At 37.7% G+C, this 68,238-nt stretch overlaps 5 protein-coding genes across 10 annotated transcripts; 2 read left to right on the forward strand and 3 right to left on the reverse strand.

The window, feature by feature from the left end:
• Window positions 1–5,373: 5,373 nt before the first annotated feature.
• Window positions 5,374–7,545, forward strand: LOC142531003 (uncharacterized). 2 transcript variants are annotated; one of them, XM_075636987.1, is made up of 5 exons: window positions 5,374–5,557; window positions 5,648–5,814; window positions 5,952–6,032; window positions 6,958–7,081; window positions 7,159–7,544. In XM_075636987.1, exons 1-5 carry the CDS (start codon window positions 5,411–5,413, stop codon window positions 7,204–7,206), a joined length of 567 nt encoding a protein of 188 aa, XP_075493102.1. In that variant the 5' UTR covers window positions 5,374–5,410; the 3' UTR covers window positions 7,207–7,544. The 2 variants fall into 2 exon arrangements, with proteins under 2 accessions (XP_075493102.1, XP_075493093.1); XM_075636978.1 differs by having other exon boundaries at window positions 5,374–5,814; window positions 7,159–7,545.
• Window positions 7,546–14,717: 7,172 nt separating this feature from the next.
• On the forward strand, window positions 14,718–22,570 carry LOC142531030 (uncharacterized). Its single transcript, XM_075637018.1, has 6 exons — window positions 14,718–15,160; window positions 20,410–20,528; window positions 21,124–21,234; window positions 21,328–21,420; window positions 22,044–22,095; window positions 22,192–22,570. Exons 1-6 carry the CDS (start codon window positions 15,064–15,066, stop codon window positions 22,212–22,214), a joined length of 495 nt encoding a protein of 164 aa, XP_075493133.1. The 5' UTR covers window positions 14,718–15,063; the 3' UTR covers window positions 22,215–22,570.
• Window positions 22,571–22,643: 73 nt separating this feature from the next.
• Window positions 22,644–37,984, reverse strand: LOC142531016 (DEAD-box ATP-dependent RNA helicase 22-like). Of its 2 annotated transcripts, XM_075637006.1 has the most exons (9): window positions 37,625–37,984; window positions 25,479–25,766; window positions 24,833–24,955; window positions 24,698–24,745; window positions 24,312–24,619; window positions 23,847–24,171; window positions 23,202–23,354; window positions 23,045–23,096; window positions 22,644–22,965 (listed from the first exon to the last, which is right to left on the reverse strand). In XM_075637006.1, the coding sequence occupies exons 1-9, from the start codon at window positions 37,910–37,912 to the stop codon at window positions 22,913–22,915; spliced, it is 1,638 nt and encodes a 545-aa protein (XP_075493121.1). In that variant the 5' UTR covers window positions 37,913–37,984; the 3' UTR covers window positions 22,644–22,912. The 2 variants fall into 2 exon arrangements, with proteins under 2 accessions (XP_075493121.1, XP_075493114.1); XM_075636999.1 differs by having other exon boundaries at window positions 24,312–24,745; window positions 37,625–37,983.
• A 991-nt stretch (window positions 37,985–38,975) lies between these two features.
• Window positions 38,976–44,692, reverse strand: LOC142531037 (uncharacterized). Of its 3 annotated transcripts, none has more exons than XM_075637040.1 (18): window positions 44,517–44,692; window positions 44,141–44,423; window positions 43,266–43,475; window positions 42,918–42,976; window positions 42,680–42,817; window positions 42,166–42,240; window positions 41,957–42,040; window positions 41,789–41,850; window positions 41,623–41,692; window positions 41,188–41,263; window positions 40,977–41,107; window positions 40,335–40,394; window positions 40,189–40,263; window positions 40,007–40,111; window positions 39,821–39,916; window positions 39,638–39,718; window positions 39,456–39,557; window positions 38,976–39,273 (listed from the first exon to the last, which is right to left on the reverse strand). In XM_075637040.1, the coding sequence occupies exons 1-18, from the start codon at window positions 44,556–44,558 to the stop codon at window positions 39,205–39,207; spliced, it is 1,818 nt and encodes a 605-aa protein (XP_075493155.1). In that variant the 5' UTR covers window positions 44,559–44,692; the 3' UTR covers window positions 38,976–39,204. The 3 variants fall into 3 exon arrangements, with proteins under 3 accessions (XP_075493155.1, XP_075493146.1, XP_075493164.1); XM_075637031.1 differs by having other exon boundaries at window positions 44,141–44,450; window positions 44,517–44,691; XM_075637049.1 differs by lacking the exon at window positions 44,517–44,692 and having other exon boundaries at window positions 43,266–43,482; window positions 44,141–44,281.
• A 657-nt stretch (window positions 44,693–45,349) lies between these two features.
• Window positions 45,350–47,794, reverse strand: LOC142531053 (uncharacterized protein At4g28440-like). Of its 2 annotated transcripts, none has more exons than XM_075637067.1 (3): window positions 47,659–47,794; window positions 46,735–46,950; window positions 45,350–45,637 (listed from the first exon to the last, which is right to left on the reverse strand). In XM_075637067.1, the coding sequence occupies exons 2-3, from the start codon at window positions 46,922–46,924 to the stop codon at window positions 45,450–45,452; spliced, it is 378 nt and encodes a 125-aa protein (XP_075493182.1). In that variant the 5' UTR covers window positions 46,925–46,950; window positions 47,659–47,794; the 3' UTR covers window positions 45,350–45,449. The 2 variants fall into 2 exon arrangements, with proteins under 2 accessions (XP_075493182.1, XP_075493174.1); XM_075637059.1 differs by having other exon boundaries at window positions 47,565–47,748.
• Between the last annotated feature and the right edge of the window lie 20,444 nt (window positions 47,795–68,238).

Consider the following 68,238-nt stretch of genomic DNA (forward strand, 5'->3'; position numbering starts at 1 on the left):
CTTCTTGATTCTCAATAACGCGGGCACGTCTAGGAGGCATTTATCTGAACGTTTTCAAAATTCTAACGTAACCAACATGCATTTAAATCGACGTTTTCTAATCATGTGACACTTCCTTAACCATTTTAGCAATTTAAGCATGCAAGACATATATACTTAAAAAGCTAGTAAACATGTAACGTACACATATTATTCATGTCATCAAAGCATGTAAAAACTTACAAACTTGAGGCTTAACGACTGATCTTTCCGGCGCTGATGGTGGCACAACCCTTTGCAGGACCTTTGCTCTGATACCAACTGAAACGTCTGACTTTCTTAATGTTTAAAATATAATGGAAATTTTTTTTAAAAAAAACATCAATCAACTAGCATTTTTAAAATCAAGTAAAATATCCAAATGTTTTACCACGCCTAAAAAGCAATAAACGTGAAATATACCATCCTCTCAAAAACCACTCTAAAGCCTAAATAAATGGTCTAAAAAATCTTTTAACGTAAAATCGTAATCAAAATCATAAGTGTGGAAATAGTAGAAGCGCTGGCCCTCGGGTTGTGTGCACCGTCAGCCCAGCCAGATCAAGTCTCAAGACCTCCCTCAACCTCACCTGCATCCAACACACCTAGTGAGTCTAAAGGCTCAACACACCATAATCTTGATAGCAAATATACGTATAAAAATCACATGCAACAGTGAAAATAGCTTTACATAAAAATAACATTTTTATGATATGCATAACGTAAACCTTAACCTTTTTCCTCAATCATGACATGACATAAAACCTTTTTCATGATTATAAACCTTATCATTTCATTTATTGAATTCAGATCGTTAATTATGACTTTCCTCAATCCTCAAAATTCGATGGCACCATCTACATGAAACCACAGTACCGGGCGGCAGGGACATCAGCGACACAAGATCGTCAACTGAGCCTTGGCCCATCCTCAATCATATCCTCATAGTCACAATTACTTCACTTTCATCAACGTTTTCATGTTTTCATCACTTTATAAAATCATGCATAAATATCATTTTCTTTTTTGAAACCAAGCATGCATCATGTATTTTAAATGTCAACCTTTAATCATAAAATTCCATGGACATTTAAAATCATAATTCAACATGTAAAATATCATAAACCCTTAAAATAATCATAATAGCATAAAAACAGCATTTATAGAGCACTGTCATGACCTTTACTAATTTTAGGTGTAAAAAGACCGTTTAACCCCTAGACGTAAAATTCCTACACTTTACCTTTTTCTTTAATTCATCGACTCTAACATATCCCGAATAAATATTTAAACTTAAATTAAAATTGCCATAATTTTATTTAGCTTAAAAACTAGGCTTTTAAATAAATCTTTAATTAATCATTTTGACGGTGTTTTAATCCCGAAAAATCTCAAACTTTAATATAAAATTCCTAAATTCAAAATTTAGTCTTTTTATATTATTTTAGCCCTTATGAACCACGAGTCGACCCCCGTGAGCTATTTTTCAATTTATTTCACTTTAGAAACCCTATTGGGACACCCAAACTTCACCCCCGAGCCAACTTTTGATTTTCACGAGTCACCCCCGAACCATGTTGATCCAAAACCTGACAACATCCTAGAGTACCATACTGAACCCTCAGATCACTTAAAAACCCATGCCAAAGCCAAAAACGAAACCCCAACTTAACCCTCAAATCTGGCCGAGAGTTGCATTAGTGAAAGGACTCTCCCTTTTGCTTCCAGGACCTAGCTAGCGAGCCCAGGCCCCAAACCACTCACCATCACACCTTCCTAAGACTCTAAAGACTCGTCCTAGCCCAGCCCCTGAGCCCTGGATCGAGCTCCTACTCCCCTACCTGTCACACGAAGTCTGCACAGAATTGTGCAACTTCTCGGCTAGGAGTCCTTGCTTGCAAGGACTCCTCCCAGCCCCTTAGTTCGAGCCCTAGCATGGCTAGGACCCTCCCTACGACTAAACCACGTCCCTGGCTAGCCGTGATCACAAGCCAAGACCAGCCCTCCTGTAACGCCCAAGATTTTGTGTAATACGTTTGAGTTACTAGGTATTATGAATATGGGAATGGAAGAACAGACACGAAGAAGCGACATGGCAATTTGAGTTTAGTTGTAAAGTATATTGTTGGGGCAGCCGAGACAGTGCACCCGCCGTTCAAAAGACAGTGTACCCGCGGTCATTTATCATGAAATGTTGAAGGTTTACAGTAGGCGTACCGCACCCGCGCCAGAAAAGCCACCGCACCTGCGGTAAATGAACAGAGACCAGACCGCACCCACGGTAGAAAAGATAGCGCACCCGCGGTCGTCGCTTCTGAAATTTTGAGTGTGGATCAGTAAGCTTAGCGCACCCGCGGTCAAAGAAAGAGCGCACCCGCGGTGCTACATGCTGAATGAAAAATAAGACACTTGCCCTTAGTCATGCAATATATATGTGAAGTGTCTTCATTTCCTTGATTTTCAGCAGCTGAGGACCGAGAACAACATTCAGCAACCCTCCAAACTTCATTTCATCTTAGAGATTTGATTGTGAAGCATCTAACCATCCGATTTTCGATCCAAGCTTATATTTGAGCTCCTTGCATCATAGGCTTCTAAAGGATGTAAGTTTTGTTATGTTCTTGTTTGAATTGGCAATATGATGTTGGGAGAAATCAGATTTGATTGATATTATGTGTTCTTATGATTATTTCGAACTCATATTCGCAACCGGATCGGAGAACGGATATGATATGCGATCTTTTTCATGTTTCAGCATGTTTTGACTTGGGTATATGCAGATTTCAGTATAGTAGATTTTGCTATGATGAGAATTATGAGTTATGGTTATTGATTATTGATGTTTGAGTTGACCGATATCGCAAGATTACGCCGTTATGCCGTCGGAATGTACTGAGATTGAATATTGATCCGTATGTGTATTGATTCGAGCTAGAGATTGATAGAATGCATCTTGAATATGTCATTTCAGATTGGTCTTGACAAGCTTCGACATCGATAAAGATTGAACAACGAAAGGTATAATTCAATGTTTGATTGGGGAGATATAACTCGAATCAGATCCGTTTTGAGTTTCCCACAAATCACATACTAGATTTCTATACTTTGTTATGTTGTGCTTTATATTGATTTATATACAAGCATTGAGATAGGAGTGTCATTGGCAGTTATGCCAAGTTTCTAGACGTTCGGTGGTATCGTGGCATAGGAGAAGATCGACTCCGATTGTAGATATTCGATACAGACAGGACCGAAGTCTAGGAATAAGACGTACCGCCACCCTGATTGGGAGAGTAGGTGTGAGACTTGTTACGTCTTATTCACACCGGGATCCCTAGACTTAGATACGAGTCGAGTCAAAGATATGAGTTTGATTTAAATGATTGCCTTATATTGATTTCACTCATAATAGTATGTTCATGATTTATATTGTGTATATGCATGTATAACATGTTTTATACTGGGATTTGTTCTCACCGGAGTTTCCGGCTGTTGTTGTGTCTGTATGTGTGCATGACAACAGATGGGACAGGATCAGGGTCAAGACAAAGATGAGAGATCGAGATAGCGTGGTGATTACGGGCGTAGAAGATGGACTAGTAGCTTTTACATTTGATGTGTACTATATTTTCAATACTAGTTTGTTTAAGTATGAAATGAAACAAGACATGTACCTACTTGGTTGAAATAAAAAGAAAGGTATGATTGGTGTATGATTTAAGTACAATTGTTTTGATATTTAAAGCAAAATTTTGACCCACATTTTCTAGCAAAGATCCAATTAATCCCAAAAAAAATTGAGTTAGAGCCCGGGTCACCACACCTCCCCCTCTAACCATGAACCCGAACCCTTACACCCCATGACAACAAAAATCGCTATTTTCTATGCAGCTTGTGGTGCAGCGGTTTAGGTGAGTTTAGGACCTTTAAAATTCGTGTAAGAACATCTCTTGGTCAAGTCCTAACGTCATGGCAGCCCCTTACAACATAAAACGTGAATTTAAATCTTAGAAACATGAGTTTACCACTTGTGCATGCCATGAATCCGAAAATTCAGAAAATAAATTCATGCTCTTCATGCTTACAATAATTAAAACAATATTATGATATGATGGATGAGAAAAAGAGATGTATGGCATGCCTTTGCATTTTATACGCACGAATTCACGTTGACGATGAATAACGGATCGAAACCTTGGCTTGTTTCCCTTTGAACCTTCGAAAAAACCCTTCTATCTTGAGTTGTGTGTATCGTGTAAGGGGTGGGGAGTGTTTTCACAAAAGTGGGCGAGAGTTGAGTAGGGATTTGGGTGGAGTTCTGTATATTATGTAGTAAATAAAGTTATTAACTCAAGCTTAGGCCTATTAAGCAAACTTTAGGCCCATTAGTGCTTGTTTAGGATTTAAATAAAATATTATCATAGCTTTGTTTAAATAAATTTGTGAATTAAATAGCCGGATTGCCAAAAAGCTCGCATTTTTGTTGAAAAACGAATACCGATAAAAATTACGTCACGGCGTATAAAATCACCTTAAAACCCCTTATTTTCAAAAATATGAAAAACCCATCAACCATGTTTTAAACAATTAAAAATAATTATTTAATAAAACATTTTACATTTTTTTAGCCCTCGGTCTCCGTTCCTCAATTGCAACTTGAATATTACTTAAAAATACATTTTTATGCATGATGATAATAAAATCCTATTTAACATATAAACATGTATGTCACATAATCGATTTGCAATTAAAATCAATTAATTACTCATTTTTCATATTTCCTAGATTTGCATGCAGTTGGATTACGTCGTCTTAATTTTGAACTTTACAATTTAAATAAATATATGAGAAAAAATGATGAATATTATTATTTTTTAAAATAAATTAATTAATGATATTAAAAATTGGAACATTATTAAATATATCATTAATTCACATTTTTTTAGCACAAAGGTTTACTATATATATAGCTACAACTATATACATATATGACAAAAACTTGTGTGAGACGCTCTCATGGGTCGTATTTTGTGAGACAGATCTCTTATTAGGGTCATCCATGAAAAAATATTACTCTTTATGCTAAGAGTATTACTTTTTATTGTTAATATCGATAGGGTTGACCCGTCTCATAGTAAAGATTCGTGAGACCATCTCATAGGAGACCTACTCTACACACATATATATATATATATATATATATATATATATATATTATTTACTGAATTATAAGTTTTTTTTCGTTGTTGGAAGTGATCCAGTTAGCGGGCTTGTGTTTTGGATCCAATTCGTTAACGACAACATTTGGCCCAAAACAGTCGGTCCAGGTCCATTTACAAACTTGTACTAATAAAACATAAAAATTCACAGCTCGTCTGGACGGGAGGCGCAGATGAGAGCACAAGCTGCGTCCATGGAAGCACAGGATCAATCAGAAGAATTCGCTGTAGGTTGTATTCTGTCAATAAAGACCACGTTTGGAGAAGAATTTCAAGCCCAAGTCGTCAGCTTTGACGTCCCCTCCAATCTTCTCATCCTTCATATCCTTCCAATTCATTTCAATCTTTGTTGGTTTTTGTTTTTCTTATCTTGTTTTGGTGTTTTCTTTAACTCGTGTTCCTGTTTAGTACAAGAGGGGATGAAATCTGGGATTGTGTCGAAGAGGAATATAAGGCTGCTTAAAGCTAACTACATAAAAGACTTCTCCTTGTTGGGTCAAGCCGAAGACCCACTTGATATTAAAAATTGTTTTCTTGATCTTACTACTCTTCAGCCTAGAGAAGAGTCTGCTTTTAGGTGATGTCTCTAATTTTACCAGATTCCCGTTTGTTATTTATGAGATTTTTTTTTTGTAAAATTTGATGTATGATTATTTTAGAGATTTTATGGGGTTTAATTCCTGGTTATGGATTGTATAATTAATTAAATTTCAGACAAGCAGAGGCAGAGGCTGAGAGGATAGGAGTTGGTGTTACAACTGAGGCCCAAGCTCTTTTCGATGCTTTGTCTAAAACGTAATGTATCGTCTCATTACTCTATTTAATCATGGATTCTTTTATGCATTTATTTTTGCCAGATAAAAGTGTGATTTTTAATTCATATTAGACATGGTGTCTTCTAAAAAAATTTGATTTTGATTTGCACGTAGTTTTTATCATTTTTACTTCTTGTTGTTGCATTACCAAGTATAAATCTCTCTAAATTTTTGGTGTTAACATTCTGGATAAAAGCTTCATGACAATTGATAGTCACATTCGATCATGCTAAATGTTCAATTTCACCGCCGGGGTACAGTGTTTCTCTTGATTTTATTTTGGGAGTTGGATTTGATCTACATATAGGTGTGACCTTTATGAATTTTTTTTTTAATGTTTCAAGATTTTTGAGACTACGCAATTTTTTTCCAAGTGGGCGTCTCAATTTGACTACTTTTAATTTGCTGCATGCGTCATTATCATGTCCGAACTAATCTGATGGAAAGATTCAGGTCATTTATTCCCTTGATCGTCCAAATGATCATCATATCTTTGGGTTGACGACTATCGAAGACATTTTTGTAGTTCCAGGTCTGTTTTGTTTTGGTATGCCATATCATTCAGGCATACACAAATGCCCGGACAAATGGTGAAATGTTAAGTCGTGTTTGTAGTGAAACATAATTATATATTCCTTCTTGAGTGCGACTGAACAATCGTTACCCAAACTGTTGTCTTGCACTGACATCCCATAAATCCAGTGACATTCGACCTCAAATGCAATTTCTTTCCGTTTATCAAGCCGTATCTATTCTGTATTCATATGTTGAGTGCTGGATAATCTATGTTGTTAGACGTTGCTGATCTTGGGTACCATATTATTTTGACCACTGAATCCACGGTGTGATCTGTGCTGTGTCATAAGCTTTGAATAAAGTGGTTTCCAATATCTTTGTATAAGCAGGCTTCCTGTTCGGTGGGACAAGACGATCATAGTTGTGATGAATGATGTGCGAGTTAGCAGCCCTTATCTTCCTGAATCTGTCACTGGTGGAACTCCTGCTGCCAATGAACGTGTACGGAAAGTGGTAAGATAAACACTGAGGTTCCTAGAGGAGTTTTAAGTTCTGCAAAGAGTTATTTTCAATGGCATGTTCATGTTCAGCTTGAACTTGAGAGGAAGAGGTTGCAAACTCATAATTCTTGCCAATGATGGCTTTGGAAGTTGCTGAAGGACAAGAGCTTCCAAATATGGCTTGCTTTTGGTGGCTTTTGAGTTGTGGCCGTGGGGAGCCTTCTATCAATTTGCAAGAAACCTTGTCGGAAATTAAAATTTAGGGGAATTTGACGTTTTTGTCTTGCCAAAGAAGATGTGCTTCTTTATGCTTGACAACCAAGCCGAGGAACATAATAAAATATTTGATTTTGATTTGATTTGATTTGATTTGATTGTAACAACAAATCCTTTTTCTCGAGAAGTGGACTAATGTTTACTGGCTACAAGCATAATTTAGCCATAAGTTGCAGGATGATTATGGTTGGTTCAACTTCAATTCTTTTCGAGAATAAATGAAAACTCTCACTCCAAGAGAGAAACATCAACTTTTCCATTAAGACAAAAAGGAATGGAGCCAGCATATGGGCAAGAATTTTATCCGACGATGGAAGTAATTGATTTCAGTTGTCACGTGTTCTTCAAATCATAACTTGTCACTGCACTGTCGTTTAATTACTTATAGAATGTAAAGATAGACTTCAACATATAATCAAATCAGGTCGTTCGGTCCAAACATGTAACCAGAAAAAGGGAATGCCATGTTGGATTTGCGTTAGACTTATCTGAAAATATTATTTAATAGTGAAAGATAATATTTATAGTACTTTTTATTATATAATATATAGTGATCATATTTTTCGGGAGTTAAATGACCTTTTCGCTTACAAATTGAAATGAAATAAAAAAGAATCACAAAATTCATTTAATTTATCTATCATCTAGTAATACGGAAGGTTCGAACCGTCCCACGAGATATGGACCATTGATTTTAAAGAAATTGGTGGACCCCATGTATGTGTGTAATAATCTGGACCTTTGATCTTTTCATGGGACAATGCCCAAGTAGAATGAAATCTTCCCAGTAATACGGATTCCTAAACCTCAACTACCCGCCACCCGTTTTCACCGAAACAGCAGTAACAGTTGTGCAATTCAACAAGCTGCAGCATTAAGTCTGTCGGTATGTGTGTATTCATTAACTTTTATTCGTTCCGCAACTGTTGATCACTCATTTGGGTATCCATGATTTCGGTTTTACATTCATTTCCGAAGTGAAGTTTTTGTTTTGGCGTTTACTTTTAACTGGCTAAAACTTGTCGTGGCTTGGTAGTGAATAAAGGAATTTTTTTTATTATGATTAAATGGAAATAGTTATATTTTGTAGCCTTTCAGCAAGGGAAAGAGCAGGCATATCAGCGGGATTCAAAATTTAAACCTAGCTGATACCCCATGGATGGGCCCATTACCCTTGGCCCATCCCTAGCTCAAAAGGAAGACAAGCCCATCAAGGGCCCATGTATTCTCCTATAAATACCAGGTTTGAGTGTTCAGTTATTGGATTCACTATATTATTTTCAGCAGCGCCCTTAGCTGCTCCCCCATATATCCTCAGTCTCTGACTTGAGCGTCGGAGGGGCTACGCCAGGATACCCTCCTGGCCCCCTCCTAACGGTCTTATTTGTGATTTCAGGCCCAGGGTAATTTTGGAGCCCGTGTCTGGATTAGTGACGCTTGCGTGGATCGGACCCTAAATTTCCCGTGAGTATCACTTGGCGCCGTCTGTGGGAACTTTTGAGTTAAGACGTAGAGATGGTAGGGAGGAGAGGGAGTGGAAGAGCCACCTCAGCATCATCGCGTCCTCAGAGGGGACTCGAACCATCTCGCGCTGAGGCGGGACAGGAACAACCGCATCTTGAGACGAGACAAGAACAACCTCGTCAAGAGGCCAGAACTGAGCAGCCCATCCACGAGACGAGGGCCGAGCAAACCCGTCCCAATGAGAATGTGGGAAACTTGACCCTGGAACAGCTGGGCTAATTTATCACCCGAACAGTGGATGAGGCCATGAAGAGGAATCAAGAGTCTATGTTTGTAGAGGAACAAGCCGCCCATCAGGAGCGGGAGGAAAATGTTGAGGTCCATCATAGCAGGGTTGAAGAGACGCAACCCCTCCAGAGTGGGGAGATTAGTGAGATGGGAGAGATGTGGAAAGCGATAAGGAGGTTGAGGGAGCAGGTGGGAAGCAGGGCGCCGGTATCCAAGAGAGGAAGCCCTTTTTCACTAGCCATCTTAGAGGAAGGGCTTCCTCCGAATTTCCGACAATCAAACGTTGGAGAGTATGACGGACATACAGACCCTGAGGAACACTTGGGGAGATTTGAGAATGTGGCTCTGTTGCACCAATATTCGGACGGAGTCAGGTGCAGGGTGTTTCTGGGCACGTTGGTGAGGTCAGCCCAGCAATGGTTTAATACCCTGCAGCCCAACTCCATACAATCGTTCGAGGATTTCTCTGCAGCCTTCTTGCACCGATTTGCCAGCAGCAAGAGGCATCAAAAGAACTATTTGAGTTTGTTTGTGATGAAACAGCAAGAGGCTGAAACGTTGCGGGAGTTTGTCCAGCGCTTCAACACTGCAGCACTAGAAATACCATCGGCTACCCCTGACATCATGATAAGTGCCTTTACACAAGGACTAAGGGGAGGAGAGTTTTTTAAGTCGTTGGTCAAGAAGCCTCCGTTGAGCTATGATGATCTGTTGGCTCGAGCTGAGAAATATGTAAACTTGGAAGATGCCCAACGGTACAGAAGGATGGAGAGCCGGCCCGGAGGAAGTAGAGTTGAGGGAGCGGAGAAAGGAGGAAGGAAGAGGGGTGCGGGGGAAAGAGAGGAAGACAGAACTAGTAGTAGAAGACAATTCTCATCCCATGTTCCCCTAGATAGGAGTCGGGACGAGGTGATGGAGGTGAGGGAGCCCGCGGGGAGGTGGGAGAAGTCGCGAAGGGTTGGGTACAGTGCTAGATTATCTTCACGGGATAGACGAGAAGGATCCTCATTAAGGAGTCGACAAAGGTCTCGCTCGCCCCCTAGGCGTGGTCAAGGCCCTCCATGGATAAATCAGAGGATGGGTGAGCAGAGAGGGGAAGGTGGATGTCAAGATGTCCCTCAGGAGCTCGTGGAACCGAGGAGGGGAATGAATGAGGATAACCACCCTACGAGAGGAATGATTCATATGATCTCGGGGGGTGCTACTGATGGAGACTCTGGGCGAGCTCGGAAAGCACATGGGAGAAAATTGGAGAACTTTGAGATATATAGTGGTGCAGACTTACCACAAGACCCCGTCATCAGCTTTGGGCCGGAAGACCTCCGGGGCGTTGTGACTCCACATAACGATGCCTTGGTGGTGACGGCCACCATTGCCAATTATGATGTGGCAAGGATATTTATTGATAATGGAAGCTCCGTGAACGTCTTGTTCAAGAGCACGTTGGATCAAATGAAGATGAGAGGATTTGAGTTTGAGCCGGTATCCACCCCGCTGTATGGGTTTGCAGAACACGTCATCTTGCCTTTGGGTCAAATTGTTCTTCCCCTATCCTTGGGGACTGATCCTCGGCGGGTAACAAAGGTGATAGCCTTCACTGTAGTAGATACCCAGTCAGCGTATAGTGGAATTCTAGGACGACCAGCCCTGAAGGATTTTAGAGCAGTAGCTTCCAGTTATCATCAGAAGCTTAAGTTTCCTGTGGGAAGAGGAGTTGGAGTCCTGTGCGGGGACCAAAAAGTCGCACGTCGTTGTTATGAAAGAATCGTGAAGGAAGAAGAAAAGAGAAGTCACGAGCATTCGCATGGAAGCTTGAGCTCAGTCTTGCAGTTGTAGAGTCATTCGGAGAAGCTTCAAAATGGGTAACTTTGTCCTGTGGAGGTACAAGAGGAGCTGAGAGGAAAGTTGGAGAATGCGCTGGGTAAGGCTCTAAAGAGGCATGGGAACGCTTACCACCTTAGAGAACATCTTTACTTCATTTTTGATGTATTTCGTTCCTGAATTTGTCTTACATTATCAGTTGATATTTAATAAAGCCAAGTTCTTATATTAAGTTTGTGGTTGTTCTTGTATTATGAGGATTATATGAATTTTATTTTACCTGCTTAGGCTGCGCCTAGTAGAGGAGAAGAGTGGGGGGGAGAAAAGTTAAATTTTTCCTGCTAAGGCATCGCCTAGCAGAGGAGTAGAGGCTGAGGTGGAGAATATTTATTTTCCTGCTAAGGCATCGCCTAGCAGAGGAGCAGAGTCGGCGATGAGAGGAGCAGAGTGGAAGAGAAGAATTTTTATTTTCCTGCTAAGGTATCTCCTAGCAGAGGAGTTAGAGGGTGGGGGCGTTGAATTTTATTTTCCTGCTAAGGCCCGGCTTAGCAGAGGAGTTAAAGGGTGGAGGTGTTGATTCTATTTTCCTGCTAAGGCCCGGCTTAGCAGAGGAGTTAGGAGATGATGAGGTGAGAGTTTGATTTTTCCTGCTAAGGCCCGGCTTAGCAGAGGAGTTAGATGGTGGAGATGTTGATTTTATTTTCCTGCTAAGGCCCGGCTTAGCAGAGGAGTTAGAAGGTGGAGGTGTTGATTCTATTTTCCTGCTAAGGCCCGGCTTAGCAGAGGAGTTAGGAGATGATGAGGTGAGAGTTTGATTTTTCCTGCTAAGGCCCGACTTAGCAGAGGAGTTAGATGGTGGAGATGTTGATTTTATTTTCCTGCTAAGGCATTGCCTAGCAGAGGAGTTAGAGGGTGGAGGTGTTGATTTTATTTTCCTGCTAAGGCCCGGCTTAGCAGAGGAGTTAGGAGATGATGAGGTGAGAGTTTGATTTTTCCTGCTAAGGCCCGGCTTAGCAGAGGAGTTAGAGGGTGGAGGTGTTGACTTTATTTTCCTGCTAAGGCATCGCCTAGCAGAGGAGTTAGAGGGTGGAGGTGTTGATTTTATTTTCCTGCTAAGGCCCGGCTTAGCAGAGGAGTTATGAGATGATGAGGTGAGAGTTTGATTTTTCCTGCTAAGGCCCGGCTTAGCAGAGGAGTTAGAGGGTGGAGGTGTTGACTTTATTTTCCTGCTAAGGCATCGCCTAGCAGAGGAGTTAGAGGATAGAGGTGTTGATTTTATTTTCCTGCTAAGGCCCGGCTTAGCTGGCTTAGCAGAGGAGTTAGAGGATGGAGGTGTTGATTTTATTTTCCTGCTATGGTATCACCTAGCAGAGGAATTAGATGGAGGAGTTGGAATTTTATTTTCCTGCTAGGGCCCGGCCTAGTAGAGGAGTTAGAGGGTGGAGGTGTTGAATTTAAATTTTCCTGCTAAGGTATCACCTAGCAGAGGAGTTAGATGGAGGAGTTGAATTTTATTTTCCTGCTAAGACCCGGCTTAGCAGAGAAGCTAGAGGGTGGGGGTAGTGAATTTTTATTTTCCTGCTAAGGCATCACCTAGCAGAGGAGCGGAGTTTGAGAGGAGAAAAATGTTATTTTCCTGCTAAGGCATCGCCTAGCAGAGGAGAAGAGTGGATGAGGAGAATTAAATTTATTTTTCCTGCTAAGGGGTCACCTAGCAGAGGAGTTAGAGGGTGGAGATGTTGAGTTTTTATTTTCCTGCTAAGACATCGCCTAGCAGAGGAGCAAAGTTTGGGAAGAGAAAAATTTATTTGGTTAGTCGATAACAAAAGATGTTTACGGGGAGCAGAGTTTGTTGGGCGAGCGTGAAGAGGCGAGCGAGTGGCGGCGGGCTGAGCGGGTGTGCGAGGCGAGATGGGGGGCCTGGACGAGCAGGCGCACTTGGGCGAGGGTGGAGCGGCGTGAGGCGTGCTAGGGGCGCCGGGCGAGCGCTTGGCTGGGCGAGCGTGGCGCTCTGCGGGGGCGAGCGTGGCGCTCGGAGGGGACGAGCGCTTGGCTGGGTGAGCAGGCGTGCTGGGGGCGCCGGGCGAGAGCTTGGCTGGGCGAGCAGGCATGCTGGGGGCGCCGGGCGAGAGCTTGGCTGGGCGAGCGTGGCGCTCGACGAGGGCGAGTGCTTGGCTAGGCGAGCGTGGGCGCTCGGCTGGGCGAGCTTAGGCGAGGGGGCGAGGTGGCGAGGGCGAAGCTTGGGCGAGGTGCTGGCAGGCGAGGGGGCGAGGGGCGAGCGTGGCGAGGAGCTGGCGCGTGGGCTTGGGCGAGCTCGGCTGGGCAGGGAGACGGCGAGGCGGGCGTGTGGGCCTGGGCGAGGGGCGAGCGTGGCACCCAGCAGGGCGAGCGGGAGGATGGCGAGGCGCGACGCGCGGGGCTGGGTGCCTGGGCGAGCGAGGGGCTCGGATGGGCGCTCGGTAGGAGACGAGGGGTAGGGGGCTCGGCTGGGCGAGCGGGAGGATGGCGAAGCGCGGCGCACGGGGCTGGGCGCTTGGATGCGTGGGGCTGGGCGAGCTTGAATGGGGTTTCGGCGAGGGTAGCGAGGCGAGGACTCGGGCATGGGGGGGGAGAGCTGGTGAACGAATTGAAGAGAAAACTATAACAAGATTGCGATATGATTTAATTTGTTTCCAAATCTTTGGAGACTGACAAACGACCGGAAGAAAATACACAACTCGTACCCGGTGACCCGAGGACAACACATCTAATCGAACTTTGAACCTACGATTCAGTTCGACTCGGGAGGGGAGACTGGTGATACCCCATGGATGGGCCCATTACCCTTGGCCCATCCCTAGCTCAAAAGGAAGACAAGCCCATCAAGGGCCCATGTATTCTCCTATAAATACCAAGTTTGAGTGTTCAGTTATTGGATTCACTATATTATTTTCAGCAGCGCCCTTAGCTGCTCCCCCATATATCCTCAGTCTCTGACTTGAGCGTCGGAGGGGCTACGCCAGGATACCCTCCTGGCCCCCTCCTAACGGTCTTATTTGTGATTTCAGGCCCAGGGTAATTTTGGAGCCCGTGTCTGGATTAGTGACGCTTGCGTGGATCGGACCCTAAATTTCCCTTGAGTATCACTTGTGGTGATACCCCATGGATGGGCCCATTACCCTTGGCCCATCCCTAGCTCAAAAGGAAGACAAGCCCATCAAGGGCCCATGTATTCTCCTATAAATACCAGGTTTGAGTGTTCAGTTATTGGATTCACTATATTATTTTCAGCAGCGCCCTTAGCTGCTCCCCCATATATCCTCAGTCTCTGACTTGAGCGTCGGAGGGGCTACGCCAGGATACCCTCCTGGCCCCCTCCTAACGGTCTTATTTGTGATTTCAGGCCAGGGTAATTTTGGAGCCCGTGTCTGGATTAGTGACGCTTGCGTGGATCGGACCCTAAATTTCCCGTGAGTATCACTTGTGGTGATACCCCATGGATGGGCCCATTACCCTTGGCCCATCCCTAGCTCAAAAGGAAGACAAGCCCATCAAGGGCCCATGTATTCTCCTATAAATACCAGGTTTGAGTGTTCAGTTATTGGATTCACTATATTATTTTCAGCAGCGCCCTTAGCTGCTCCCCCATATATCCTCAGTCTCTGACTTGAGCGTCGGAGGGGCTACGCCAGGATACCCTCCTGGCCCCCTCCTAACGGTCTTATTTGTGATTTCAGGCCCAGGGTAATTTTGGAGCCCGTGTCTGGATTAGTGACGCTTGCGTGGATCGGACCCTAAATTTCCCGTGAGTATCACTAGCTTTTTCTAAGAATGTGAAATTCTGTGAGAAAAAAAGCTGATTTCGTGTCTTTTTTCAATGTCATGGTTTTGAACTGTCAAAAGAAAGAGATTTAGATGCTTTGTGGAAGTCGAAAAATGTTTATCTGAAAGGATTACCCGAGGAAGAGGAGGGAAGGAACTCTGGTATGCTTTGTTTGCTTCATGAGCCCCGTTTTGTGGCTTGTGTTTTCCTTCATGGAAAACAGGTTTCCACAATTCGGGCTCTAGAACAGTAATTTGGAATTCCTGTTGGCAAGATTTCGAGTTCAGTGCTATTCGGCAAAGCAGTCTGTCAGAGGTACCTCTCGTGGACGACCCAAAACTATAATGAAGGACGACAGAGAAGCAATTTTTGTTGTTCGGAAGGGCAATCTCATGTGTTTACGCAAGCTCAAGTTATTGTCAGGCTCAAGTTGGAACCTCGGTAATCTGTTGGTCCTACGTGTGGTAATTTGAGATAATAAATATGAAAACAAAGAATAAATTGGACACCGAGATTTACGTGGAAAACCTCTAAAAATTATTAGGTTAAAAACCACGGACAAGATGAAAAGATTTGTACTATAATATTTTATGGTGTATAACTCTCTCACTGTGTTTCTAAAGATAAAACACACTCTCTTAATACAGGAGAACAAAACACCTCACAAATATTATAGAACTAAGCACTCAAATGCTATAAGATAGAGAAAACTCGAAGAAAAGATGATGTCAGAATGAGGGAGGGTAGCTCTATAAATAGAGCTCCCTGATCACTGTGGAATGCGTTTTCAGAAAACGCGTTCTCTTCATTTTCAACAAAGCAAACCGTATAAGAATTCTCCGCTGCATTTTGTTGAATTCTTTGCTGCATGCATTTGTCAACCATTATGTCTGTCCCTACCTTTATCAATTATTTTTGCCGACATTTCTTCCACTTGGAAATTTGATTGAGAATCAAATACATCTCCACACATCTTTTCAATCTTGTCATTATCTGCTGCTTACGTTTCTGCTAGACTACTTGAGGATGTACACCACTCAAACTTATCAGTGTTCATTGGCTTGGTCAGAAAATCAGTTATGTTATCTTTTGTATGGATTTTCTGCATATCCACGCTTCCTTCTTCTACTACTTCCTGTACAAAGTGAAATTGGACTCCAATGTGTTTAGTCCTGGAATGAAATGGCGGATTCGTTGCGATGTGCAAGACACTCTGACTGTCACAAAACAAAGGAACATTATCTTGTTTGTGTCTGATCTTCTCCAATAATCTTTTAATCCATATTGCCTCTTTGCAAGCTTGAGTAGCTTTCATATATTCTGCTTCCGTTGTAGATAATGCCACTATTGTTTGCAGTTTTGAAACTCAGTTTACTGCTCCCCTCGCAAGTGTAAACACATAATCAGTAGTAGATTTTCTCTTATCAGGATCACATGCATAATCTGAATCGACATAGCCCCTGAGTGTAAAATCCGATCCTCCATAACATAATGCATCATTTAAGGTACCCTTAATGTACCTAAGGATCTTCTTAACAGTGCTCAATACTCTCTTCCAGGATTCATCATACACCGACTAACTGCTCCCATTGTTTGAGCAATGTCCGGTCTTGTACAGATGATAGCGAACATCAAACTTCCCACCGCTGATGAATATGTTACTCGAGACATCTCCATCCTCTCTGCTTCACTGCTAGGACAGATCTCGGAGGATAACTTGAAGTTAACAGGAAGAGGGGTCGATATTGGCTTACTATCTTGCATGTTAAAGCGTTGCAAGACTTTCTTCAAATAATTTTTCTGGGAAAGCCAAATCTTTCTGTTACTTCTGTCTCGGTGAACTTACATCCCTAGAATCTTGTTTGTTGGTCCCAAGTTCTTCATATCTAATTTTCTAGCGAACTGTGCCTTCAATCCTTGGACCTGATTTTTGTTGGGGCCAGCTACCAACATGTCGTTCCCATATAACAGCAAAATGATATAATCATCACGAGACCTCTTGAAATATGTACAAGGGTCTTCACTCAGTCTGTTGTATCCAAGGCTCATGATATAGGAATCGAATCTCTTGTTTCAACACCTCGGCGCCTGTTTGAGACCGTACAAAGATTTGTTCAATCTGCAAACCAAGTTCTCTTTGCCTTTTTCCGCAAAACCTTCTGGTTGGAGCGTATAGATTTCTTCTTCAAATCTCCATGAAGAAATGTTTTTTTCACATCTAGCTGTTCTAGATGTAGGTCAAACACCGCGCACAATGCCAATACTACTCTGACTGTTGTAAGTCGAAGCAAAGGAGAAATATTTCATTGAAGTCAATGCCTTCTTTCTGAGCCTATCTTTTTACCATCAATCTAGCACGATACCGCTCCACTTGGTTATTACTATCATGCTTGATCTTATAGACTCATCCGTTACCAATGATTTTCCTTCCTTGTGGTAGTGTAACAAGATCCCAAATTTTATTCATGTCTAATGCCTCCAACTCTTCTTGCATTGTTATCATCCACAATGATACATCCGAGATTTGAGTAGCCTCGTGGAAACTCGATGGCTCACCATCCTCTGATAATAGACAATATGCAATGTTGCTTACAGTGACATAATCTGAAAGCCAACCTGGTGGTCTTCTGTCTCGAGTTGACTGCCTCACATTGGAAACCTCAGACTCAACATGTTCTTGTTCTTCGTGCTCTGGTACTGCTTTACAAGAAATTTGACATTCGTCCGTCTTATTTTCCACCTGAAATATAATAGTTTCTGAATTCAGTGTGTCTTTGTTTCCCTTTACTTTATCTTCCTCGAAGATAACATCTCTGCTAGTGACAAGCTTGTGAACAATAGGATAACACAAGCGAAACCCCTTTACTCCATCAGCATAACCCAAGAAGATACATTTTCTAGATTTTGGATCCAACTTCGATCTTTCTTGCTTATTGTACAGAATGTTCACAGAACTTCCAAATGTTTGCAAATGAGAATAAGCTGTCGGCTTCCCGGTCCACATCTCCATCGAAGTCTTCAGATCAATCACCACTGAAGGAGAACAATTGATAATATAACAAGCGGTTTTGACTGCTTCTACCCAAAATGACTTGTCTAGACCCACAGTCCTCAACATAGCTCTTGTTCTGTCCAACATGGTTCTGTTCATCCGCTCCGCCACTCCATTCTGTTGAGGTGTGCAAGCCGTCGTGAATTGTTTTTTGATGCCTTCATGTTGACAATATGCATCAAATTCATCACTGATATACTGTCCTCCATTGTCAGTCCTCAGACACTTGATTTTCTTTTCTATCAAGTTCAACCCGCGCTTTGAAATCTTTGAAGATCTGGAAAACATCTGATTTCTTCTTGATTGGATACATCCAACATCTCCTAGAGAAATAATCAATGAACGAGACAAAGTATATCGCTCCTTCTAGGGATACAACTGGTGCTTGCCAAACATCCGAATGAATCGGCTCCAATCTGCTTTTGCTCCTGACAGTAGAAGTGCCAAACTTTAATCTGTGTTGTCTACTGGTAACACAATGCTCACAAAAAGGCAGCAACACTTTTGTAAGTCCCGGCAACACCTTCCGTTCTGAGAGAATTTACATCCCTCTTTCTGACATATGCCCAAGCTTTCTATGCCATAACACTGTTAATTCTTCTCATGAACCAATTGATGCAACACCTAGTTCCGCCTCTTTGTGTGTTTCTCCCAAAGATACATACAGATTTGCAACAATTTTTTCCGCCCTCATAACCACAAGCGCACCCTTCACAATTTTCATGATCTCTTTCTCGATACGGGTTTTGCACTCGATGTCATCCAATTGCCCCAAGGATAAAAGATTATTCGTCGGTCCTTTCACATGTCGTACCTCTTGTATGGTGCGAATGATGTCATCAAACATTTTAATTTTGATAGTATCGGCCCCAGCGATTTCCAAGGCATGATCATTTCCCATGAATGCAAATCCTCCTGAGACTGGTTCATAATGATCAAATCATTCTCTTCGAGACGTCATGTGCCACGTTGCTCCTGAATCCATAATCCATGTGTCACAAAATTTGTGTCTGCCTTCTGCAACTGTTGCTGCTTCGCTGAATAATATTTCACCACTTCCTGAAGTACTGACCACATTTCCTTGAGAACTTTTTTCAATACTCGTACACTCTTTCTTGAAATGCCCTTTACCGCCACATTTAAAGCAGTAAATATTTTTCTTCTTACTTCTCGATTTTGATATACCTCGTCTTTGGCTCCCACTGGAGTCACGGTCCATAAATCTTCCTCTTATCATCGGCAAAGCCTCTGCCTGCTTCGAAGTTACCAACCTATCTTCCTTATTCTTGCACTGACTTTCTTCTCTGAGAACCGCAGTTAAGACATAGTCGAATTTTAGAGAGCCCATAAGAATATTGTTGGTTATGTTGATGATAAGTTGATCGTATGAATCTGGTAGACTTTTAAGTAGAAGTTCCACACGTTCATTTTCCTCTATTTTATGCATCATGGAAGTGAGTAGAGCAAAAAGAGTATTTAATGTGTTGATATGATCGGTCATCGATGAGGATTCCGCCATCCAAAGAGTATAAAGTCTTCTCTTTAGGAAAATCATGTTGTATAGCGACTTGACCTCGTACATCTTTGTCAGAGTATCCCAGATAACTTTTGCTGTTTTTATTTCGGAGATACTTGACAATACTTCGTCTGTTATAGCTAAGTGTAAATTGGCGACAACATTATCATTCATCTCATTCCACTTTTCATCGTCCGTAATTTCCACTGGTCTATCTCCAATAGCCGCCAAACAATTCTCCTTTCTTAAAAATGCTTGTATCTTTATTTTCCACGGCATAAAATTTCTTCCATTGAACTTTGTTATCTCGTACTTGCTCTCCATTATGTATATAACAATTTAGTAGACTGTACAAAATAATCTCACCTTAATAAAAAAATCTCAAAAAAAACTTTTCTGATTTGGAAGATCAGTCTAGGCTGCAACTACGTAGCATACTCAGAATTTTAAGAAATTTTAAACCAAGGCTCTGATACCACTTGTTGGTCTCACGTACGGTAATTTGAGATAATAAATATACAAATAAAGAATAAACTGGACACCGAGATTTACGTGGAAAACCCTTAAAAATTATTAGGGTAAAAACCACGGGTAAGATGAAAATATTTCCACTATAGTATTTTATGGTGTACAACTCACTCACTGTGTTTTCAAATATAACACATACTCTCTTAATACAGGAGAACAAAACACCTGACAAATATTATAGAATTAAACACTCAAATGCTATAAGATGAGAGAAAACTCGAAGAATGGATGATATCAGAATGAGGGAGGGGAGCTCTAAATCACTGTGGAACGTGTTTTCAGAAAATACATTCTCTTCATTTTTCAACAAAGCAAACCATATAAGAATTCTCCGTTGCATTTTGTTGAATTTTTTGCTGCATGCATTTGTCAACCATTATGTCTGTCCTTACTTTTATCAATTTTTTTTGCCGACATAATCTACCATTCTCAATTTTGATTAGGGAATACATGTTAAGATGTTTTCATGTTGAGTATCGTGTTTAATGTTCACTTTCATTTCAACCTGCGTAGTATACTCGATCTTCATTCTGTTAGGAGAGAGGACTTGCTAATACTTAGATGCATCTATTTTTCTCTTATTTTCTCGGGCAGTGCGTACAAAGGTTACTCCATGCCGAAGGATGCAGAGAAATTTTCTCTCTTGTGGACTTGTGAATGCTCTTTATTCCATCAGAACTTCTGATCTTACTGAAGAACTTTTCGGCACTCTTGTGCATGTCCAATTCAGGTCAGATTATCTCACCACATATGCAATCAAAAATTTGAAACACCTTATTTGATATTATTCCCCTTCCACTCCATTCAATATGTGTTATTTAGCCTAATAGGAAACTTTTTTGAAAATGTTCATGACACGTATGTACTTGGTTCTGGTGTCCCTCGATGTAAAAATATTATAAAAATATTATTGCAGAGTAAGATCAATGAAAACTACTATTATTGTAAAAATAAAGAATTATGTGCTACCTAATGCTCTCTTAGATATGCATTGTGCTATGAGACAACAAGCTTCTGACTTGTGTTATCCTGTTCAATTCATCAATTACTAGAAGGGCAATACGATCAAGTCCTTACTTTTGTGTTTTTTCCCAATACCTAGATTTAATATAAGCATCCTAGTTTTCCTATTGCAGTCAAATTCTGTGGGTGAAACAACTAATAACTCATTGACAAAGAAGAGGTCACAAAAAGCTCTGTGGTTGACTTATGGAGTAAGTGAGAACTTTATTTGGTCCCCTTAAAGAAATGGGAAAAAAGAGAAACATGAATCTATAAAATTAGCTTCACAAGGCTGTGGTTTATAAGCACTCTTATGCTTTCCAGGAAGCTGTTGGACCAATGCTGACTTCAAATGACTCCTCAAGAAAGCATCTCAAATTGGATCCTAATGGAGTTGACCAAAATTCATCGGCTAGTGTGAGTGAATGATTCATTATTAGAATTTGGACCAGAATGCTCTGAGATTGAGATTCTCTTTGCAAAAACCTGAATGTCTTTATTCATTTGCAGCTATCTTGTACTCTTGAGTTTGATGGTTCTTCAAAAGGGAATCCTGGACAAGCCTGGGTCGGAGCTATTATACGATCTGATGATGGGAGTTTGGTAATCATCGTTCTCTTTTCTGTATCTTTCACATTCGGTGTATCTCTAACATTTTTTCACGTATTAGATTTGTAAGTTACATGAATGGTTAGGCGTAGCAACAAGTAATGCTGCTGAGTATCGTGGATTTGTATTAGGATTGAAATATGCTCTTGGAAAAGGTTTTACGAGTGTTCGAGTTAGGGGGACTCCAAACTTGTTTGCATGCAGGTGCATTTCTTGGTAAATCTCACGCTTCATTTATCCTGGTGAAAATTTTCTTTTAATGTGATATTTCATGAACGGAATCAGGGTTTATAGAGGGGGAAAAATCAAAATATATTCAGGTTATACGAAGAGGCAAAGAAGTTAAAGGATAAATTTGATACATTTGTTGTGCACAACGATGTCATGCTTCTGTTTATTAGGACATAGGAGCACCTAAAAATGATATCGGTTTCGTTAGTGTGTCTGTTTCTTGCGTCATTTTGTTGAGCAACCCATACAGCACCTTTTCAAATCTTCTGTTACATTTCCACTACACTGAATGTCTAATATTCATGAGATAATTTCTAGTTCCAAATACAACAGAACTTTTGAAGTATTACAGATTAATTTAACGTGTTATTAATCTCTTCTGGTAGGACTTGAATTACGAGGCTGATAATCAGGCCAACCTGGGAGTTGATCTTGCGGGTGAGATTATCTCTAACCTATATGTTCTGCTAATCTCGTTCGGTCCCTCAACTGATATCTGTCATTTTGTTCCATTCTTTTGAGCAAAAAATATAGGGACAAGTTCGCAAGGATATTGAAAAGTAGCTCGAGTCTATTATTGGATCGTCAAAGGTATATCATGCTAGAGCCCTATCAAGAATCTGCATGCTGAAGTGGCTTTAGATGTTTGGTATACAGTACTGGAGGCTTTAAATTTCGAATTGGAAGCACATCAATTCAAGTTCAGAGTACTTTCTAACCAGCAGGGATGTTCTTGAAGAGCATACTCCAGACTAGTTGCCAGGAACCAAGCTTCACTTCTCAAACTTCATTTTTATTTTCTGAGCAAATTGGAAGTATATATAGTATCGAGAACATATATATCGAACTCAGATTTACATCCACGATAGTGGTCTCGGACTGATTTATGAATGCATAAAACAACTTCATACAAGCTTGGATTTCACGGAAGTTTTTTGACAACAGTCTAATTCTTCTAGGAAATTTATTCCAAATTCAACGAAAATCATACAATAATGATTTCTCACAGAACGGAGGAATTTACTCCAAATTCAACGAAAATAACATGAGATGTAACGCATTTGTTGACAATGGGTTGCGTACATTTCACAACAGTGAACACACCTATTATCCATTGGCAAATGGGAGGTGCCGTGATGGTATTTATGGTCGAGGGTGAATATTGCGTTCTAGCTTGGGTTGGCCTTATCTGAAAACTTAGCATGTTGCAAAAGCGAAGTTGTGGCTGCATTCCTTCTATTACATATCTAGTAGTTTACAACGGAATTTCCTGTGGAATGAATGATGCACCATCCGGTCTATTTATACCTGCAAATTGTGATCCATTAAATTATTTTAAAACAAGCCATCACAACTTATGTCGCCTCAGAGGAGTATTCTAGTTTACCTCTCTTCTTAAGCTTGTTTCGGAAACTCCTTTTTCTGCTAAATGCCTTTTCCTGAAGTAAAATTATTAAATGCTAAAGATCGTTGCATAAAAAGCTTTCCTAAAGAAATTTTATTTGAGCCAAAACGTAATTGTTTCTCATTAGCTAAAATATTACCACAGACAAATCCAGTTCTTCGGCATGACGAACTGCAGCAACAAGATCTCGATTTGATTTTGTAAAAAGACTTGTAACAAGGCCATTTTCACCAGCTCTGGCTGTGCGACCGACTCTATGTAAAAAGTCTACAGCCGAAGTCGCAAATTCGGCCTACCAGGAAACCAACTTGTCAGATTTTACAGAAACATAAATCAAGGGGACTAAATACTTCTAGTAGGGGTGGCATAGGAAGTAAAACTAACCCCATTCTCCAGTCATGTCGAATTTCTACTACATTGCCATAATCACATACTTAAGTAAATATAACTGAATTTTGAATACTAGGAATATAGAGGAAACAGAAACCAAATAAAGCACAAATTTTATGCGGTATAACCATCAAAACCGACGTCCGAGACACAATATACAGTCTTTGAATACTAGGAATATAGAGGAAACAGAAACCAAATAAAGCACAAATTTTATGTGGTATAACCATCAAAACCGACGTCCGAGACACAATATACAGTCTTCTTAACGTAGAATACAATCTATCATCCCATTATATAGATAAAACTAGACTTGGATAACTATTATAGTAATTTTTTATTAAACAATAAATAATATTAAACATATTTTATAATCTCAACAATATTGACGTACCTGAATAACATGAGAAACCTTCTGTATGTCAAGCCCTCGAGCAGCAGCATCGGTGCACACAAAAACACCACCTTTCAGCTGGAAGTCAACCAGATTCTCTGTCCGCTCTTCTAAAGAGATGCTACTATGGTACCGTAAACATTTGATATTCACTCCCATCAAAATCTTGGCGACAGCCTCGGCAGCCTCTACAGTATTTGCAAACACCATGGTCCGAATTATTCCAGAGCTGGAACCAACCTTAGTGTTAAGTCCACTGTTGACAGCATTTATTAGTGCATCCACTTCTGTGTCATTTGTAACTTCTACCCACTTTTGCTCCAACCTGGCGCGCACACAAAATCAAATACTGTAATATAATATTTTCAATTATCACCTTTCATGATAAGAAAAAGTTTATTTTTCCCTTAAAAAGGGAATTAATTAACTATGAGTATTGATGCAGCCGTAGATGAATGGAGGGACCTTGGATTTTGACGATGGAGATAACTTCCACTAAGCCAACTTGCATCAGGAAACATCCGTTTCAAAATCCCTCCGGCAGTTTTCTTTCCATTCAGAGGAAGAGTGGCTGCAACAAAAATGTACTGCTTACTGCGGTCATATAATTTTCTGACACGCCTCCAGTCCTGTTTTATCTTAATCTCAGATTTGAGCTCCAAGTCCTCTATAGCAGACGTATTATCAGAATCTTCATCTTCCTCAGGTAAATCCACAAATATTCCCTCCTCGACCTCTATTTCAGAGGATTTTAGGGGAAATGAGTCATATTCCTGTGCCACAGAATCGGGGTTTTTCAGTCGAGACAACTGCTTCTCATCAAAACGAAGCATGTTTATAAGACGGATTACTTGGTTCTGGAAACTCCCACAGAGCAGCAGGTCTGCTTCATCGAAAACCTACAGAATTGATTGACATAGACTACAACCAGTGAATGATGAGTTATTAACAAATAGTAACGCATGGTCACTTGTACAAAAAATTACCACATATTTCACGCGGCGTATATGATCAGCACTTCTGCGTTTTTCTGGGTCAATTGCATAAAGAAAGTTCAGAAGTGCAACTGGAGTTGATACTATTATATCCGGTTCTTTGATTGACAAGCCCTATAAAAAATGGTGATGTACCATGTATAAGAACTTTACACTGAAAAAGTCGGCAAATCCGATATACTATTGCATCAATGTTATATGTTCTGTATCGGATCCACAATAAATACTAAATAGTGATGTAACATATAAGCTGGAGCTACTCTCCAACATAACCTACTAGTTTTTTGGGTTCGAGCTTTATTTTTTGTCTTGTAGCATAAAATTGATGTTCTCGCTGAAAATCAATACAACAGATAGGGAAACTTGGAGAAGGGATCATGTTAATAATGTGGCCCATATTCGAATTATAAGTACAACTAAGGTACATTAATTATAGTCGATGAAAGACCTCCAGAGTAGGCCATCGTGAGGATTTCTCAAGTAGTAATCTACCATGGCACACATCAGCTTCAGGGATATGTAAGCTTGAAGATTTTCCCACCTAATATTCTAGTTATTTTAGACAAGTAACTTTGCTTTTCGGCCCATAGCTTAACAATCAACCAGCAATAAGTTTTAAAACAATACATAGTCTCACCTGCCGGCCACAAATGGCAGAAGCTGTAAGAAATGGCACACCATTATCATCTATGAGGGAGTTAGCCATGCGAGCAACTTGCTCACACAGCATCACATTAGGACATAGAACAAGAGCAACATGGTGCTTCTTGTGCCATTTGTGATCATCCACAGCACGTTTTGATACATCCATATTTCTGCATAACCTGTCAACGAGAGGAACTAAGTATCCATGGGTTTTGCCACTTCCAGTCTCTGCTGCAACCACTACATCAGCTCCTGCAAGAATGGTTGGCATACAGGCTGCCTGAATTGAGATTTTAGTGAGTTCCACCATGATTAACTATTTCCTCCTTATTTATTAAAAATAAATAAAGAGATATTCACTAACGTTTTGAGCTACAATTTCTGAATATGACTCTCAGAAAAGAAAAAGAAATTTAATAATCACAAATGACAAATTCAATTTTGCACGAGTTTAACTAGTTTTTATTTTCATATATTATAAAAGTATTTTATTTGCATTAGGACTCTTAGTATTTCAGTTTCATTAGGACTAATATTTTTAAATATAGTAGGACTCTCAGTATAGTATTATATCAGGATAGGATTAGTACTTTATATGAACTTATTCCCTGCATTTAAACATCCATTGAGCTTTACTAATATTCAGATTTATGTTATTTTACGTTCTTGTTTCAAGTTCTTTATTGTTTGAATTTAGATACCACCTTCTGCTGCACCCAATTGGTATCTCCTCATGAAGATTCGTGAAAATAAAAACCTGATGGAAAGTAGACAAAATATCAAAGTCATTGAAATTTGAAAGTATTTGAGATGTTCATGTCACTTTGATATCAATTTTATAAGCATTGTCACAAATTCTCTTGAGAACTCAGAATGGCCAATTTTAATCCATGCGATTTTGCAAGATAAAGGATGCTTCTCAATTTTCAAATTCAGCACCTTGACCAAAGTTTTGGAGGCCATATTCGCACTGTCAATTATTACATAGCACACTTCAGTTTCATTAGTACACTGAGTCCATAATATCATATGTCATTGAGGATCATCTTGCTCTTTTGGGATGATGGGGCTATTTAATAGAATGCCGAGTTTGAGAATCATCTTGCTATTTTTTTTCTTTTGTTCTTCTCCCTTTTTAAAGAACCTGAACCAGTAAGTTCTTTATTCCAACTTTCCCAAATAAAAACCATGACTTTACTATTGGAAACTTAGTTTCGGAAGTTTGACAAACCGAGCGTATAAAGATTGAACAAACTGATCAAGAAGACTGAAAAGAACTGATCTAAAAATACGCAAACTATTGAATGTCTAACTGAAGATCAGTGCGTAGCTAAGGCAACTGAACTAAGATAACTGAACTATGTAGTGGACTGGATGATCAGTTGGAACTGATCAGTTTTACTACAATCAGTTGAGAGCTATCAGCTAATTCTATCGGCTGTGTCAACTATCAACCGACAACTGTACAACCGACAACTGTACAAAGGCAGACTGCAACATGTAGTGGGAACGCCGCATTTCAGCAATGCTACAGTGTACGATTGTCAGAAGGATATTGACGTGGCAAACGACAGATAGAAAGATTCAAACGTATTCATTGTTACCGTTGGAAGCAAATCCTATAAATAGCCGAGAAGAGTAGCTAAGAAAATAACGAACCAAACTATCAAGTTGTTATTCTACTGAAATCTCTTCACAAGCTTTCTGTTCATATTCAAATGATTTCAAAAGCTCACACTTAATATATACATTCATAGCATTCAAGGCTATATATTGAGCTTACAAGCACAAACACTTTTTGTTGTAATATTCGATCTTATAGAGATCAATTGTACTGAGTAGTTTCAGATCAGTTGAGAACTGATAAACTGTATTGAAACTAAGAGTTTCAGTTTGACATTGTTAAGTCCAAAACTGAAGGGGGTCTGTACAAGTCTTGTATTGATCAAAGTCTTTTAGTGAATTTCCTATCTTCTAGATTGAAATCTTCTACATTCATAGTGATTGAAATCTTCGAACATCCATAAATATTGTGTCTCTTAATTTCAGTTTTATTCTATTTGTCAGTGAGTTTATTTCCGCACTTTCATTAATTAACCGATTGACATTGACATAACAAGATTCATGAGTTCAGTTTATCACTAAACTGACTCATTATTTGAAAAGGTGGTAAAATTGTCAACTGTTTATTCAAACCCCCCTTCTAAACACTCTTTCACCTACCAACCGATCCTATCAAGTGGTAGCAGAGCAGTTGAATCTTGTTCCAGAATATTCCTACCTACAAAATCCGATTACCATGTTCCTTCAACAAAATTCCAATATTCTCAAGAGAAAGTTTGATGACTGGAAGATTAGGATGCATGCTCATCTAGCTGCACAAGATGATGACATGTGATATGTCATTACTGACGGACCCATGAGAATACTGAAAGCAAATACTGTTGTTGCCATAACTGATGGCGCACCACACCGTATTGAAAAGCCAAGAGAAGAATGGACAGCAGAGGACAAAAGAAAAGCCAACTTGGACAATGTGGCCAAAGATATCTTGTACAAAAAGCTGGATAAAATTACTTTCAGCAAAATAAAGATGTGCAAGACTGCAAAAGAAATCTGGGAGAAGTTAACCAGCTCTGCGAAGGCAATGAGCAAACCAAATAGGATAAACTTTCAGTTGCTGTTCAAAAATTCGACAATATTAAAATGAAGATTGGAGAATCTGTGCACGAATATGATGAGAGAATCAGCATCATAATAAACGAATTGAATACACTTGGAAATATGTATTCAAATAAAGAAGTAGCGTTGAAGGTAGTCAGAGGTCTTCCCAATGAATGGGATGTTAAGACAATGGCTGTGAGAGAATCAAAGGACCAGAATAAAGTCGAATTACATGATCTATTTGCTGATCTGAAGGCCTATGAGTTCGAGTTGCAAACGAGAGAAGGAGAACCTTCCACACCAGCAGCTACAACAGCTCTTAGTGCTGTCAAACTAGAACCAACTGGTTCAGTTAAGAAACCTGCTGATCAGTTAAGCAATGACGCAATGTCATTATTTGTCAAAAAATAAACCAAATGGGCTGAATCTGACAGCGATGAATCAGAACCTGAGAGCTTGAGTAGATCCAACAATGATGAGAAAGTCAAGTGTCTGATGGCTGATGACACAGAACTAGAATCAACCAGTGAACATGTATTCGATTTTAGTTCAACTGACTTTACACGTGATGAACTTATTTCCACATTACATGACATGGTCAACGAGTATCACAAGCTTGTTCTCTCAGTTGAGAAGGCCAAAGCAAAGCAAACTGATCCCAATGACGATAAAACTGAAACTGATAAATCAATTGAACTGTTGAGTCTTAAACGGGAGATTGCTGAGCTGAATGCTGAAAGAAGCAAGAATCAATCTATGATTCAGCAGTTAACGCTTGAGAATTCAAAGCAAATTGAGCTTATTCAGGCATGTAATAAATCATCAGTTGCACTAGCTGAAATGCAAGATATGCAAAAATTAGTTACCGATAAAACTGGTTTAGGCTTTAGCAATCATGATGAAACTTCTACCAGTGATGCTCAGCCAAAACTGAACATGGGCAAAGGAAAATATATTCACTTTGTCAAATCAGTTGTGATACAAGAACAACCTGAGCCGAGTAGACCAGTTGAACAGCCTATTGAAAATAAGAACAAGGCTAAAAGGTATGAAATTGGTTATAGCCTTAAAACTTCAATTGATTCGTGTAGCTAGCCACCTAAAAGATTCGGCAATAAACACCTGATTTCTCCAAATGGCTATTTACCATAACTGTAAACCAGTTCAGAAAAAATATCGGCTGAACAACCAGTTGAACAAGGCTAAAGCACATATTGCCTCATCTACACACAACACACCAAGCACACCCAAGCCAGGAAAAACCATTTGGAACACATCAACTGGAAAGTCAGTCAGACTGATCCAATTCTGGGTTCCTAAAGGACTAATCAGTTTAGGACCCAAATACATATGAGTACCAAAATTATTCTTTGTGTGTGATTGCAGGTGACAGGTACAAACAAAGAATCAATCTGGTATTTGGACAGTAGATGCTCGCGGCATATGACAGGGAATGCAAATTTGATATCCCAACTGATAAAATACACTGGTCCAAACATCAGTTTTGGATACAACTCTAAAGGTAAAACTGTGGGTAAGGGTAAACTTATACATGGTAACTTTACTATCAAAGATGTCTTACTAGTTGAGAATTTGAAGTATAACTTGATTAGCATCAGTCAGAATGCAACAACAATTTCTCAGTTCAGTTCAACATACACACTTGCTCAGTTAGAAACTCAACTGATGAGATCATTTTAACTGGCAATCGTTGTGGAAATACTTACAAAGTCAGTTGGACTGATCAACCTAATGCACCAGTTTGTTTTGTAACTTCAAAATCTTATAAGAACTGGTTATGACATAAAAGATTGAACCACCTAAACTTTAAGTCTATTGCTTATCTGAGTAACCATGATCTTGTAACAGGTTTGCCCAAAATAGATTTTTCAAAGGATAAAATTTGTTCAGCATGTCAGTTTAGTAAGCAAGTAAGATCTTCATTTAAAAACAAGGGGAGTAAATCATCCTCCAGATGCTTAGAACTGCTGCATATGGATCTTTTTGGGTCTATACCAGTCATGAGTTTAGGGGGAATGAAATACACCTTGGTAATCGTTGATGATTTTTCAAGATTTACTTGGGTTATCTATCTAAAATCTAAAGATCAAACTGCTGCACAACTGATTAAACTTTTCAAAAGATTATTAAATGAAAAATCAGTTGGTATTGATAGAATAAGGTCTGATCGACGGACTGAATTCATCAATCAAAATCTTTCACAATTTTTAGAAAATACCGGGATCAAGCATGAGCTCTCAGCAGCTAGAACACCTCAGCAAAATGGTGTAGTTGATAGAAGAAATCGAATCCTAAAAGAAGCTGCTAGAACAATGCTTGCTGATTCTGGTATTTCTCAGAGGTTTTGGGCAGAAGCAATAAACACTGCGTGTTACACTCAGAACAGATCGATGATTAATAAAAATCATTTGAAAACGCCATATGAGATCTGGCATGGACGTAGAAGTGTGGTTTCTTATTTCAAAATATTCGGCTGCAGATGTTTTATTCTCAATAATGGAAAAAATCATTTAAAAGCTTTTGATGCTAAATCTGCAGAGTGAATATTTCTTGGTTATTCATCAATTAGTAAAGCTTATCGAGTATTTAACAAATGCACTTTGAATGTCGAAGAGTCAATTCATGTGGTATTTGATGAATCTGTACTAACTGATAAGCCAATTGATCCAGTTGAGCTAGTTGATCGCTTTACAGATATAAGTTTGGAGGATGATAGTGAAGAAGAAAATCACATCAATCAAAATATCCTTCAAACACCAGAACCAGAAGTGTTGGATCAATCAGTTGAACAAGAAATTGTTCCTGATAATCAGTTGGTAGAGCAATATGATAATATTCAAATACCAACTGAAGCAGCAGCAACTGAAAATGAAAAGAATATTCAGTTGCCAACTGAATCAGTTGCTGAGATCGATGCAACAAATGCTGAATACAGATGGAAGAAATCTGATCCACCAGAATTGTTGATAGGTAACCCATCTGATCCGGTAAGAACTCAAAATAAAATGATTAATTTATTTATTCATTCAGCTTTTGTTTCCCAACTGGAACCAAAGAAAACTAATGAAGCTCTTGCTGATCCTAACTGGATAAATGCTATGCAAGAAGAGCTAAATCAGTTTACCCATAACAATGTCTCGAACTTAGTTCCAAGACCAGTTTTTAAAACTGTTATAGGTACGAAATGGGTGTACAGAAACAAACTGAACGAAGATGGTTCAGTTGTGCGCAAGAAAGCGAAGCTTGTAGCCCAAGTATATAGATAAGAAGAAGAAATAGAATACGACGAGACATATACACCAGTTACAAGACTGGAAGCAATCAGAATATTCCTTGCTTATGTTGCAGGAAGAAGTATATGTTGAACAACCACCAGGTTTTGTTAATCATTCTCTTCCTGATCATGTTTATCATTTGAACAAAGCTCTATATGGTCTTAAACAAGCTCCAAGAGCTTGGTATGAAACACTTTCAAAATTCTTAACTAATCATGATTTTACTGTTGGATCAGTTGATAATACTCTGTTCAAATTTTCAAAAAATGATCATATTTTACTTGTGCAAATATATGTTGATAGTATTATCTTTGGGTCAACTAACCCCAAATTATGTGAGAAGTTTGCCAAGTTAATGCAGGAAAAATTTGAGATGAGTATGATGGTGAACTGACATTATTTCTCGGTCTGCAAGTGAAACAACTGGAACTGGTACTTTTATCAGTCAGACCAAATACACAAAAGAATTACTCAAGAAATTTGGCATAGAAACATGTTCAACTGCAAATACTCCCATGAGTTTTTCGATTAAATTAGATAATGATCAAGGGGAATATCAGTTGAGATGGCACTCTATAGAGGTTTAATAGGTTCTTTATTATACATAACTGCTAGTCGTCCTGATATTGTATTTGTTGTTTGTACGTGTGCCAGATTTCAGGTAAATCCTAAGCAATCGCACTTTTTAGCTGCCAAATGTATATTGAAATATCTTAAAAGCACACAAAATGTGGGCTTATGGTATGCTAAGGACTCATCGTTCAATTTAGTTGGCTATTCACATGCAAATTATGCAGGATGTAAGCTTGATCGTAAAAGCACTAGTGGATCATGTTAGTTTCTAGGAGACAGACTGATTTTATTGTTCAGCAAAAAACAAACATCCATAGCAACTTCCACAACTGAAGCAGAATTTCTTGCTGCTAGAAGCTGCTGCGCTCAACTGCTCTGGGTTCTGCAACAACTGAAAGACTATGGAGTCATTGCAAAAGAATCACCAATCTTTTGTGATAATACAAGCACAATTGCAATTACATATAATCCCGTTCTTCACTCAAGGACCAAGCATATCGATGTCAGACATCATTTCATCAGAGATCATGCTCTAAAGAAAGCAATCAGACTGGAATACATACCAACTGATCAACAAGCAGCTGACATCTTCACCAAACCATTACCCGAGACTAAGTTTTCTCATTTTCGCAATATTCTTGGTCTAATTGATTTGTCTTAATTATATTTGTTTTAATGATGATATGTCAATTATTGCTAATTATTATTCAGTTAATCGATTATCAGTTAGTCAACTGATATCAGTTAGTATGGAAAAAAGAAACAGTAATTAATCAAAACATCAAATTTATTGATAATATCTTTCACATATTACACGAGTTATTTCCCTATCATTGGCTTCTAGCCACAGGGACATCCAATTAGACAAATCATTACAGGAAATTATTCTGAAGCCTTCCGAAAAGACAATCTTTTCCAGCACTCTCTGCTCATTCAATAGCGTCAACTCTAAAAGACCTTCATCAGTGGCAAGATATGAAGTATGGATAACATCGAGACGCCTCTTATACTTGATCTCAGTGGCCCTCTGTTTATCAGTAGCAACTAATGCATTTCGTTGAATGGTCTGGGGGTCATGTATTTTAGTCCAGGTGGACATGATTTTTTCCAAGACAAGATCCTCAATAGCTCCTTTCAAACTTTCCAAACGGCGAAGCGTTGCTGGAGGAAGAGGGATTTTGCAACTGCTTGAACTATCCATACGTGCTTAATTGTAGATTGTTATTATCTAATGACATTAATCTTATTTATAGACATACCCGTATTGAAGAAGTAGAAGAAGACGAAGATACATCAATTAACATAATGCACTTAACTGATTCAGACTGAGTTTCTTATTACCTTCTTTTATTAATATGCATTTATTGAGGGGGAATGTCCAATTTAAATGGTTAACTAATAAGACAATAGTCAGTTGGTCTTCAACTGAACTGACTCAATTTTCAACTGATCACTCAGTTACTGATCTAACTGATCTTATCTAATAAGTTAACTGATGATTCGATAAGTATTCCATATTAAGTGATGTGAATGTTAAAATCATGCATTTAATTAATGTCATTCATGAATAGTAATTTGAAACGTGGCCCCACGTGGTTCATTAAACTTCTTTTCACGTTTTCACCGCACATACACACGATTTTATCTTGGACTGACACGTGTCCAAAAATTTGAACAGTCACAAACACAAGAAATTGAATTTCAGTTTTTTTACGCACATTACAACTCTTAGAGCAAATCAAATACACAGAGCTTTTTCTCGCATATATTCAAACTATCAGCAATGGCAAATCAAGTCCCTGTTTGATTCAGTTCTGACTGTCAAGGACGAAGCTATCAAGGATGTCTTTCTCAAACTTGAAGCAGCTGGACCGAAGAACTTTATGGGATTATCGAATCAAGAAATCTATCCTAAAGAGATTCAGGATCTGTATGCTAATGGCTTCATCTCCGCTGATGGCAAAATCACTACAACCGTCAACAGTCAACTGCTGATCATTCTTCAACAATCTCTTTCAACTGCCTTCTGATGGCTTGGCCAATATCTCTGAAGTTAAGACGTCTGATGTAGAGGAGATGCAGACCCTCTTATCTGTGGATGGACGGAAAATCAAGTTTCCTAATCAAAAGAAAGAACTGAAGCCAGAAATTCAGTTACTGGCTGACATTGTGACCAAGGGACTACTCGCCAAAGCAGGCTCATTTGCTGCTCTCACCTTGGAAAAGTTCCAAGTAATGACTGCTATTATGGCTGGACGAAGACTGAAATGGTCAGCCATCATCTTTTCTATCCTCAAGAACATGCTTCAATCATCCAAAGAGTCCAAGGGATTTGCTGTACCACTCAGCTACTTGTTGAAGAACAACGATTTGGTGGGTGACTCTTCATATAAGTCATACAAGTTCAAAATTTTCAATGCTAAGAATGTTCGCCTACCAAAAATCAAGCTGGACATGTCACCCGAGCAGTTCATTAAAGTGAAGAAGGAGATTGGGACGCAGGAAGCTCCCAAATCAGTCGAGAAAGTCAAGAAGATTGCTCAGAAAAAGACAATCAAAAGGAAACTGATTGTCAGTGAGACTGATTCAGAGAGAACCCCATCTCCTAAAATCACGAAGAAGCCAAAAACTCTCAAAACCAAACCAGCAGCTGTTTTGGAAACAATCCCAGCTGAGAGATTGAAACTGACTGGAGCTGAATAGCCAATCAGCGCCATACTTTTGAGGGCAGTTCCAGTCGATTCTTCAACTGAAGGTCAGTCACCATCTCCAGCTGATCCATCTAAGAAGATTATCACCAAATCTGATGATAAGCAAAAACCAGCATGAGTCAAAGCTCCATTGATCACCATCACTGCTCCAACTACTCTACCATTTGCCAGACCAAAAGGAGTAGTCATAAGGGAGAAAGTGGATGCAACTGAATCAGGACTGAGTATCTCTCATGTCCAACTGACCCAAAAGGAAAGGGCCTGATGATTGAAGAGGCCCGACCGACAAACGCAATTCAAACTCATATCGACCTGATATGGAAAAAGGTCAATGAGTTTTCTGAATCAAAACTCAAGACTTAAAATGAATGGGTCAGATTTAGAACTGAAGTTTTTGCGAAGCAATTACAGAAGAAAGCAGTTTTGAAAAAATTTATTGCTTTGGAAACTGTAGTGTTGAAGGTAGTCAAAGCTACCTCGATTGTTCAAGCACTGGAAAGGAATACATACTTCTTTGATCTGGTGCGTGTCAAGAAACTCGCTCAACTGATCGCTCAGCTCCGCCAAAATTATGATCCAACCAGTCCCATTGCTTTCAATGGCAGAGCAGTTCATGATCAACTAGACACGGATCTAAGATCATTACAGATGAAGATCAAGAGTTGGGAAATGGATCAAGGGTTGATTATTCCAACAAATGCTCAAAGTCCTTCATCTGAAGAGCAAGCTGAACCATCAGTTCAACAACCAGAGCCATCGCAAGAACCAGTTCCTGAATCAACTGAGCCAGCAACTGCTCATTCCTCAAAGGATGCTCAACCATCACCTTCAGTTCATCAATCTTCTACTGCAGATCTTCAACTTTACACTGATGCTGAGTTATCATTGGCGAACATAGACAAATACATACAATCAGTCGCCACTGATATCCAGCTGAATATTCTAACTACAGAAGCAGCTAAAGAACCGAGCTTAACTGAACAACCAGCCTCAAAGGCTATTTTGCAAGTAACTGAAGAACCAGTTCAGTCGGCTGCCACGACTGAACAAGCAGTTCTACCTGAAACTGAAGTAGCTCAGTTGCACCAGGAACCAACTGAAGAGGCAATTACAGTATCAGTTGATCCACCAACTGAAGAACCAACAACAGTATCAGCTGATAAACAAACTGACGAGCCCTCCAGCTTACCTGCTGCTCAGATTCTCACTTCTCCTCCAGAACTACAAGAGGAAAAAATACCAGAAGATGTTTCAGAAATGGTTACTGTTGCGACTGAATCAAATGATAGAGCCTTGGTAATCTTTAATCAAGAAGACAAGGAGCAGGAACCTGAATCCTCTGAAGCTTTGTCTCCTTAAATACCAATGGCCACTTAATCTATGATCGAAGAAATTCAGTCCAACCTTCACAATGTGATCTCATCCATCTATGACATCAAATCAACTCAGCTGTTGCACGCCTTAAAGATTGATTCTATAAAGTAGAATACTTTCAAGAGTTTACAACAAGTCACGAAGGATGTTACTTCACTATTTCTCAAAATAGATCAGTTAAAGGAGGACCGAGTGACGATTCAAGCTCATTTCCAAGCTCAAGAAGTGTTCACAAATCGCATGGATTTTCTCCAGAACGTGGTCACAAAGAGAATGGATTTATTGCAAGAACATATTGTGCACGCCTTATCAAATGTCACTTCGGAAGTTCGTGCTTTATCCAGCAGGGTTGATAAGTTTAACAAAAAAGGAGAAGAAGAAAAAGAAAAAGATCAGCAGATGCAATCCAAGAAGAGACCTAGTCAACTGACTGATCAAGGACCAGCTGATAAAAGAGAAAAGAAATAAAGAGATTCAGATCAGTTAGAAGACAGTTTCAATATTCTTATTCAGTTGAAGAGTTGGTAGATTTTGAAGAATTTTTTTTAGTCAGCTGAAGATTCTTTTATTCTTTCGTTCTTTGTATGAATCTGTACATTGAAAAAGTTGATTAATAAAATATTATTTTATCTACAAAATATTCAGCTTGATCAGTTCACATTTTCTAAGTTCTGTCAAACACCAAAAAGAGGAAAATTGTTGGAAACTTAATTTCGGAAGTTTGACAAATCGAGCATATAAAGATTGAACAAACTGATCAAGAAGACTGAAAATAACTGATCTAAAAATACGCAAACTATTGGATGTCTAACTGAAGATCAGTGCGCAGCTAAGGCAACTGAACTAAGCTAACTGAACTATGTAGTGGACTGGATGATCAGTTGGAACTGATCAGTTTTACTAGAATCAGTTGAGAGCTATCAGCTAATTCTATCGGCAGTGTCAAACTAATAAAATAGTTTGAAACATCATCAGTTAAAGAATGTAAATATCAACCGACAACTGTACAAAAGCAGACAGCAACATGTAGTGAAAACGCCGCATTTTAGCAATGCTACAGTGTACGATTGTCAGAAGGATATTGACGTAGCAAACAACGGATAGAAATATTCAAACGTATTCATTGTTACAGTTGGAAGCAAAACCTATAAATAGCCGAGAAGAACATCTGAGAAAATTTCTACTGAAATCTCTTCACAAGAATTGTGAAGCTTTCTCTTCATATTCAAAAGATTTCAAAAACTCACAGTTAACATATACATTCATAGCATTCAAGATTATACATTGAGTTTACAAGCACAAATACTTTTTGTTGTAATATTCGATCTTATAGAGATAAGTTGTGCTGAGAAGTTTTAGATCAATTGAGAACTGATAAACTGTATTGAATCTAAGATTTTTAGTTTGACATTGTTAAGTCTAAAATTGAAATAGATATGTACAAGTCTTGTTTATTTTCGCACTTTCATCGTTAACTGATTGACATCTAATCTAAACACAAAAAATAACTTATAGGGAACCTGAACCAAAGAAGGTCTATGTAGGCCAACATTAATGAGGGCGCGGGCGAGGCCATCCGAAACCCCAAGAGAAGTCCACGAAACATGTTCTTCAGCTAAAAAGGTATCGGCTTCACCTCTATTTCTGGCGGCGGCGGTTGCGAGAACCCGGATTCTGAGGGCCTTGAGTGGGCTAAAATTGTTGAGAACGGTAAAAGATAAAGTTGCCAGAGATACGAATGTGTGTATGTGTGCCGGGAATTTGGGAGAAGGCGAAGTTGCTCCGGCGTAGAGCATTGAAATAAGCATGTTTTCACAACGAGTGGAAAGCGGAAGGAGATTTTAAACAAAAACTCATTGTAAAATAGAGCGAATATAAGAAGCAGCTTTTAGGAAACTATTCTTTTTTTTCTTTGTTATTCGTTTATAAGATAATACCAGTGCACTGACATACGTATTCCTGTGTTTTTCTATTTATTTGTATGGTCTTTTTTATTATTAATTTATATTCAAATAGAAATAATATAATAACAGTAACAAAAAAACACACGGAATTATTTTTTTTGGATTAAATTAAAATTATACATATTAATTAGAGACTAAACTATAATTTGTTAAAATAAAAATAAAAAAAAAAAGACAAAATACCGGACCATAAAACTATTTTTCACTCTCTTAACCTTAAGACTTGATAATAATATTAGAATAATTTTGCTAACGCGTTGAAAAATGAAAACATCAAGGGATAAGTGTGATTTGACATTAGATCACTGTACGGAGTTCATTTTAACTCGAATATATATTATCGTGGTCGATGAAAAAACACTGACGGAGTCTAAAACTATAATTTACAACATAACATATTTATATTCCAATTGCGAATACATTTATTGAGCTTTAGGAAATAAATTGATAAATTTCACATGCTGCACAATATTTCCATTGATAGTACTGCATGTCAAATTGCTTTGAAACTATTCAATTCCCCATTATTTTAATTACATTGCATTCATATGACAATAAATACTATTTATAAACACATTTTAAGTTTTAGCTCAAACAATTCATTTCATCTTCCTTGAAAAAAATTTCAAAATTATCACATCGTCCATTTGAATACGAGTATCATCATGTATGAAACAGTATTTGTAAATACTTTTTTTTTAAAAGAAGTGATTGTTAACTTTTAAAAAAAAAAAATTGCAAAACTTTGTAAATGAAAAATTCAAAATTATAGTTTAAGTATTTGTAAACATTACTTATATAATGCGCCAAAGCAAGACAATGGCCGGATGGTTTGCATTTTTACTCCTACATCAATCACGTACGTGCTATCATCGTCGTCAATGCAGTAATTCCGGTGAAACATACATAAAAAACGAATGTAAATTCTTATTTATCACTAAATAGCCCCAAAAAAAAAATCTATCTAGCCAGGATAACAATGGTTTAAGGGATCATTTAGATGCCAAAATTTCTGATGTTCCTCTCGATTCAAATAATATCTCAATCAGCTAAATGAGGATAATTTCTTAACTCGTTAAAAAAAACCATCAAAAGACAAAAGAAACCCTTGATCCTCTAACCTATATATTAACCAACTAAAAAACAACCGTAAGCTCCTTCTCGGTCATCTCGTATACGTGGTCCCTTGCATCAGCAATTGCACTCTGCACGTTTTTTTAAGATTACTTGCAGCTAAAAATTACTCATAAATCTATTCAAGTGATACAATTTAGAGGCGCCAATCTTTCATGTTTGCCCCGACCATTTGCATACTGCATCTTTGTTAAAATTGACTGGAATACGCAGTATACAAATCTTATATAATAACATAAAGAAGGAGAACAACCTGTCCCAGTTTGGTGAGGAAGTTGTTCATTAGGTTTAATGATGTGAGCCCCACATCTTCGTTTGCTTTGAGTGCTCGAGCAATGGAGAAAGCCCCTTCATCCTGCATTTAGTTTAACAAAACATTGATGCCAGAAGCTAATATTTACAGAGCTGCAGACTTGCACTGATTAGATTACACACCCGTATTTCATTGAACCCAAGATTGAGTGACGTTAAAGCCTCGTTAACCACTTTCAAGCTGCGAGCCAGGCACATGGCACCCTGCAAACAAAGCATGCAACATTGGAAAGAGATCGAAGGATTGATAGACTAATCCATATGATGTGGAGATTACACCATAAAGACACTGAAAAAGAAATGAACCTCATCTCGAAGTCCATTGGCTCGTAAATCTAAACTTCCTATGGTACTGTTGTATTTCAACATATCTGCAATATGCTCTGCACCATTGGCTCCTATCTGTAAAATGCATGCAAATAAAAAGGTCAAACAATATGATGGGAAGAAAGAGTTGAGAAAAGATTGATGGGTATGTAGTAGCTTTCTTACCTGACACCAACCAAGCATGAGATTAGTTATGTTCCCATTGAATTTTAGGACGTCTGCTAAAGCCTTTGCGCCTTCAGACCCGATGGGATTATAACCAAGTTCTAACTAACAAAGACAGAGAGAAATTAAGGCTTCAATATCGTAAAATAATTAGAAATGACAGATTGGTGGAGAGCACTCACAGCTGTAATGATGGAGTTATCTCTCAATACTTGTGCTATTGCACTGATACCTTTGGCATGAATGTCATTTCCACCCTGCCAATAATTGGGATAACAGCGTTGACAATCATATTGACTCCAGAGAGAGTACAGATTCATTTACTCACTAGATCAACATTCGTAACTGAACGATTCTGCTTTAAAGCCTCTGCTATTCTTTCAGCTCCCTGAATAAGAGCCAGGAACGGAAGAAGTCAGTACACTCCTACACAACAGCAAGAGATTACTGGCCAGATCAGCCTCGCAAAGCCAGATGGTAGATTAACCTTAACTATGGCAGGACATAAGCTAAAAATGGAGAGGAAAGACGGTTCAAGGCAAACACAAGGATCACGACACAACCAAAAATACCAAGAGGTATGAAAAGCCAAAAAGGGTACAACACAAACTTAACCAGTAATATTTTATGATTTTGGCAGACATTTAAATCATGAAATTTAAGATACTTGAGACATTCAGACCTCAAGGAGCCTGGTGAAACCTGAATGCCACTGCCTAACCATACATATAATTTCAAATGTAGAAAGCTTCCAAGTTCTGGAGCAACTCATAAACCTAAGCAGATTTATTTTCAGTTATCAACAGTTACATATTCGAACTAAATCTTCAGAAGGTCGCCAAAGTGTAAACTTTCAAAGGATTGAGGACCCCTTGATCTAGCATCAAATATCTTGTTTTTTTTAGTTGGCAAGGGGTTTGTTACAACTGGGTCAACTTTATATTTTTAATTACATAAAAAAAACTTGTACCTCATCTTTAATGTCGTTCATGTAAATATTTATCCACAACAAAGTTTTGCTTTTCTTGATATATTCAGCAACATAGCAGGCTCCTTCTGCAGTAATTGAATTGTTTGCGAGATCCAAGGCTGTAAGCTTTCCTAAAATAACAATGTGAAAATCAGTCTGCCGTGTTGTGTAGGAATAAGATATCATACCAGAAAGTTGGAAATGGCAGAACCTTTATGCAAAGATAAGCCAGTCATCAGAGCACCAACTCCTTCATCTCCAATAGAGTTTCCTTGCAAATATAGTTCCTATATGAATTAAGACATACATAAGACAGTTCCGCAAGGCAAGCTACGGAATTAAATATGGTGTTCAGCTTATTCGCATAAAGAGATGGCTGTTACTAAAGCTTCCTTCACCCGTGACATCTCTATGAGTTCAGACATATCTCAACACAATAATTTTAGAATAGCTAATCTTCTAGAGAAAAATCAAAGACATTGGTACATCCTTGTAGCAATAATATTATAGTCTATAGAAGGACATTTGGACCTTGGTATTCTCAAGTTATATCATTAGAATAGGTATGGTTGGGTGATGGAACAACTGACATTTTGAGGTGATGGTGAGCTTCTAAACCAAATCCTAAATCAAGAAAGACTGATACCCGCAAGGAGTTATTCCCCTCCAGCCCTTTTCCCAGCGCAGCTGCACCAAGGGCACCACCATAATTGCCACTGGATAAGCCAAACACGCATAAATTTACAGAAATAAAAAGAAGATAATGTTTCAGAGAAGTTATGATTTCACTCTTGGGGTAGCAGGAGATTTACTTGAGGTATAGCGACAGTATGCTTCTATTCTCAAGAAGTGCTTCGGCGAGGCCTGAAAATCCCTACCTCCATTTCCGAAACATACGAAGAAGCAGAATAGACGGGCGAATCAGATAAACGGCACATCCACTAAAAAATATCAGAAAGTATAGTAAATTAATTCCATACGGAGTAATCGATCAAATTGTTGTTGAGTTCAATCACGCGCAAACTTGAGTTTTTCTTTAACATTTCAGCAATAGATTTTGCTCCCTGTCATGGGAAAAAACGAGATATAAATTAGGCATTTTTTCCAAGGAACCTTTTTAGAATATTGTATAAAGGGTATGACAGAGTCCACATATTAACAATAATTTCAACTCCAAAAGTTAGCTAACCTCGTCTCCGAATGCACAACTGCTTAGCTGTAGCTTCTGAATACTGTCATTATTCGCCAGAATGTCACATAGATACTGTAAAATTGCAAAAACCAGAATAAAGGATGTCTAAACAGCGGATTCATGGGGAAAAAATAGTGGATCATTATAACTTTCCATCATTATAAAAATTCAGTTAAACGAAAGAGAGTAAAATCCTCTGATAAGCGAAACAAGACATTACATAGAAGACTATATCTCACAAAGTTGTAGATGCATGATACTATTTTCACCATGAACATAGAAACTCTTGGTCACGAATAAGTAAGATGGAAACAAGTGAACCCACAGCCCCGCTTTCCGGATGTCATATATTTTTTATGCACAGGGAAACAAAATAGAGATTGATTTAGAGTAGAAAGTAGTAAAATAGGACAAATTATTCAAACAAGGAGCGTAGCTTTTGATCATCTAACTGCATCAGCTACATCACGGGGGGATAAAATTGTATAACTGTATCATATTTGAGCCTTACCTTCACCCCTTCATCTCCTACAGAATTTCCAGATAAATTAAGAGATTTTAGTGCGATGTTAGATTGCAAAATTCCATCAAATGCTTTTATCCCATCGGCAGTAATCCCAGTTGCAGCAAAATTTACTTCCTTGGCAACCTGAAAATAAGAAAATGTGGATTTAATGGATAGCGGAACTGAAAGTTTGTGAATTCTGAGCTCGAATTTAAAAGGAAAAATGATTATTAAAAAAACTGACCTGATTGTATGCTAAGCTCTCAGCTAGAAAGAATAATCCTTCATCTCCAAAGTTGCGACCTAACAACACTTTGTGTGGTTAGACAATTGAACACAAACTTTCAAAGATGCCACCAAAAGAAAAGGTAAAGTCTTGTTGTGCGTGGCCTTTATAAGACGAAAAATGAATTATTCAATGTGTTTTAGTAAACAGAAAATTTCCACAGGAAGATGACGAAATAAAGAAGGAAATAAAATAGTGCCAAAATAATTATTTTTTTATTCAAGTAAGTTCAATTCGATGTGAATTTAACAAACTTATACATACCATCATTAAAACAACCAGATAAGAATTAAAATGTTTATGAACCTGACATGTCAACGCTCGCAAATGATCTAATCTCTTTGGCAAAATCATTTAATCTTTGCTTGGATTCTCTCTCAATCTTTGGTCCAGAAGATGATAATAAATTTGTCCCAGGGGCAGAGGACCACTTCACACCTTGAGTGGGTTTATTTTCTTCTGATGCAGGCTTAACAGGTTTCAGTATAAGGATTTTCTCCATCATTTTCCACAAAACTGTGAGCTGGAAGACAGATTAGTTATCAAAAAAGAAATGTTCTCATAACAAAAATTATTTGGAATATGTAATAACCCTCCTGCAGGAGCCAAAATTGGTAGCCTAAAGGTGGCAAGGTTATGGTGGTAAAATTTAATCTGATACCACGACATAAGTGCATGCTAACACCTTCACCACCACAGGCCACATCAACCATACGTAACAGAGATACATAAATATAGTAACAAAAGAAACAATGTGATTTATCCCAATTTCCCAAAACAGAACAAAAGATAACCACGACAGAATAATCAGACAATATAAGACCCACGTTTATTATCCGTGCATTGTCAATTAAACACTGAGAGACATTGATCAACAAATAATTGCAGGTGATTGCTAAACAATCAAATGAGTTCCAAAAGAACTGTCAATTAATTAAAAAGAAGCTTCGAGCATCATCCTTTCAAGTCAATTGCCAGAATGAATCCAAAAATGGTACACATCCTCTCTAAATCAACCTATTCAAAGAACAATTACATAAATCATTCCTAACAAAACATTCATCCAAACGCAACAGGCAAACAAATCAACGAATAGGCTGCTCCAACAATGATAGCAAGTCACACAAAAAAAAAGCATCCTAAAGTTCGTCAAAACAAAAAAATAGTCATGAATTGTGTACCGAATCCGAATGTGACAACAGCAAATGCGACTACGGGGAGAATAGAGGAATCCATTTCTTTCACCATAGCAACGGGGGCTTGTGCTTGAGACTGGTGGTAAACTCTCCGAGAGCTCGAGCTACGACTGGAATTGCTGCGTCCAGAAGAGGCGGACGCTTTAATGCTCAACCTATTGAGACGGAAGGTCTTGGAAGCAAAGCTCGTATTTGTGTATATAAGGGCAAGAACACCCGGCGCATAGCAGCACAGCGAACCATGCTTGATGGTGGCAGTTTCTCTTCTCTGTTTCCCGAGAAAGCCGAAACTAACCTAAGACAAGGGGGGAAATTTAAACGAAGATAATACTAAGCAAAAAAACATAACGCAATTTACAACCTTTGGATGAGAACACAGAGAAAGCGTAGAAGTGGACGCCATTTGAATCCGATTATTTGGATTGTTTGGGGGTAGTTATAGACTGAAGGGGGAGGAGGCTGAGGAGGAGGTGTATCAGTGTCGCAGAGAGAGACAGAGAGAGGAGAGGAGAGCGGCGATTGCCCAAAGATTTTGATATTTACATTTTACTGCCCTTTCCTGTGGATAAATATTTACGTTGCAGACTCATAAATTGATTCAATTCTCATGTGATGTCTAATTTTCTTTTTTGTTTTTTCTTTCCATTAAATCTAACTAGTGTGATTTGAATTTAATATATATTATGTTATATTATATTATCTATTTTAACAACTCATGACATCAATTTTTTTTTCTAACTTTATCTTTATATAATACTAATATTACACTTTTGTTTTTTTTCTTTAATTTCAACACACTTTTATTTTTATTTTTTTTATTTCAACCATTCAAATATCAATTTAGTTTCTCTATAATTTTTCAAATTTCACTTTAATCTATCGATAATGATAAAAAAAAACTGTATCGTGTGTACAGAATAACTAGTGTTAAAGTTTAAAATCTAATCTAATCAATAAATGTATAATTATATATATGTTTTTTCAGATAAAAATAAATAAATCAATCAACCAATTCACGACAAGTTGGACCATTTTTTTATTGATTTGACTCTGAAAACGATTATTAGGGTTGGGTCAGATCGCACCTTACCCATAACCGGTTTTCTGTGGAACTGGCCGATCCAATATGAAAAACCAGTAGCTATTTTTCTCGGAGGGAAAAATAAAGTAGCAGTGCAATCGACATAAGCAAACTCCAATAATTATGAACTTGGATTCAACTCAAGTATAAAACTGCAAAAATCAAACCTTGTCCTCTAAATTTAAAAACATCATTTGTTTTGCCACGTAAGGCTCATACTGCTACATCATATCGATCAAATTCAATCAAAGACAAGTTGTTGCTTTCTTCTACCATGAAACTCGCCGGTTCCCCAGCTTCAACTCGCCCAGATCTATCTACTGCAAGCCTCATTGATCCTTTAAACATGTCAATCTTCGCATTTGAGAGAACAAGTGTGTTACCATCCTTGGCCACATCCACTGAAAATATTCAAGTGTACAGATGCAATAGAATTAAAACTCCAGAAGTATGGGAAAAAAGACACGTGAAGCTTAATAAGGTTGCGATGCTTGTGCCAAAAAATTTGTTCTCCAGGCTATAACGGAATTTCCGAAAACACATCATTGATCCCAAAAGCATATTGAAAATACACCATTGTATATAGTCCACAAAGTGCAAGTAACCATGGACTATATCATTCAAGTAAGACGTCCTCTGATACATTATGTACTAAATTTTAAAAAAAAAACTATGTGCCAACAATCTTGGGACGCCGGGGGTTAGCCTTGGTGGAGCATCATAATCTTCCAGCCTTCAAGAATATTGTTTATTAATAGAAAGCTTTTTACGAATTTTCATAGGCCTTTCCTTTCATGCACGATTATGTATGCGGATAAACTAGAGATTCTAAATGAAAATAGATTGTCTCTAAACTACACATGAACTAGCATTTATGCAAACAAATCTTTTCAAGGCATTAGTTTTTTACCAACATCCATGTGTCTAAAGAATCATAAGGAACTTTGATGGGGAAAGGAATTTATGAAAAACAAGTGTATAGAGAAGATGGAATCCACGGGCGGGTGCCACCCCTGAAGAGTGAGGTCTAAGGATTTGTTAAAAAGATAGACATAACACCTTTGAAATCAAAAGAATCTCATTACATGGATTAAACCTATGGCTGTAAAATGCCAATACCATAAATTAACTTATTTTAAGATTCTGGAAAATCACAAACGTATAATCGAGATTTAGAAAGATGAATATTTGCAAGTGAGATAAAGAGATGACCAAATAGTTAGTTACTGGAACAAACCAATCAAAAGTAACAACTTTTCCATTTTCCATGTTGAAGTTATTTCGAACATGATTACATTGATGCCATTCTAAAGCATTAACGAATCATCACAGGCAGTAAACAAAGGAAGCAGAACAAGAAGAAACAGGTAGAAAATCTTGTCAAAGCGACTCCACAATTCATGAGTAACAGAAATCGCGAAACTTGATTAGTTTTCTAGAACATCTAAGAAGCTATAAGCCTATACAGGGACTCCATTTGTTAGTAGAAAATACCGACCTTGATCGTTCCTCGCAGCAAAAATAATCATTCCTGTCTCATCTCCCACCAAGCATTCAGTAAAACGACCTTGAGCACGACCTCTCTGAGCAACAACTTTTGCACTGACAACCTTTACAATCAAAGTGACCCCGGAATCTAACGGGCGTAGCTGGTTAACCTTGGTGATCTGCTTCTTCTGGTCATCCATATTTTACTTTCTACTCTGCAGTTCAACTTGTACACATGTATACAAAACATTCTCAGCATCGCATGAAATATCATATCGGAAAAGAATCTACTACAGAAAAAATAGATTCTTTTCCCGACAAATAAAGAGCTATAGATGAATCAGGAGAATTTAATTCCACAACTAATTTCAGATAAATTAAACAATTCTGCTCAGATATTCGAGGAAACAGATCTTTACTTGCAATTCAATTCCAAAAAAATCAAGATCCCTAAGAATCAAAGACAAGATTTTGTCATCTTAATCTATTTTCTTAGTTTTGTTATCTGCAACACAAAACGTTCTGAAAAATAAGAAAATAGAAAAAAAAAAACTCCGGTACATGTCTATGATGGGTACAACAAAGTTCTGAAAAATCAATCAAATCAAAGACCAATGATTTCACGTATAACATTAATTAAAAAAGAAAAAAATGGGAATTCATCGAGGACACGAACAAAATCGTATCTTTCTTCGATTTGAATACGACCGAAAGACACGCACAATGGGTTTGGAGCAGATCAAGTAACGCCATTCACGCAGATCAAGTCAAGAGATTGATAAAATAAACCCTTGAATTAGAAAATGAAGATGTCGCATGAACAAATTGGAGCCTACCCACCTGAACTTTTGCAAAAACGATGATTAATAATCAACGGAGATTTTGGGATTTCAAAAAATTGAGATCGTAAAAACTAAAAAGGGTAAGGTCTAACCAAAGTATTCCGCCGCTCGTCGACAAGTGTTTCGCTTTTTATTTTGGCTTCTTATTGATTTGTACGAAAGTTTAGGAAAATTGTGTAGCCCCAATTCATGATAACAACAATATTATAATTAATATTAACAGCAAAAACGTTTCTATAATTTATTTAATTATAATAATACAATCAAACATACTATTAATATTAAAAGTAGATCTATTGTGAAACGGTCTCACGAATCTTTATCTGTGAGACGGATCAACCCTATCGATATTCACAATAAAAAGTAATACTCATAGCATAAAAACTAATATTTTTTCATCGATAACTCAAATAAGATATCTGTCTCACAAAATAACTCGTGAGACCGTCTCATACAAATTTTTGCCTACTAATAATCAAACATACCAATCCATAATTTTGATATAATAAGGTACAAATTTTGGAATAGATAAAATAAAACACAAAATTCTCCTATAATAGTTTTCATTTTCCAATTTCTTTTTATTCGGACTCTGATACTTCGATATAATAATAGAAAAAATAACAAAAATTAAGTCTTTTCAGACTTAGTGTGTACATAAATTTGATTTACTTAATATAATAAGTCAAAATGTGAAATATTTCTGAATATTTCAATATGATATATCTTGATAAAAATGGTAAAATGCTATAAATCAAAGCGAAGTAAATACTAATAAAATAATTATATTAGTTTCTAGAGTGAATATTACAGGTTAAAGAGAAGACTCCCATTAAAATTCAGTGTAGCACTTTCAAGCCAAAATAACTCACATATCTGGACTGAAGTCACGTTATTCAGATGAACCATATACTCGTGTTGATAACTCGTTCATTAAAATCACTTTATGGGTCGAAGCCACGTTATCCAGTGGACTTAATTTTTGCTACGATGATTGTTATCCAGTGCTCCAATAAACAATCAGTCATCCATTCATTTACAGTAGTTCATGATTGATTGGAATTCAAAAATATTCTTGCAATATCAAACATGCATCATAATATGATAAATGTGAAATTTCAAACAATATTTAATAAAGAGAATAGTAATTTTATCATAAATGTCAGACCAAATGCCAAAAAGTTATATAGAAAGAAATCTGGCACTAAAATCTCACCTCCACAGCTTACTTAATAGTTTGCTTTATTACTCTGGTTGCTTCAGTAATCCCTAGAATAATTATTTTTGTGATGTTATATATATTAGTAAGGCTACTAGATATTTGACTACCCTAATGTTTAAACTTTTGGTCAAAATTGAGTTTGATATTTTATAATATTTTACAAAAAAAATCATAATAATTCGAAATCATCTCAAAAAAATATAAAATTTTTAAAGTAGGTGTATATTACTGAGTAACAATTTTTGCTTAGAAAATTTTTCGAAATTCAAAAGGTGTTGATTGCCAGAAAAATCTGGCTTCCGTGAATGTTTCCATTCACCAGTCAGAACTTTGGTGTACTAGACATCCTAGTGAAGAACTTTTATTTCATATTTATATTCAGAAAAAATATGCATGATAGTAAAATGTAAATATCAAAATAGTTTCTAAACTTTAAAAAAAACAAGTGATAGAACTTTGGTTTTCAAAAAAAAAATCGTATACTAACTGGAAAACTCTGAAATTTGGATTCAAAGCCTAAAATTAGTGTAGAAATATTCGGCCATGGTTGGTTTTAAAAAAATATGTGTGTGGGTGTTCCCAAGCCACCACGCACGGTCAATATTTTTAGGGTGAAACCACCGTGGAGCTTCTACAACTTTCATGTTGAATGTTTTTCAAAATATCAGCCGCTCATACCAAAAATGTGTATTTTTGAAATTATTTTCATAAGTTTGTAGCTTCCAGAAAAGGATATTTTCGGCGACAACTTGCTGACATCGATTACGCCATACCACTTTTACCAGCTGAATCTTTTTGTTGCGGAGCTCTTTATTCTACTGATCCAGTATTGTTAAGAAATTATTACTATCCTAAAGTTTTGGTGATTGACAAAATCAAAACAACACCTAACTATTTCAGAAAAATAGTCGCAATTTATTTTATATAAAAGGAACACTTCAAAATTGCTTGGAGCACAATCTCCTACAACTTGAAGAAGTTTCAACCGTTAGAAGATTTTCAACCGGCTGTTCAAAATCTTCAAACCGCTTCACGAAAGAGCCATTTATTGTTCACTTAATTGAAGACATTCTCTGACCGGCTCAAGACATTCAATAGTTTTGCACCAGTCCCGATAAAGATCTGCATTTATGTCATTATCCCATAATATAAAGATTGCTTAAACACCCTACAAGCTCTGATGGAGCTAACAATTACTACAAAAGGATGCTCAACAGAAACTCTTCAAAGGAACGAGATTCAAAGCTGCACAAGCAAACAAAAAATTAAATATTTACTGAAGAACATTTAATGAAGTTGCAGCTGATAGTGACACATCATTCCAACGCTACATGTTTACGTTATACATCTTTTCCGACCGGTGGGATGATAGCTTATAAAAGAAGAGTTGAAGAATGCAGACGGGAGTTCGATCAATTAAGGTTTTCAACCACGCGATTGATATAATACTAAAGCTTGCATACTCGAAGATTTGAGGGCATTTAAAGTTTATATACTTCATCGCTCATCAAACACGTACTCACTCAGTAGAAAGATATTGATCATTCAAGGATCAGATTTGTGCTACTCTAAACATACAGTTTTCTTTTATCAGTAACCTTTTGGTTATTTGATTAATTTTGTTGTCTGGTGAACCGAGGGTTCTTAAAATCCAGAAGTGTAAAGTGATCACTAAGAGTTCCAAAACAAGCTTGATTGGAGTGGGATGTTGCAATAAGTTTATAAAGCCAAAGTCTTTTAGTGGAATCCTTCCTAAAGAGGAATAAGGTGTGACATAGGAGTTTTATCTTCGAACATCCATAAAAATCATGTGCCTTTACTTTCCGTAGGCAATTACATTTCAAACTGTTTCTTGTTAACAAGTCAGCCAACCAGTTGAAGCTATCATTAGAAATTTTGAATTGTTTTTCGCACTTTTCAAATGGTTCATATTTCTAACCGTTTAAGAAAAACTTTCAACCACCTAAAAACGTTCGAAAACAAATTTTAAAATCAAATATTTTTAAATAGTTTATCAATCTCATCTAAACTCTTTCTCGATCCTAACAAGTGGTATCAGAGCGGGTTTTCTTGAACGTTGATATCTACAATCAATATGTTATCATTTAACAAGATTCATATGTTTTCTGAAGAAAATTATGATGATTGAAAATTTCGTATGCAGGTAGATTTACCAGCCCAGGACGATGACATGTGGTATGTCATCACTGATGGGCCTATGAAGATTTAGAAAGTCGATCAAGTTGTGGCTATAACTGAAGGTTCCCCCCAAATGATGGAAAAGCATCGATCCGAATGGACAGCTGAGGACAAGAAGAAGGCGAACCTTGACAACGTCACCAAAGATATCATTTATAAAACTCTGGATAAGAATATGTTAGACAAGATTAAAACTTGTTCCACAGCAAAGGAGATATGGGAGAAACTCACACAGCTGTGTGAAGGCAATGACGAGACCAAAGAAAATAAAGTGACAGTTGCAAGCCAAAAGTTTGACAACACAAAGATGAAGCCAAGAGAAACTCTTTCCGAATTTGATGAACGGTTTAGTGGTATTATTATATAACTTATTTCTCTAGGTAAAGAATACTCTAAACGTGAAATTGTCTTGAAGGTAATGAGAGCTCTTCCCAGAGAATGGGACGTGAAGCTAATAGGGATGCGAGAATCAAAAGATCTGAACAAGCTGGAGCTTCACGATCTCTTTGTCGATCTTAAATTGTACGAGTTCAAGCTCGGAATACGAACTGAAGAAGAACCATCCACTTCTCAACAAACAAAGGCCCGGGCAGTTACCACAGTGACTCTTCTGGTCGAAGAGTCCACAAGTAAGAAATCAGCCGAGCAACTGAGAAATGAAGCCATGTCCTTATTTGTCAAGAGATTTGGTAAATTTATGTGTAAAAATCAATCTCAATTTGCAAAATCATATTTCAAAAAGGACCATACAGATGATGGTCAAGCTTGTTTTAACTTTGGGAAAAAAAGGCATTTTATTGCAGATGCAACAGGCCGAAGAAAGACGAAAAGAGACCGGTTGATAGGAGACGGTCCAAAGATGATAAAAAATTCACCAAAAATAAAGATCAACGAGTTTTAATAGCAGAAGAATGAAAACAAATGGGACGATTCAGATTCAAAAAAGTCCATCTCCGAGGTATCTTCGAGTGAAAGCGAAGATGAGGCAGTAAAATGTTTCATGGCTGATGAAGCATCAGAATCCACCAAAGAAATGGTATTTGACTTCGAATCTCTGGAATTTACACGAGAAGACCTTGTCAATGCACTGCATGACATGTTGAATGAGTTTAAGGGACTATCATAGCAATTCGATAAGGCTAAAGCAGAAAAACAAAACTTGAAAAACAAGTTAACCCTCTCCAGCTGCTAGCGGCAAAAGGAGGTTGACGGTTTGAAAGTGAAGTTAAGTCTGCTAGCGGCTGAGAATGATGACTTGAGAAGACTATTCCATGACACGTTAAAAGAAAATAAACGGTTGATGAACACAGTCAACTCCTGGAACAAGTCCTCAGCTTCCCTTGAAAGGATGCATGAGATGCAGAAACCGGCCGGAGACAGAAGTGGATAGGTTACAACATCAATGAATGCAGCACCTCTGAAGCACAAACTCAACCGTCACTAGAGAAAGACAGTTTAAAATCAATTAAATTTGTCAGATCTAGTACGGTACATGAATATAACGAGCCTGAAGTCCAAATAAATCAGAATGTAAATTTTGATAACTATAGAAGGCGACGTGGTCTAGGATATGTCGAATTTGAGAGTGCAAAGTCCAACCAATCTTGGCTCAGATGCATGCCAAATCCAACCGTTCACAACGATTCAGATTGGTCCCGCGGAAAGCCGAGTTCAACCGGATATCACTCGAAAATAAGACATAACCGATACTACAACGGCCGACCGGTTCAAAAGAGGTACAGATTGAGTGACAATGTCAAGCGACCAAGACAACATACTGTAAAGAAAGAACATTGCACACACCACCAGATTATGCACCAAACCGCATCCATCTTGGGACACACAACGGAAAATCCCTCAGGAGAATCCAGGTGTTGGTCCTTAAGGGTCTAATCAGTTCATGACCCAAATAGAAATGGGTACAAAGTTCCCATTTCAATGATTTCAGGTACTAAAGAAGAAGAACTTGGAAGAATCCATCTAGTTTTTGGACAACGGTTGCTTCAAACATATGACATGTAATAAAAATCTCCTATCAAAAGTCGTCGACTACAAAGGACCAAGAATCACCTTTGGTGATATTTCTAAGGGCAAAGTAGTGGGTAAAGGTAAGATTATCCACGAAAAAATTGTTATCAAAGATGTACTCTTAGTTGAAAATTTATGTTATAACTTGATTAGCATAAGTCAACTTTGTGACAACGGTTACACCGTTGAGTTTCACAAGCACACGTGTACTGTTAAATCTGTTGCAGGCAATACTGTAATGACTGGTCTTAGAGAACAGAACACATATAAGGTAAAATGGAATGATGATAGTTTAAATGCACCTACTTGCTTCATCGCCTTAAATGGAAATAAAAATTGGCTATGACACAAGCAGCTCAATCACCTTAATTTCAAATCCATTGTCACAATTAGCAAGTTTAAGTTGGTATCTGGTTTGCCTAACATTGACTTTGAAAAAGATAGAATATGCAATACTTGTCAACTAGGTAAACAGGTCCGCTCAACCTTCAAAAACAAAGGAAGGAACTTATTAGCTCGATGCCTGGAACTACTTCACATGGATCTCTTTGGACCCATAACAGTAATGAGATTAGGAGGAAAGAAATATACCCTAGCGGTAATTGATGATTTCTCCCGGTTCACGAGAGTAATATTCTTGAGTTCCAAAGATCAAACCGCTGCTCAGCTCATCAAACTCCTCAAGAGAGTTTAGAATGAGAACACTGAAGCAGTGGACATGATCAGAAGTGATAGACGAACTGCATTTCTGAATCAATTAATGTCATCCTATTTTGAAGACCTCGACATCAAGCATGAGATCTCAGCTGTCAGATCACCGCAACAGAATGAAGTTGCTGAAAGAAGAAACACACTATCAAGGAAACAGCTAGAACTATGTTAGCAGAATATGTAATCTCTCAGAGATTTTGGGCAGAGGAGGTCAACACTGCTTGTTATACTCAAAACCGGTCCATGATCAACGAGAATCATGAAAAGACTCCATATGAGATCTGGACCGGCAAGCAGCTCGAAATTTGATACTTCCGCATATTCGTTAGTCACACTCATCCTGATCATGTATATAAATTAGATAAAGCATTATATGGAATAAAACAAGCACCACGAGCATGGTACGATACTTTAACCAAATTCTTACTTGATCACGACTTCTCGATTGGAACAGTTGATAAAGCACTGTCTAGATTTTCAAAAGATGATCATTCATTATTTATGCAAATCTATTTTGATGATATTATATTTGGATCAACTAATCCTAAATTGTGTGAGAGATTTTCCAAGTTAATGCAGGATTAGTTTGAGATGAGCATGATGAGAGAATTAAACTTCTTTCTAGGACTGCAAGTCAAGCAGTCAGAAAATAACATCTTCATTAACCAAGCTAAATACACAAGAGACATGCTAAAGAACTTTGGTATGGAGAATTGTTCTAAAGCTACTACCCCCAATGAGCTCATCAATCAAACTGGATAAAGATGAAGGGGGAATCTCAGTAGACACAACCATGTACCGGGGATTGATTAGTTCACTATTATATCTTACCGCTAGCAGGCCTGAGATCATGTTTGCAGTTTGTTTGTGTGCATGTTTTCAAGCTAATCCTATGCAACCACATTATATTGCAGCTAAACATATTCTTAAATATCTTCAAGGTACTAGTAATGTGGGTCTTTGGTATCCCAAAGATTCAAGTTTTAATCTTGTAGGTTATTCAAACGTGGATTACACATGGTGCAAAATTGACCCGAAGAGAACCAACGGTTCATTCCAGTTATTGGGCAATAGAATAATGTCTTAGTTCAGAAAGAAACAAACGTCTATTGCCACATCAACTGTTGAAGCAGAGTATCTTGTGGCTGGAAGTTGCTGTGCTCAAATGTTGTAGATGTAACAGCAGCTCAAAGACTATGGAATTCAAACCGTTGAATCTCTTATCTTCTGTGACAACATAAGTGCAATAGCAATCACATACAATCCTGTTTTTCACTCTCAGACAAAGCACATTGACATTGGACATCATTTTATCCGAGAACATGTCATGAAGAAAGAGATTAGTCTTGAATATGTCCCAACAGATCAGCAGGCAGCAACATATTCACCAAACCACTACCGGACGCTAAGTTTTCGTATTTTCAAAATATTTTTGGATTAATTGATTTATCTTAATCTCTTTAACATTTTTATATGTTGATTTACGGGATTAAATGTAGGAAATAATAAACATAAAGCTTAAAAACGAGACATGCAATAAACAAAATAAAATTTTATTCATAGAATCGGGATTTTACAGTAGTTATCTCTCTATCTACAGCCTCCCTCCAGCAGGTCATCCAGAGATTTATCCCGTCGATGGAGGTCTTCAATAATTCTTCTGAGAAAGCAATCATTCTCAGAACCTTCTGCTCCTCGAAGAGCATCACGAAATAGACAATTTCATCCTTGAAGATGTCAGCAGCATGGGTGACACCGACGATACTTTCTTTCCAGTGCCACAAGTTCCCTTGTGGCAACAGGTCTTCCTTGAGAGAGGGACTGAAACTCCTGGAGTTTGCTCCAGGTGGACAGCGTCTTCTCCAGAAAGATGTCCTCTAACTTTAGTTTGCGAGCAACCACTATAGACTGCTGGAACTCCTCGGCCATGTCTAGTGACTTCAAGCTGCTTGCCTTGTCCATTGCTCCTGCTTTAATATTATATTACATGCCTTTAAAAGTTTTCAGTGATTTCGAGACTAAATGGTTTGCTCTTATTTATAGACTCAGACCATATGAAGGGTCACGATCACCATTATGACTTATTGACAGTAGAATATGAAGAGATCTCTGTCAGTTGTTGGCCATTCTTTCCGAGGATAAGTTTTTTTTAATCCTATTTAATGCATGTATTCATGGGGAAATATTGGTTTAGTCGATAAACTAATGGGTCACAAATATTATGTTTTCAACGATGCGATTGACAAATGGATTACCCATGTTTATTACGTTACTCAACCGCTTACCCTCTAATCACATTAAAGCAACTAGTTCGTTTTTATGTGCAGGGCACGTTTCTCCACATCATTGCGTAAAAATCACTCAACTCTTTGACTGCCTTATATGACGTGACAATTATCTTCTTAAAATTTGAAATAAATCATTATAGAGCCGTCTGAAAATTTTCAAATTTTAAAATCCACCCACTGACGGTCCTCCACATGGACTGATCTGTGCTTCCCCGAACCGGATATACTCAAATGAAATTTGCATTATCACTTTTACTCCATTACAAGCATTTACCATCTTAGCACTTGATTATTCTGAGATCTTTGCTTGTCAAGATTGTCTTGCAGATTTTATCATTCAAATTTCATTTGTTCACCGCACAAATGACTGCATCTATTGCTCACAACAACATCGCTGTCAACTTTGTATATGTGCCCTCCATGACCAATAAGCCAATGCAAGCTATGTTCCGAATGCTCGCCACCTCTGGCCTTCGATCATTTTTGGGTTGCAGCGAGCACTACTCCGAGATCATTTTGAAGGAATTCTTTGAAACAACGTACATGGAAAACAGTGAAATCTTCTGCGCTGTTCAAGGAAAGAACCTTCGCATCACCCAAAAGATGTTCGCTGATTTATTTAAGTTACTAGTTACTGGAATCACCAACTTTACTGTTCTTCCAGATGACAACACTGAGCTTTGGAGAAGTAACTTCTCTCTCTCTGAGTCTCCGATCTCTTCTCCAACTTTCCAGAAACTGGATCTGAAGATTGAATTCAGACTGTTTGCTGATATAGTGGCGAAGGGGATTCTCTCCAAGGCCGGTGCATATGACAAAATCACACTGGAAAAGTTAATTTTCATGGTCACTATTGCATCAAATCTTAAAATCAACTGGTCTGATGTCTTTTTCAAGACACTGGTTGCCATGATAAACATAGAAAATCAGTCTCAAGGATTTGCAGTTCAAATTTGTCATCTACTGATTCAGGAAGGAGTTCAACCGATGGACATGGTTGAAGTTGGAAAGACCAAGTTATTCAAATCGACAATGGTTGAAAATTTTATGAAGAAAAATCTTCCAACCGATGAGGAGATTGTCTTTGTCAATACAGAGACTGGGATTGAATTTGTTAAACAAAAGAAGACACATGTGCTTCCCAAGGGAACTAAGAGAAAGCTGGTTCTGAAATCCAGCTCTGATGAAGAATTGATTTCAGAACCGAAGGATGATATACAAGTCTCACAAGTCTTTAAGAAGAAACGGTCAGAAAATCCCAAAGCTGCAAAAATCAAGATGATCAATCATCTTTCTGCACCGTTGGTTCCTCCTCTAATCCCCGCAGTTAAAGTAAAAAAATTCATAGAGATTAAGATCGCCGAACCAGAGATCACATTCTCCTTCTCCAGTATTCCTCTCATCCATCCTATAGAAAAGAGGAAGAAAATTTTGCTCGAGGATCCAGCGTAAAACAACAACGTTCACACTGCCATTGTGCTAACAATGAATGAGTCAATGAGATCGTTTGGTAGAAAATGGAAATTTTTGATAAACGGGTTGAATTTCGAATGGTAACAACCTTCGACTCATTTATTAAAACCAGCAAGATCAAAACAGCTGCCAAACTTGAACTTTCATATTGGAATGGACAGAAGCCTCCAACATTTCAATCGCTATGCTTCGTAGAGACTTCCTAGAATTACAGAAGAAGGAAAGCGTTCTTCGAGCACTGATTCAACTGAAGAGGAACAATTTTGTTCCTACTTGCCCAACCGTAAAAGATGACTCATCTGTCATTTCCCAACTTGAGATGGATGCTATCTCACTCTCAATGGTTGTCGCTCTTAAGACGCATGAACTTCAACTGCCTGCGGTTGGAGAAAAGACCAAGTTTGACTCAGACCTGAACCTTGATGAAGTGCTAGCTTCTAAGACCATCAAAGACTTATCTACTACTCAGGTACCACCATCTTCATCTGTTACCGCTTCACTTGTTTCTAAGACACCGGTTGAAACCGCTATGGCCAGTGATGTGGCATCCATTCTTCCAACGGCTGAGATCACTATGACAAAGGATGTTATCATCACTGAGGCAATCTGTCAAAAAGATGAATCGGGCTCCTCGACAGCTCCTCAAGAGATCCATGAGGAAGATACATCTGTTCAAGAGTCTGACTTAGTAGTGCCTCCTCTCTCGGTACAAGTTTTGGCTTCTAAAATCGATGAACCTCAGCCTTCCAAGTCAACTAGAAAAGCTTATTTTTCTCAACTAGCCTCCTTCAAGGATAGAATACTCTCTTCATCTTATCTATTTGAACCCGAAGAAAAAAAAATTGTGGAAGAAGATAGCCAGGAGGAGATTTTGAACCGTCTGAAGACTATGGATCAATCAATTCTTGCTCTCAACTGGAAGCAATTTGATCTCAATGAAGCCTTTCAATCCATGAAATGTGACCTCTCCAAAGAATTTCTTTTCATGAATACAAGCATTACCCTCCGACAAGAAAGGCATAATCCCTCGCATCTCAATATGTTCACTGAGCTTTCGGGCCAAATAACTAGATTTAAAACACATGTTGATCAGCGCATGGATGCCCAAGGAGCACAACTTACTGAAATCATGCAATTCCTTATGCATGGTGAGGTCAAAAAGGGGGAAAGAGAGAGGCATAAGGAATTAAAAAAGCAGAAGAAGAGGTTAGGAAAATAGTTGCAGAGCGTGCCAAAGCAGATGAAGCCTTGATGCAAAAACAGCTTGAAAACCAGAAGAAATGTTAATGTATTGTATATGTTTCTGTTTAACTATTTTTATTGCTTGGAGTTTGTAATTTCATTCACTCAATGAATTAAAAGTTTTCTTTTATTAAAGACTTTTTAATTATCTGTAAATTGTTGTATAGAACTGCAGCTGGGTATTGTCATCACCAAAAAAGCAGAAATTGTTATGAAATTATTATTATCCTAAAGTTTTGGTGATTGACAGAATCAAAATAACACCTAATTGTTTCAGGAAAACAGCCGCAATTTATTTTATATAACAAGAACACTTCAATTCGGAGCTCAACCGCCTATAGCTTGAAGAAGTTTCAACCGTTGGAAGATTTTCGACCGTCTGTTCAAAGTCTTCAAACCGCTTCATTAAAGAGCCATTCATTATTCACTTAATGAAAGATATTCTTTGACCGGCTCAGGACAATCAAAGTTTTGCACCGCTATAAGTCAATCATGTTCTGCACCAGTCCTGATAAAGATATGCATTTATGTCGCTATCCCAAAATAGAAAGATTGCTTAAACACCCTACAAGCTCTGATGGAGCTAAAAATTACTACAAAAGGATGCTCAACAGCAACTCTTCAAAAGAACGAGATTCAAAGCTGCACAAGCAAAGATAACATTAAATATTTGCTGAAGAACATTTAATGAAGTTGCAGCTGATAGTGATACATTATTCCAATGATACAGGTTTACATTATACATCTTTTCAGACCGTTGGGATGATAACTTATAAAAGAAGAGCGATTGCTATACTACTAAAACTTGCGTACTCAAAGATTTGAGCGCACTTAAAGTTCATAAATTTCATCGCTCATCAAGCACGCACTCAGCAGAAAGATATCCGATCATTCAAAGATCAACTTCGTGCTACTCAAAACATACAGTTTTCTTTTATCAGTAACCTTTTGGGTTATTTGATTGATTGTGTTTTTTGGTGAACCGATGATTCTTAAAATCCAGAAGTGTAAAGTGATCACTAAAAGTTCCAAAACAGGCAGTGTGATAAGTCTTAATTGGAGTGGGATGTTGCAATAAGTTTGTAAAGTCAAAGTATTTTAGTGGAATCATTCCTAAAGAGGAAGAAGAGGTGACATATGAGTTTTATCTTCGAACATCCATAAAAATCATGTGTCTTGCTTTCCGTGAGCAATTACATTTTAAACTGTTTCTTGTTAACAAGCCAAACAACCATTTGAATCTATCATTAGAAATTTTAAACCGTTTTTCATACTTTTCAAATGACTCATATTTCTAACTATTCAAGAAAAAATTTCAACCGCCTAAAACGATTGAAAACAAATTTTAAAAGCAAATATTTTAAAGAGTTTATTCACCCCTCCTAAACTCTTTCATGATCCTAACAAATATATATGTTGTTCGTTCTACATAAGACATATCTCCTTCTAATTCTACTTGTTTAGGGTCATGATGCAATGAAAAACAATAGCATAATCAAGAATCAATCAAAAATAGAGAGTTAAATTAACTAAATACGGTTTCGGGGTAGGATCCCCTTAAATCCCAACAAATATGAAAAGTTAGCTCCTAAAATTCGTGATAAAAGTATGCAAAACAATGTTTAAACAAGAATTTCTAAACTAGAAATACTAGATTTGGCGAAAACGAGAAGTCGGTGCTTGAAAATCTTGAAATTCTTCAACTTCAAGCTTTTTTCTCCTCCAAACTTCAATGGCTACTGAAAAGTTCTTCTTTCCTCGCCCTAATCTCGCCCCTATGCCACTTTTCCGCCCAAAATTGATAAGCCTCGCCCGGATGGAAAGAAATATCGCGCACAAAATTTTCCAAAATTGAAACCAGCTCGAGCGGCAAGATTCTACCGCCTGAGCGCCAACTCATCTGTCTCTCGTCTCTCAAAGAACACAAATCGCGCTCGAGAGGTAAGATCCTACCGCCCGAGCGCCAACCTTTCTGTCCCGCTTCCTTCATATAGCAGCAATCACGCCCGAGCGGTAGGATCTTATTGCTCGAGCGCCAACCCTTCTGCCTCAATGCTGGGAAAATCACTCTTTGCACTCGAACAGTAAGATTATGCCACCCGAGCGCCAACAATTCTGCCTAAATTCTCATTCTTTTCCTCTAGCTTGATACTTCTCCCTATCTCTGTTTCCCGACCATTTTGCCTGCAATTTCATCAAATACGAGTGAGCCACGATCATATGCATATGATATTTCTAAAATTAACAAATGTGGGTGAAATGCACACACACACAATGCAAACACATACAAAACTACTGCAATAAAACATGTAAAGACGACACATATAAATTATTTTCTTAATTGTGAAAATATTTTCATAAAAACTTCAAAATTTCAACTGTTAGCTCGTTTTTTTAACGTTGGAAACTACTGCCCAATCTGATAGGATTTGAAGGTTGTTCTCGATTTTGTTACCATTGACCAGAGTTTGATTATCTTTTTGTCTATTAATTATCACTATTCCATATTTTCACTCACATAATTCATTGAATTTCTCTCTTGCAACCTTTATTCCTCTTGATTCTATCTGCTAAAATTTATTGCGATTTTCGTAAACTGTTTATGTAAGGTCCAAAATACGATAACATAATCCAACTGCATGCAAATCTAGCGAAAATGAAAAATGACCAGTTAAATGGTTTTAATTGCATGAATTAAATATGGTATGCATGTTTACATGTTTAAAATATAGTATTATATTAGAATGTATAAAGTTATGTTTTTAAAGGTGATTTGAGACGCGATCGAGAACCGGAGACCGGTGACCATATAAGAGAAAATATTTTTATTAGATAATTATTTTTAATTGTTTAGTATATGATATATTTTAATTGGTATTTTCGAAAATGGCAACTTTTGAGGTGTTTTTACGAGCCGAGTCGTATTTTAAACCGACAATCAATTTTTGACAAAAATTGTGACTTTTTAGAGGCTCAGTTAATATTTTTGAAAAGCAAACTAAACAAAATATTTTAATTATCCTCTAATGAGCTTAAAGGGCATGTTATACCCATGTTAATGGGTCTAAGCTTGCACCATGTGTTTTATATCAAACTTTAAGTTAATAAACCCTCGCCAAAACCCTCATAACTCACGCCCCTCACCCTAAAAACACAAGTAATCTCCATCATAAACACAACCACACACACCACACGAATTTGAGAGGAAAAATCACGTGGAAGTCGTAGGATTTCAGCTAGATCCCTCTCCGTCGACGTTCTTCACATCGCAAGTTGATTTTCGTGTGTAATATACGCAAAGACACGTCTTAATATCTTTTCAAACATATTCCACACCATATTATGTGTATTTAATTATCCTTTCATGAAAAATATGATACACTTCTTGTATTTTCGTTTCTATGGCTATATATGCACAAAACTAGTGTTTTCTACTTTTAAAACTCTTGTTAAAGATGCACAAAAGAGATTCCATTCTAGGGCAATAAAAATGGATGAATTTCAAATGGTTTAGGAGCCTAGACATGGCTGCATAAGGGCTGGACAGTAGATATGCTAAGGTTGAACGAAAATTTGGATTGTATGAGTATAGGGTTCATGAATTGTGTTCCTAGAAGGGCACAGTTTCTAGCTGCTTTAAGGTCACATCCAGGAGACCTAAGGGATGGTATGAGGGTCTTAGGGTGATAGCATGAGGGTTGGTTCGAAGGCTAGGTGATCGCGTGAGGGTTGGGGAGTTGTGCATGCCTTGGGGTCGGGTTTGAGGGGCTGTGGGTTCTAGGTCCTTTAAGCTCAGTCCAGTTCCCTAGGGTTTGGTCATGGTCCTAGGATGGTCAGATAGGGTCTTGTTGGGCTGGTTAATGGCTATGGTCGAAAGAGTGCAAGGTTGGGAAGTTAGGGTTTTGTGCAAATTAGGGTAGAAAGTTTCAGTAGCTTCCTAGGCTTGATCAATGGTTCTAAATGTCTTGAATTGGGTTGTATATGGTATATTTAGGTGTTATTAAGCTTTGGGTCAATTTTGGTAAAGTTTGGTAAAGTTTCGAGTCAATTCGGGTTAAAATCGAGATGTACGTCTAAGCTTTAAATACGAATTGAGAAATTAGTCGAGGAGCTAAAGTTTACGTCTAAGAAATAATTATGAGTGTATTTTAAGGTGTTATGTTAAGTTTGGATGGATTTGGATCGTCGTTTTAAGGTCTAAGGATAAATTGAGAAAGTTAGGGTTTCAGAGGCAAAACGATCATTTTACATCTGAAAAATGTTAGACGTCCTGGCAGTTTCCTGAATGCTGTAACATATGTTAAAATGTTTATTTCAAATGTTTATGGAATTTTATGATGAAACGTTAATGCTAAAAGACGTGTTGCATGCTTGGTTTAAAAGAAAAATGATATATATGCATGAATTTTCTACAAGTGATGGAAATATGAGAGGTTGAAGGAGATGAATTGATTGTGAATAATACGATGATACGACGATACGGTGATAAGTAAGGCCAATGCTCAGTTGACGGGTGAGAGTGTCGTTTATGTCCCCGATGCCCGGTACCGTGGTCATACGTAGATGGGTCAATTGACCTACAGCTAATACGAAACTCATAATTGAGGATTTGAATTCAATAAAAAGGAAAACATATACGTATATGATGAAAAAGAAAAATTATATGATGAAAGAAAAATTTTTAAGTTTATATATGTTCATGAAAAGATATTTTCTTAAAAATATTTTCACTGTTACTTGTGAATATATATTAATTTTTATCATGGTTAATGTTTGCTGGGTCAATAGATTCACTAGGTGTGATCGATGTAGGTGAGCATGATATTGAGGGAGGACTTGATGGTTGAACTAGTTGGACTGAAGGTGCACATAACCCGATGACCGTCGCTAGTCTTCCTCAAAAGTTACGTTTATGATTTAAGTTTATATTAAAGATTTTATGACTTATGTTGATTTGATTGATTTTGAGAGATTTAAGAGTTTATGCTTTTTTTTTAAGAATGTTAAATTTAGGTTTGATTGACGTTTACGATTTTATGTTTTAAACGCATTCTTTTGGATTTTCAAATAATAGTTGGTTGGGCTATTTTTAAATGGTGCAAAATATTTTTATAAATATATATGTGGTTCGGCTGAGTAGTATAGAAGGAAAAAAAATTCTAGTATATTTTGAAGAAAAAAGAGTAGTAAAAGTTTCAGTTTCTAATTTCACTATTGGCAAGACAAGGTTTTGATGCTCTTGATATCCGGAGTGAGATGAGTCACAGGTAGAAATGACAACTTTCCCCACGGGTTCAGGGCCTCGCGGGGGAAACCCGAAACGGGGATCATCGATTTTTTCGAGATTGGGTTCGAGTTTGATGAATTTTTAAAATCTTTGAAGTAGTTCGGAGCGTATATAAGATTACTATCTTAATCCCCGAAACCATCTCGAATATAATATTAATAATAAAATAATATTATTATTAGTATTAACTAATAATATTATTAATTTTTAAAATATTAATAATATTGTTAATATTAATATTGATATTAGCACTTTCACTAATAATAATAAATGATAATAAGTTTTGGTTCAGAGAACCTCGTCTTGCCTTATTAATATTTTTTAAACGGAGATGAGGGCGATGATGAGTATATAATCCCTGAAAAAACGGGGACCGGGATAGGTATGAGGGTGAGAATGAAATTCGAGGACGAGGATGGGGATGACAAACCCACCCCCGCCCCGCCGCACCCTACCCCGCCGCATTGTCATCCTTAGTTACAAGGAGGATGTTGCCCCTATTTTGACAACGCCCACAAAAGAGACACCCGCTCTAGCACTAGTCCTCTAGAAACGATAACTCCAAGTGAACCTGAGAATAAAATTGATGTTGAAAATATGCCCGAATTTTTTGTAGTGAACCAGATGTTTCCTCCACTACCTCAAGTTTGTCGATCAAAATGCCAAGCAGTATACAATCCTAAATATTCTCTTTCGAAACGATTCCACCACAAGGACGAATCATCTGCTAGACAGTTGTCGGCTGACCTTAAGTATACCTTTTTTGATGATTCAGAGGATGATGATTATGAATTTTTAGATAGGCAAAATACTGTTCCTATCCCTTCAAGCAGCTCCACCTACGGAGATGAAGAAATCTCTCATCCACTAAAGAAAAAGATGTTCCAAGGAACCAAGTTTCTCTGACGAGGAGGATGTTTCCCTCGCTCGATTTTTGGTAAATCTGAAAAAAGAAATGGACTCTACCGCTATGGCTATTGTTGATGATTCTGACAATGAACCTGACACTGAGATGACACAAGAGTTTGCTAATAACAAGCCTGATTCCTCTGACAGTACCTCTTCTCCCTCTACCGGAGAAGGATTTGAAGGTACTAAGGATGACGATACTGGAAGCGATGATATTTAGATGAATGATGACGACACTCCGGACAACACTGACTTTAAAAACTATGATTTGGAAAAGACCTTTGGTACAAAATTCTATAACGAAAATGCTCTTGCTCGGTGGTCAGTATATGCAAATCATGAGTTTATTGAGGAAAAAAATATGGATATTGATGTCCTTTTAAGATACAATCTGATGGATTTTCTCAAACTTAGAGGGTATTTTATGTTGTGTCTACAGTGCTTTCCTAATGTCGAAAACCAGTTCTTGAGTTTTACATCAACCTCTCATCTGAAGTAGGTGATGAGAGGTCCGACAAGTTTGGAAATGTGTTTGTTGGCAACAAGATGTACGATTTTAATCCTAAAGTCATCAATTCCTGCTACAATACTCCTGACATAGATGATGGACCTCAATCATATGATATTCATGAGGTCACTTCGGCCTTAACAAGGGGTTTAATCATGCAGTTTCCACGGCATCTATCTTGTCTTTCGGTAGCAAACCTAACATATTTTTATTTGTGCCATCATAAAATTCCACAGTGGTGACAAAACCACATGCCCTGACTTTATATGCCATTGGATCTCATATTCCCAATTTTGGGAAATATGTTTTTAAGTTAGTGCTATAGTTTGCTGAAGGAGGTTTCAAAATTCCAAATTCCCATTCCCTTCATTGATTTATGAAATTCATGATGGTTCCAACATGACCCAAGCTTCTCACGACACTGCCTTCTCCACCCATTAAACTGCCATCCAAGCTTATCTTGATCATGCTCTGGCCAAACATTCAAAAAAATTCTGATCTGGTTTACTATGAAAATCTTGTTGCTGATTATAGATTAATGATGGAAGTGGCTGTCCATTCTGGACAAAAAGGGGAGAAAATCAAATTGTTGGTGCACAAACTGATGAAGCTAGACCATCGAGAATGAAAGATAGTGGTGAAGAAAAAGAAGCTGCTGTCACTAAAAGTGTTCAGTTATCTGATTTTTTTTTTGTTCTAAAGTTTGCCTATTATTTTTTATGCTTCTGATGTTCTAGGTCTTAAGTAGTTATCATTACTGCTTTGTGCTCTTACCATATAAATTGATGAATGTTTTCTTCTTTATGTTGACAATACTGGTAACAATACACATGCTAACATGATCAAATTCAAGAGAAGATACATTTTCACATTCAGGGGGAGGTAAATGAAGTTAACGTGGAAAGTCGTGTTTGTGTTCGTTTTGTCCAGAAAGACAAAAAAAGAGAAACTGAAAGTAAAATTAATTCTTGGATTTAAAGATATAATTTATTTCTTAAATTTTTTTTTCCTTATTGATAAGATTTTATTAAATATTTGATTAAGAGTTTTGCCTTTCTAGACTTTTACAGAGATTGACTCTAGATTTAATTGATATGATTAAAAGTGTTTATTTTCTTATAAACTCTATCTTACCATTATATTAGGTATCTAATCAAGAAAACTGAAAACAATTCTAGGGAAAAAACATGCCTATAAATATGAGGATCATATACCATGTACATAGACAAGAAAGAGCGGAGAGATAGAAAGAAATGTTCATAGAGAGAAAATTTGTAAGGCCCAAATTTCGCACACCCAAACACACACAATATTTGTGGAGGTCAAACCTTATTTAAAGTACCGATAACCCATATAATCAACACAAGTCCTAAAAAAAAGAATCATAATTTATTTGTTAAAATAAAACAGTGAGTCAATCTTTTAATCAAATTAATGAGTAAATAAATTAGTCTTCCAAAGGACTAAACAAAATATTTGAAAGGAAATAATCAATGAATCCTAAAAGAACTCACATGAAAGAATTCAAGTCTATAAACTCTACGGAACATCTTCCATGTCATCCCCATTCTCAATGATCTCTTCTATATATTCTACATATTCGTCTTCATTATCCAGATTATTGCCTAAAACCAAAATTATTCAGTACACTCCTGTATCCAGCCACTAGTTCGATCTTAAGGATAATGAATTAAGCTTTCACAATAATAAATAATAAATACATATGTAGATAGCATGACAGAATGAGAGAAGGACAGAATAACAGAACCCAAATAAGCAATTTCTATCATACAACACTTTGATCATAGGGAAACAAGAGGTGACTCACATGCTTCCCTACATGCAACACTTTGACCCGCAGGAACCAAGAGGTGGCTCACATGACAGACATAAAAGAACAACGTCCACAATGGGACCCTTTCATACATCACTTTGACCATATGGAAACAAGAGATGGCTCACATGCATCTCACATGCATCACTTTGACCCGTAGGAATCAAGATGTGGCTCACATGACACACATCATCCAGAACATAACCAGAACATAACCAAATATAGAATTCCAACATATAAGGAAACAACAAAGCATCAAAACAATAATATGCATCCAAATCAATTATTGTTGAGCTTTTGTGAAAAAATGTTGGAATAAAAATGTACGCACATGAAATCTTTAGCCTAATTGTGAATACTAAAAATCAGTAATCTTGAGCAATATCAAAATCTATAAACCAAATTAATTTAATTAGAAAGTAGTCCTAAGTCATTGTTCTATATATAAAGTTCATACACAACTATCTCTTACTGTTTAAATCTTTATAACATGATATCTCATATATTGAAAAACTAGATGACCAAAGAGTTTTAAGATAATATTTAATACCTAATTGGACCCAAACCCTTTCAGCTCAAAACACCATAAATTGATTTATAAAAGAATATAAATAATGACAAAGCTTGAATCTGGACCAACATTACTATATATATTTAGCCGAATTCTAAAGAAGATCGCATACTGGATTTAAATTAGCACTAAATATTCATGTTACAATTTAATGAATCGGAAATTGTGCATGACATTAGCTAAGTCTTAACCATGAATTAAAGAACCTTTATACTTAAAATCATACTTAGTTGCCAAATTACATCGGAACTCCTCCCATAACCCATTATCAATTTCATGAAATTGATTACTGTAATTAATGAGTAGCAACTAAGTTCTTAGGATCATCAAACCAACATTAATAAATTATATTTTATGGTCAGAAATCTTAAAATTCCCAAATTCACTTGTTATTCTCTCT

The sequence above is a fragment of the Primulina tabacum genome, chromosome 2, assembly GCF_025594145.1.
Source record: "Primulina tabacum isolate GXHZ01 chromosome 2, ASM2559414v2, whole genome shotgun sequence".
In the NCBI taxonomy this organism is placed as follows: domain Eukaryota; kingdom Viridiplantae; phylum Streptophyta; class Magnoliopsida; order Lamiales; family Gesneriaceae; genus Primulina; species Primulina tabacum.

What these genes read in the sequence shown, in the direction of transcription:
- LOC142531003 (XM_075636978.1), top strand. Translation starts at nt 5,411, where the DNA reads ATGAGAGCACAAGCTGCGTCCATGGAAGCACAGGATCAATCAGAAGAA. An exon ending in AGAGAAGAGTCTGCTTTTAG is followed by an intron (nt 5,815 to 5,951) that starts GTGATGTCTCTA and finishes ATTAAATTTCAG; the next exon opens with ACAAGCAGAGGCAGAGGCTG. An exon ending in ATGAACGTGTACGGAAAGTG is followed by an intron (nt 7,082 to 7,158) that starts GTAAGATAAACA and finishes GTTCATGTTCAG; the next exon opens with CTTGAACTTGAGAGGAAGAG.
- LOC142531030 (XM_075637018.1), top strand. Translation starts at nt 15,064, where the DNA reads ATGAAGGACGACAGAGAAGCAATTTTTGTTGTTCGGAAGGGCAATCTC. An exon ending in ACCAAAATTCATCGGCTAGT is followed by an intron (nt 21,235 to 21,327) that starts GTGAGTGAATGA and finishes ATTCATTTGCAG; the next exon opens with CTATCTTGTACTCTTGAGTT. An exon ending in CCTGGGAGTTGATCTTGCGG is followed by an intron (nt 22,096 to 22,191) that starts GTGAGATTATCT and finishes CAAAAAATATAG; the next exon opens with GGACAAGTTCGCAAGGATAT.
- LOC142531016 (XM_075636999.1), bottom strand. Translation starts at nt 37,912, where the DNA reads ATGCTTATTTCAATGCTCTACGCCGGAGCAACTTCGCCTTCTCCCAAA. An exon ending in CTGCCATTTGTGGCCGGCAG is followed by an intron (nt 24,956 to 25,478) that starts GTGAGACTATGT and finishes CATTTTTTATAG; the next exon opens with GGCTTGTCAATCAAAGAACC. An exon ending in AGGTTTCTCATGTTATTCAG is followed by an intron (nt 23,355 to 23,846) that starts GTACGTCAATAT and finishes GTTTCCTGGTAG; the next exon opens with GCCGAATTTGCGACTTCGGC.
- LOC142531037 (XM_075637031.1), bottom strand. Translation starts at nt 44,558, where the DNA reads ATGGCGTCCACTTCTACGCTTTCTCTGTGTTCTCATCCAAAG. An exon ending in TGAACGACATTAAAGATGAG is followed by an intron (nt 40,395 to 40,976) that starts GTACAAGTTTTT and finishes GCTCTTATTCAG; the next exon opens with GGAGCTGAAAGAATAGCAGA. An exon ending in TCCTCACCAAACTGGGACAG is followed by an intron (nt 39,274 to 39,455) that starts GTTGTTCTCCTT and finishes AAAAACGTGCAG; the next exon opens with AGTGCAATTGCTGATGCAAG.
- LOC142531053 (XM_075637067.1), bottom strand. Translation starts at nt 46,924, where the DNA reads ATGGATGACCAGAAGAAGCAGATCACCAAGGTTAACCAGCTACGCCCG. An exon ending in TGCTGCGAGGAACGATCAAG is followed by an intron (nt 45,638 to 46,734) that starts GTCGGTATTTTC and finishes GAATATTTTCAG; the next exon opens with TGGATGTGGCCAAGGATGGT.